Source organism: Sprattus sprattus (assembly GCF_963457725.1).
Source record: "Sprattus sprattus genome assembly, chromosome: 18".
In the NCBI taxonomy this organism is placed as follows: Eukaryota; Metazoa; Chordata; class Actinopteri; order Clupeiformes; family Clupeidae; genus Sprattus; species Sprattus sprattus.
Genome location: NC_137916.1, coordinates 21,989,538 through 22,059,584, shown reverse-complemented (window position 1 = coordinate 22,059,584; position 70,047 = coordinate 21,989,538). Strand labels below are relative to the sequence as shown.

The following is a 70,047-nucleotide window of genomic DNA, read 5'->3' as shown; positions in this document are numbered from 1 at the left end:
TTTTAGCCCCGGCTAGATTCTGCTCCTACTGCCCCAGAACTCTGTGCTGATGCCCCCTCTCCTCAAGCCCACATTATCCGCTCTTTGAGCTCCGTTTGGATCCGCCCTAACCCCACGTTCTCTCACTTGATCTCCTTGTTGATGGCCTCCAGCTGCTCCTGGAGCATGATGGCCAGGGTCTGCACGTCCGTCTGCCCGCTGGGCGAGAGCAGCTCCGACCCGAAGAGCGTCTCGCGATCCTCGTCGTCGTCCGAGCAGCCGCCCTCCACGCCAACCTCGAAACCGGTGCTCAGCAGAGTCCCGTTGTCCCACTCTCCATACTGCGGCGGGGACGAGAGGCAGGGGATCTCAGTTACTTTCAATTCCATTATATTATTGTATAGTGCCTATAAGAATTGACACTGTTGAAAGGCCTGACCTCCCTAGAGTAAGGACGTAGGTAACTGTTCACTGTTTGTCAACCTGTTTATATTCTGCCTCACGTTTTACCTTTATTATTAATCGCATTCGTATTAGTTTTGTATGTGTTTCCAATACTGCTTTGGCAATACAAGTGCCAATCAACTGTATTTATAGCGGCAAAACAGTAAAATTGTCTCAAGGCGCTTTATAAAATTGTCTCAAGGTGCTTTATAAAATTGTCTCAAGGTGCTTTAAACAAAGTTTAATAAAGCACTTTTTAATTTGAATTTGAGAGACAGAATGTTTAAGAGAGAAAGGCAAGACATGACGAACATGTTTGGCAGCTGTGTGTGTTTTTTTTTACAAAAGTACTCAAACACAGTACTTGTGGCTAGCTTTGCTGTTTGCACATGGCAGCTCTAGCTATACTACTACAGGGTAACTGGGGGTCAGTGAGGTCAAGGCTCACCTTGTTGGTCTCTTCCCGTGCAGGACCCCATCGGCCACGATGGGTCCGCCTGACCACGCTCCCTGTGCCAGTGTTGCCATAGTGATCCAAGTGGGCAGTGGAGCCAGCTGGGAGGGAACCGCCCCCTTGGGAATACCTCAGCTCCAGAGCGCTACCAGGAAGAGACCTGAGCGAGCAAAAAACAGATCAAAAACAGAAGTCACAGATAGGGAATACAAAGTAGTGTGTGTGTGTGTGTGTGTGTGTGTGTGTGTGTGTGTGTGTGTGTGTGTGTGTGTGTGTGTGTGTGTGTGTGTGTGTGTGTGAAAGGGAGAGAGAGAAAAAGAAAGAGAGTGAACCAGTCACTGTGTTGTGATATTCAAGACATTCGAGAGAATTCTATGCAAGCCTACAGTAGATGCGTGTGTGAGGGAGGGGCTTACCGGGAGTAGGAGGAGCCAGGCCTTCCTCTCAACTGGTCTAATTCCAGTTGAAGTCTCTCCAACTCCGCAATAAGCTGGTCCTGTGGAAGAAATGAACAGAGAGAGACAGAGAGGGAGAGAAAGAGGGAGAATCAGACAGATAATAAAAAAAGATAAAGGAAATCATTGGTGAGGGACTTTTTGCAGGGACACGTGGTGCATGGAGAAAAGATTTGGCACCTTGTTTGCGAGGAGATCATCTTGGATCTTCTTCATGTTGGCCAGCTCCTCAGACAGAGCATTCTAGTGGGGGGAGCAGAAAAACTAATCAGTCATTTCCCTGCGCTGGCAGCTACACAAACTAGCCTGTGTCTACTGGTGGAATGTGTGAAGTGATCTCAAAGGAGAGGCCTTCAAATGAGCTGGATTCAGTTAGCCCAGCCTGCAGTGAGCATCAAAACCAACAAAATGCTGACAGCTTTACAGAAGGAGTCATACTTGACCCGTGTTCGACCTCACATGTATGGATTTCTGGGACTGCACTTGTCCAAACAACACTTCACACTTCACGAGTGTGTAGTCGCATACATAAATAGTTTTGGTATTTTGATTGTACAGTGACTAGTGCATTCCATCAGGCCTTTATAAACTGACTTAGCCGCAGACTCAGATGTTGAACAGACATTGGCAAAAGCGGCCTCTTTAGCTTGATAACCAGTAGCCTACAACATCCTTCACGAATGGCCGCAAGGTTGGGAGGAGATTCAGAATGTCACAGTGATAAATGTGGTTGTTGACTGATTCTTTTGGTGGATGTACACCATTTTTCAATGTCTGTTCAACATCTGAGCCTGCGGCTAAATCAGTATAAACTGGATGTCTTGACTAGTGAATGGTGGGGTTCTTTGAAGACATGAAAAGCCTGTTGTTAACTGAGGCCGGTTCTACAAAGATGGAAAGCAGTTACAAGGCAGATTGCAAGAAGGGCTCAATGAGGAAGATTGTTCTTACAGAAATCTTTAAAGGCTCTTTGATGGGTACAATCCAAGCAAGTGTGTACTCATTTATGTGTATGAATGAGCTAATGAATGAAATTTAGAATGTGGGATAAGTCTATCATGTTTTTTTTAAATGTTTTAATACAGGCATAGTATGGGATATTTTGGTCAGGCAGCTAAGTGGGACACCTTTTCCTCCAGAGCGGCCATCCTCTCCTTCAGGTGAAGCTGGAGTCTCTCGTTGGACTCGGACAGCAGCTTGTCCACGGTGTCCGAGAGACGCTTGTTGTGTTCATCGTTCATCTTCTCCCTCTGTCTCGCCTGGGGGAGGCAAGCAGCGCGGGAGAGCGAGAGAGAGAGAGACAGATAGAGAGAGAGGAGGAGGAGGAGGGCGAGAGAAAAAACAGGGGAGGGGGGAGGGGTTGAATACCGAGCATTATGCTTGACTGGCAATGAAGAGAGAAGGCGAGGGAGCAAGGGAGGGGAAGAAGGGAGAGAGGGAGAAGAGAGGGAGGAGAGAGGGATACAGCAGAGGAGAAGAGCAAACAGAGAGAGAAAGAGAGAGGTGAGAGAGAGGTGAGGAGAGCAGCGCAGAGGGAAAGCACGAGAGAAAAAAGGAGAATTGAAGAAGAGGGGGGGGGGGGGGGGAGGGTAGAGACAGGGAGATTTAATCTGACATAACCAAAAGAAGAACAAATGACAAAAAAAACTCATTACAGAGCGTGTGAAAAAGCACACAAAGAGAAGACAAAGAAAATGAGAGGGAAAAAAGAAAAAGAGACAGAACAAGACAGACAGAGAGAGAGAGAGAGAGAGAGAGAGAGAGAGAGAGAGAGAGAGAGAGAGAGAGAGAGAGAGAGAGAGGCAAGAGAGGTGGGGAGAGAGAGGAGGAAAGCAAGGCTGTGACTCACTCTCTGTAACTCCTGATTCTTCTCCTCCAGTTGTGCCTCCAACTGTCGCAGGCGCTCCTCAAAGTTGCCATGGCGCTCCTCCGCCTAGGCAACAGAGGGAAGAGAGACAGAGGAAGAGAGAGAGAGAGAGAGAGAGAGAAAGAGAGCGAAAGAGAAAAAGTGTCACAATGCTGCTTTATTCAATTCTGCAATCGACAAAAGAAACACACACTGGTTTCGATCATCTCTAGCTTGCCACAAAAGCGCAACATAATTACACATGGTCGTGCGCTGTTATATAAGACGCAGGCACGCTCAGATGCACACAGTTCTCAGCACACGAGCGCAGCCATCACCAACGGGAAGAGTGTCTCTCAGTGCATATAAACCCACAAAAACACACACACACACACGTGCAGCCGCAGAAGCGTAGGCTACTTCATAAAGAATATGCCCGGAGCCCTGAATGAATACAACTACAGACCGCTTTATATACACACACAGATCTCTCTCTCTCTCTCTCTGTCTCTCTCTCTCACACACACACACACACACACACATACAAACTCAGGTTAGTATAATTAGTATGCTGACACATACACACACACAGACATGTCCACACAGGCACACACATGCGCATACCTCTTAAACACACACATATGCGCATACCTCTTAAACACCCACACACACACACGCACACACGCACACACACACACACACACACACACACACACACACACACACACACACACACACACACACACACACACACACACACACACACACACACACACACACACACACACACACACACACACACACAGACCTTGTTGAGCGCTGCCACTCTCTGAGCGAGCTGGGCCTCGATCTCCGGCAGGGTCTCGGCGCGCTGCAGGGTCTGCTGCAGCTTCTGCTTGGCATCGTCCAGCCGCTCCTGCAGCTGCCTGTTCTTCTCCTCGCTCTGTGAACGGACAGACGGACAGAACGAGTGAGGAGGAGGACGAGGAGGAGGAGGAGGAGGAGGAGAGGGACTAACCCTCCCCTCAAATCACGCACACACACACATAACATGGATTCTTCCCAGCTCAAGGGTTGTGGGAGAGGTGTCGACACACGCAATTCCACATCGCAATGTAGAAATTCCAAATTGAGAAGATGTCATCTGTTATATACACACTATTTCAGTGATAACAGATCCTTGTCGGTCCAATCATTTAGGTTATGTATTGCATCTATGTGCCTCTGGGCAGAGACAAAGACTCAACATGCCTTCGGGCAGAGACAAACACCTGTGTAATATTTAATATAAATAACAGATCTGTAGCTAGCATACAAACACACAGACATCAAAACACACAGACAATTCTCCACAGCCACCACAGAGACTCTCCCTGAATCCCCGTGCCAAGGCCCTAGGGAGAAGAAGAGCCAGGCGGGCCTCACCTGTCTGTAGAGAGACTCTTTGCTGGCCAGCTCGTTCTCCAGCTTGTCTTTGATGTCATGGAGGGACGTCGCCTCCCTCTGGGCACTGAGGTACCTGCAGGTGAGAGAGGGAGTGGACACAGACACATGAGGAGAAAAGACTTCAGCTGCTGGAGCCATTGGGCGGGTGGGAGGTGGTGGGGTTGACAGGAGTGATATATGAGGCTGATTGGTGGGAGGAGTGTGTGTGTGTGGGGGGGGGGGGGCAGAGGGGGCTTACCTGCGTTCTAAGGTAGTGATCCTTTCCTCCATGTCCTCTCTCTGGCAAAGGGCCTGGGAGAGAGAGAGAGAGAGAGTGTGAAAGAAGTAGGGGAGAGTGAAGACAAAAGAGAAAAACAAAGAGCAGAGTGACAATGGTACCTGGAACATTGGGCAAACAGCCTGTCTACCCCCATGGAATGTTAATAACTGACTGGCAGGTTATCATTTACCTCATGATTCAAGTGGAGCCAAGCCCTCCATTACAGAAGGTAAGAACATTGTGGGGTAGAATCAGACTCACTAGATCTCACTACCCTGTTTTCAGGACTGAATTGTAATGGATATTATGAAGATACAGATTCTCTTGTTATAAGATTTTTGACAGATAAAGTGCTACTCATCTTACTTTCTCCCTAATTTGCCAGAACAAACAAGCATAAGCCAGATTTGTTCTGACGTATCTTAGAACACATTTGCTGGCGGAAATTCCAGAGAAATCTGCAAAGATTGGCTGTAAATCAATGTCCCTGAGGACAAGCTAGCTACATTCTTCGATCCCAGACGCTAAATCACAGCGGGGACAGGTGCAGAAAGAAATATATCTGTCAGTCCAAGCCTCAGGTGAGAGGAGACCCACCTCTTTCACATCCCTCTGGAGCTTCTGATTGGCCTCTTCAGACTTGGTTACCTCCCGTCTGGCGGCAGCCAGCTGCTCCTCCACCTCCCCTACCTGTGAGTGAGATGCAGAGCGGGCCAATAAAGGAGGGACACTGGCATGTCCTTATATTCAAATACATAGCTATCTTATCATATAATGATTCTCCTTTAAATCACTTGTTTCACATCAACGAAAGAGACATTGCATCAGGTCAAAGGAATCTTGTGCACTCGCACGGAAACAGATGTTAACACCCACACCCACACCCACGCCCACACCCACACCCACACACCTTTACACACACCTTTACACAGTGTGACACACGGGTGCGCATGAGCCTACATTAAAATGGTAAAGAGGCCTTGTAAAATGCAAGGAATGAAGCCATCTTCCCCTAGCACTTCAAATGTAGAATTCAAAGAGTGTGTACGTTTATTAGCATGTACTTAAATGTTGTCTTGAGTGTTTAACTCCGTATTCTCCATCCCCCAGCAAAAACACTTAGACTGGTTGCAATGTTTGGGGGCAGGCCCCACAAAGATTACCACAATCCCCTCCCCCCCCCCCCCCCCCCCCCCCCTCTCATCTACTCTGTTTAATTCTCAGCCACCTTATTTCTCTCTCGCTCGCTCACTTTCTGGATCGGTTCCTTCTTCTTCTATGTTTGCCCTCGTTTCATTTAACACTTTCTTTCACCTGATCCGCCAGTGACTTCCTCCCTCTCTCTCTCTCTCTCTCTCTCTCTCTCTCCATCTTTCCTTTTTCTCTGCTCTCTTCCCATCTCTTTACCTGTCTGCACATGAGTGCCAGTCTCTCTTTCAGCTGGGCCAGCTCTGCCCTCTGCCGCTCTATCTCTCCCTCCCTCTGTCTGTCGATATCTACGTCGTCCAAAATAGAGGGTCCATTTGGCAGCCGCTGAGTTGGGGAGGGAAAGAAAAGAGGAGGATGACGTGATGAGTCAGCAAGAGCTCTTCATTTAAAAAACAACAAAACACACACACACACACACACACACACACACACACACACACACACACACACACACACACACACACACTCACACACAGAAGATTATACATTATGTTGAATGCACTAGTACACTTCACATTCAATTCAGTAGGTATAAAAATGCAATAATCAGCACAGAGCAGCCATAACACAGCACTATGAGGAGTATGCACTGTGTTACACACATGAGCGTTATGACACAGCTCTTTGAGGAGTATGCACTGTGTAACACACATGTGTTTGGAGTATGCACTGTGTTCCACCCAAGTGTTCTGAGGAGTATGCACTGTGTTCCACACAAGTGTTCTATGAGGAGTATGCACTGTGTTACACGCATGTGTTCTATGAGGAGTATGCACTGTGTTCCACCCAAGTGTTCTATGAGGAGTATGCACTGTGTTCCACACAAGTGTTCTATGAGGAGTATGCACTGTGTTACACGCATGTGTTCTATGAGGAGTATGTACTGTGTTACACGCATGTGTTCTATGAGGAGTATGCACTGTGTTCCACACATATGTACTATGAGCAGTATGCACTGTGTTCCACACATGTGATATGATGTATTACTGGGCCGGTGAGTCATGAAGCCCATCTGCACAGAGTGTGTATGATATCTTCACACATAAACCTAATGTTACTGAGAAGACTCCTCATGAAGGGAACTGACATCTGAGCACAACTTGTTTTACACGACTGACTGACCCCTTTGAATAATAGCCCACAGCGACCAAGCATTTCTCATGTAGTAAACAATACCCTGTCTTTTAAATATGTAGATGCTGTGACCTCCATGTCTGCCTTAGGATAATGTTATGATGCTAGATTTAAATGAACAACACTGGACATTTCTTCACATCTTCACTACTTTCACTTTCAAATTCTTCTTGTGCTGATCATTATGTAATCTTGAGGTGTAGGAAACATCATTTCCCAGCGTGCATTGTACTGCACTGACCGAGTGGCCTGCTGAACTGCACAGCACCGCCAGAAAATAGTTAACCTGCGCCTCACGACTAAGATGGCAGAGAAGCCATACTGCTAAGGTGAACTATGGCTGATTAGAGGTGCATTATGTTGTTTTTGCTAGCTTGCTAACAGCTACATTTCAGTGATATATTTGCTGGCATCTCTCCTTCTTGCAAAGGCTTTTTAGAATATGAAAATGAATTTGAGGGTGTTGTTGAAATTAGCTACCTACAAAAACGTACCTTAGAAACCGGTATAACGTTAGTTTAAAATAAATGTCACCAATTGTTCTCTCTCTGTTGTCCTTTCCTCACACATCTCTGAAAGGACAACAGGCAGAGGTCTCTGTGGTCTGAGCAAAGAAAAATAAAAACTTTCCCTCCTCACCTCCTTCCCATTATCCATGCCGTGCTGTCGTCTTTTAATCTGTTCTCTTAGAGAATGCACCTGAGGTGGGAAGACATCAAGAAAACCAGACCAGGCATGTCAGAGAAAAGCAGGGGGGGCACATTTTGGCTGTAGAGCCGTGGTTTTCCTACGCGACACAAACAAACAGGACCGCTCGGCGTTCATTCTTGGTGTTCTATGGTGTGGGTGGGTGAGAGGGACGCTCGCGCTCACCTCTTGTGTGGAAGACTCGAGTTCCTCCTCCAGCGCAGACACTCGTTCCAGAGCCACACGTAGCCTCTCTCGTACCTGCACAAGACGATGGAGGAAGGGGGAGGCCACAGCATACAGTCCATGACCGACAGAAAGAGAGAAAGAGAGAGAGAGAGAGAGGGAGAGAGAGAGAGAGAGAGAGAGAGAGAGAGAGGGGGAGAGAGAGGGGGGGAGAGAGAAGGGAAAGAGCAGGACAAAAATAACATCACAAAATAGTGATTGTAGGAGGCAGAAAATAACACCCAAACATTATAGTCAGTGAAAACGAGGAAAAGACGACAAAAAATACTACTTTAACATTAGGGTCATGTCATGACATGTGAAAGAAGGGGTATACTGTGTGATACAAACAATTGGACTCCATGACAAAGAGATTTGGATCACACCATACATACACACCATACACCATACGAGTTCAAAACAGACACACACATGTGGCAGCTGCTGTGGTTGATGGCAGACAGACCCACTGAACATACAATAGCATGTGTTTGGAGGGGCTGACAGAGACCTCAGGTGTCTCCATGAAAGTCGGGGTTGTGGGTAGAGAGCGACAGATTGTCGCTTGCGTGTGTGGACAGGGGGGACAGGGGACTGAAGACAAACCTTCTCGTCCAGGGCTTTGTGGTGCTCGAACAGAGACTTGAGGGCCTTGAGCACCTCCACCTCGCTGGACACCCCAGCCGGAGACTGGGCCTGCCTCTTCACCACGGTCATCCTCAGAGAGCGCTCGTGGCGGGACACCAAACACTCCAGATGCTCCAGCAGAAGCTGAGAGAGAGAGAGAGAGAGAAAGAGAGAGGGGGGGATAGACAAAAGAGAAAGGGAGAAATATAGAGGTAGGGCAAGAGAGGATGAGAGAGAAGAGAAAACAAAAGATTTTCGGAAGAGAAAGGAATTAAAAATGAGAAAACATGGAGGAAACGTTTCCTGGATTGATTACTGAACCAGACCTTGGATAACAAATTTGTGTCTCACAAACAGGATGCTGGAAAGGCATCAAATGTATATGTGAGCAGCTTGCCCGTGGCAGATGGAAATACAAAACACATCAGGTCTGAATGCTTAGTGTGGTGCAGCTTATGGGACAGCACCAGTAGTCTCTACATTCATAGATCCAGATGTGAGTCTCATCAGTCTTTAGCTGTTATTCCTCCAATTAAAATGCATGATTTATTTGAGCCAGACATGATGTGTTTCTGGAGCCAGAGGTCTGAATTGGAATACTATTAAATATTAGAAGCATTTCAAACACAGACTTTAGACTATAAACTTGTAGGCTAGCTATACATAGACTAATTGATGTACAATGGCATCTAACCTTGTATTTTGAGTTGAGCTTCCCTTCAAGGAAACCTACCCTACAGGTCAGTACATAGGTAATGTTCAAGGTTATAATTACAGCTAGAAAGATAGACTGTAGTGTTGCATTTTGTCAAAACTAACCAGCTTGTGCATCAAAATGACCTAATTTAAATCTGCCTACCATACATTCAAAAAAATCATTAGCTTCCTTACCAAGCTTGTTATCAGCACACAAACAAAAACACACACACACACACACAAACACACACACACACACACACACACACACACACACACACACACCACACACACACACACAAACACACACACACACACACACACACACACACACACACACACACACACACACACTCACACACACACACACACACACACACACACACACACACACTCACACACACACACACACACACATACAACACCAACCCGTGTGTTGTTCCTCTCTGCCTTGAGCTCTGCTATCTCCTCTTCTCTCTCCAGAAGTTGCTCACGACAACCGTTCAGCTCTTTGGTCAGCACCGCAAACTCCTGTGGACATAAACAGAGAGCATGTGTTACTCACAAACAGCAAGACAACACACCTCGCACAAACAGGAAGACATAGACATCCCTACACTTGTTACGAGACTAACGAGGTACCGAAATCAAGAAAGATTCGATGGGGTCACATTAACACAGTTAAATGCTAAATGAAAAATGTAAAAACTTTAATTTAAAAAAAAGATTTAAAATTGATTATTTGGGTTTCACTGTAATATTGGTGACTCGTCAGTTTCATGAACACTGATAGCAAATTCAGCTGTTTACCAAGAGCCTTTCCAACATCCCACACAGACAAGACTATTACACTTGCTCTCATCCTCAACTGAATATGCATAAAATAGACACAGAAACATAGGAAATACACATACACACACGCGCGAGCGCGCGGGCATACACACATACGCACGCACACACACACACACACACACACACACACACACACACACACACACACACACACACACACACACACACACACACACACACACACACACACACACACACACACACACACACACACACACACACACACAAAATATGCACAGACAGAGCGGAACCAACTCTGACCTTTTGTTCAACATCCCACGCATTGTATTTGAACACCCCAAACTGTTAGTGTGCATTGTCTACTGAAGGAAATCATACTCAATATGTGCTGTTCTTTAGCTGTTAAACAACAACTGGCGTGAGATGGATTTAAGTACATCTGTTGTCAACACCAGTACACATTAAGCAGTCAGGAATATTTCCGTAGGCACAGACAGCATTTGACAGCAAGATGCCAGCATGTTATAAGAAATCACACAAAAAAACATCAATGTATTCTCTCTGGTACAAACACCAATATCAACATATCAACACAGCATATCACCTACAGCATGTTAATTCTGACAAGAATGCTGCCTTGACTACAAAGAGGAAACATGGTCTTTTTCGGCAGACAGCCAGCTTAGAGAGTCTGAAAGAAGTTTAAACTGCAATAGAGAAGTGAGTCATTCCATGTCAAGTGTGACAATGGCTCCCACTCGACAGTCTCAGATTTGGCTGAAAAAATTCAAGGTTGTTCATACACTTCTTAATAGGTATAGTCCCAAATATTAGCAACTATTTCATGTGCATTTTCAGACGCTTTTTTATCAGCGTTTTCTGAAGAGCCACTTTCAAATTGCTATAACTATACGATATAACGATATAATATCAATTCTCTAGCTTTAACATTGAGCTTTCCACAGGCCTTCAAAGATGCTGCAACAGTCACACCCTCGGAAGTCCATATTCTTCAAGTAATGGTATCAGATTTTAAGCCTAGAAAGTTTGAAGGAGCTAGCCTAAATACTTTTCTAGTTATACCTATTCAGAAGTGAATGAACAACCTTGAATTTTCTCAGCCAAATCTGAGACGATCGAGTGGGGAGATTTCCTAATTGGTAAGTTAGGCGTGGAATGACTCAAGTGTCACCCGTGGCAAGCATTGACCAAACAGACACATCCCAATCAATCCTATGTCATCTCAATGTGGCCTGAATCAGCAGGCATTTCCACAACATCCCATCCTATGGGCCAAGACGTTTAATTTCATCCTGAACTTTGTGATCTGTCCAAGTTCAGTTAATGATTAGGAACAGTACACCTGCAGGTGTCAAGGTCTTTGACAAGTGTCAGCTCTGTTACATGACCTACATCGCTCAAGTACTTCCTCTTAGCCTTTAAAAGTTGATTTACTTCCAAAGGGTCAACCAGAGATTCATGAAGGCTTATCATTTCTGTGAGCTCTGAACCCCACCCCCCATGACACCCAGGTCATTTGTGTCTCTGGGTGTCAAGAAGTGAAAAAGAGTCACCTGATATTAACTTGAACTCTAAGTTTGGCGTGAAAATGTGGCACAGTTGAGACATGAGGACAGTGACGATGAACACCACCAAGTTACATTACAACACAACAATAAGGGTGCTGATATGGTATTTGGTGGTTTTCTACTTCTTACTGGATATGATGGCATCTAGTAACGCTGATGATGACAGGGATTACGAAGAGAGGAAGGTACAACTAATGATGATCACAGTCTAAAAGATTGATGACAATTAAGAACAAAATTATATTTTGAAATCACAATTACTTTGATGGGATTGATGAATGTATAAAATCTGTGATGTATAGAATATGGTTAAGTATATGATAAATTGATGCCTATTGATGATGTCAGGGGTACAAAACCAAAAATAATTCTTCATGTTCAAGTAATATAGTTAAGTTCCCCCTCTAGCTGCTAGAGCGACGTGCAAACGACCACAAAGTCAGTCATCAGAGTTCTATACCCATACGGATGAAAAATGTATTTCTGTACTGTACAGTCAGTCACTTTGGACAAAAGTGTCTGCCAAGTGACTGAATGTAAAAGTGGAGACATACTAACAACAAACAGGACTGTTATATCCCAGAAATATCCCTGCGTTTGTTTAAATCCACTTAGGTCTTAACCAGATGAGGAAGGTCTAGTCCCCTGATGTGCCTCGTTTACTCCCCAGAGCAAGGTCCTGCTGTGGGGGACTGTACTCCACTGAGACTGAGTTGTGTTGTGTTGTATAAGTTGACATATGGCCTCCATGTGACTGCCACAGAGTGCCACTCACCAACACCATTTTGGCCCCACCGCTGTTGGGCATTTGGAGTCCACCCATGCGTAAATTTGCGTGACATGGTTATACACATTTACACACACACAGAGGCCATCTCAGCCATGCACACATCTCAAGTTGTGTGGCACGTGGTGTGTGTCACATGGTCCCACTTATGCCCCCAATGAGGGAAATGTCCTGCTCGACTGCAAAAATGGCAGCTATCGGTGTCAGTCTTCTTCATCACGGGTTTGTCTTTCTCTCTACGTGTTCGCTAACCAGGCAGGCCTGACTCAGAAAACACGTCTAAATCATTCAAGGTGCAGCACTTCCATACGAGACAGCCCATTATCTATGGCTTTTAAAAGCTTTTCGATGGTAAAAATAGACAGTATTCTCACAGACACTCGATAAGTCCTCGCACCATTCAGACACCTTGCAGCAGCAGAGGCTTGGATGTGAAGAATCAGAGAAGCATTCAGCGGCAACGGCAACAGTGGCTGACAGGCATTTCAAACATGACAACGGTAGCCATGGCAACACAAACACTTCACCAATTGCGAAAATCACAGCTAGGCAAATCCAGCCTCCCAGCCAATACATTGACTCCTACCTTTGGCAGTCCTCTTTGTCTACCAATCACATTTCCTTTCATTTGCCAACCCTAATACTAACCAATTGCAGTACTCCTGGGAAAATGTACAATTGGCAGAGAAATCTACCTCTTGTTAAAACTAGTCAAATGAGAAGAAAGTGGTGAGAGATCGGATTTGTGGAGGAGATACCAGACGAGAGAGAGAGAGAGAAAGAGGGGGATGGGAGGAATTCAGAGCAGGGAAGAGAGGAACAGCAGAAGAAAAAGGGAAAGATGGACAGATGGTGACTCAGTGAGCCCATAGGACTTTGGCATTCTGGGATTGTATCTTGCTGAGAATGGGCTAGAATTCCTTTTTTTTGGCACCACTGTCCCACAATTCAGTGTGCTTGTCCTGTTGTATAGTCCCACCCCCTTCCATCTCCCCTGCCTGGCTTAACACCCTATTCTTTTCTAAGAGCACGCTTATAGATACCATACGCTCAAGGTCCCTTAGTTGGAGAGCATCTCTCTCTCTCTCTCTTTCTCTCTCCCTACCTCCATCTATGGATGCGATAATCCACAACACCTAAGAATAGATTCTAGAAGCCAACTAATTAACATGCAGAAATATGCAAATAGACTCAATTCGTTAGTGTCTGTTTTTACAGCAGTGATTTCACTTCTTCTCCCCCTTTTTTCTGTCTCTTCTGTACTCCCTCTCTCACACTCATCAGCTCAAGATGCACTGGATGAACTCTCTCCCTGTCTTTCTGTAGCCTGACTGTGTGTGTGTGTGTGTGTGTGTGTGTGTGTGTGTGTGTGTGTGTGTGTGTGTGTGTGTGTGTGTGTGTGTGTATGAGTGCATTCATGGGTCATCTCATTTAGTTTCTTTTAAATAACCAGTCATGGTTTGTCTCAAATTATGGTTGTATTACAATCATTTACAACAGTGCGATGGTGATGGATAGGTGGATAAGCCTTCACAGAAAGCAGAACCTTTGTTCTAAATAGCCACTCCAGATACCGCCTTCTTAGCATCTTAACCAACTACTACCGTGCAAACGTCCCAACAACCTGAGATAGACGCTGCCAAAGATGGACTGGGCAATGCCATCTTTAAAACAAGGGATATAGAATGTTTATACATGATCACGGCCAAGGCATGGCCAAGTGCATATTTAGCGGCAGTTATCCCAACCCATCAATATGGTTTCTACTTTGCAAGAAATGCATAGTGAAGAACATGCCAGTAAGGAATTATAAGGGTTCACAATGACCCTTGTTTCTTGATATGCCTGGGATTTAACTTTTGTCATCAACTCAACATTTGGTTCACATTCCTCTGTACCAACCATCAGACAGTACCCTTGAACTTTCCTAGATAACTCACTGACTACTGCTTCACAAACTATACAATCAGCAAACCACTGTGAGTTATGCAAACTACACTTTGAAATGTGCTGTGTGTCCCTGTTTTCTCAGTTGAACATCTAACCTTTTTATCTCTCCGTCATTTGAAGTTCTTGAAATTAAACTCAGATGGTGGTCAATAAAGGCCTTGATAAGTAGCTAATTACACTTGACACTAGAAATGAACTCAAATAACTACACATATCCTGTCTCTGAGAAGTGCAGTTAGAACACACTGGAACCAGCTTCACAAGACAAAACTATGTGAAAATCAAACGTTACCTCTCGCTATAAATTATCCACATGGAAAGCATCCAATCATAAGCTGCAATCTGCAATAGATAGTACAGATGGAACAATAGAAATAAGCATGCAAGACGATATGACAAGGAACACACTCCAGGTATATAGTCTTTAAGAGCACTCAACTACACACATTGACAAAGACGTTACAAGGGTTTGGAGCTTGACAGAGAAAGTCTGTTCAATACATAGAGGTTTGGTTAATTAGGTGCCTCTCTGGCACCTTCAGGATAATCTGTGGACACAAGACATACTCTGAACGCACGCGTGGCGACCCAGACATACAGCATACCTTCAATTCTGCAAACACGTTCATCTACAAAGAGACACATACACACACAAACAAGTTCACAATGGTAGAAAACCCCTTACCTGCGGCAAAGCAATGGAGAGCTGGCGCTGCAGCGAGTCCTTCTCGTGGCCCAGCTCGCGTAGCCTCAGTTGGGCCGTACCAAGGCTGTCCTGGGTCTCCCTCAGGTTCTCCAGGAGCCTCTCGCGCTCTGCCAGCATGTTCACCATCAGGGACTCCAGGTTGCCCGTACTGCCCCCCTCGTCGCTTCGTCCGTCCCGGCCTCCGTAGCCGCCCCCCATGCCACCCATGCCGCCACCCATCCCACCGCCTCCTCCGGCGGGCGAGGACGGGCCGCCCCCTCCTGCCCGCCCATCCTCAGAGATGGTGGGCATCACCTCGCACATCATTTTGAGGCTGTGGAGAGTGTGCTACCGCGGGTGAGAAAGACTGAGAGCAGGCGTAGGTATGTGTGTGGGAGCTCTCGGGTGTGTGTGTGTGTGTGTGTGTGTGTGTGTGTGTGTGTGTGTGTGTGTGTGTGTGTGTGTGAATGGTGTTTGTGTGTGTGGGGTGAGGGAGGGAAGCGTGACTTCACTGGTTAGAAGGCTTACCAGACTCTTTATGTGCGTGTGTTTGCTTGTGTGTGTGTGTGTACGGTGCGTCTGTGCTTGCAAAAGTGTGTATTTTTATGTGTGTGGGTTGGGCCGGTTTGCGTGGGTGAGCCTTCTCTGAAGAACACGCCGCCTGATGACTCTTTGTGTCTTTATTGTCCAAGTCGGCCTTCCCTCTCGGAGTCCTGGGAGAAAGCAGATCTTGAGTTACTGTGCCGTTCCTTTATAGAGATCCTGCAAAACAAAGACTGCAGGGTTCTCTGGCTCTGCGGCTTATTATATTTTCTTTCTTCTGTTTGAGCACAAAGCACATCAACCTGCATACGTTAGTGCTTTTCTTTATTTGTACCTGGAGCCTGGAGGGTACCTTTTTCTAAGTGCCAAAAAATGACTTGCAATGACCTGGTTGGAATTTGGCGTGCACTGCTTCAACTTGATTGGCTCTCCTGGGGACAATCACCGTTTGGGGGGAGAAAAAAAGGCAAAAAGAAAAACAAGAGGTTTTGAGGGGTAGTCCTCAGGGCTGTGGATGGTGTGTGGTAGGACCAGCTGGGTGGGGCAAAAGGGAGAAGGGTGTGTCAAAGGGTTTGAAAGGGGGAGGGTGGGCACAAGGGAGGGTGGGCATTAACAGGGCCCTTGGACCATCTCAGATTGAGCCTCTGAAGGTTTTGTGACAGAGCTGTTGAGCAAGAAGACAGAAAAGGGAGGAGAAGAGAGAAAAGGGAAAGAGGAGTTACTACACCAAAGCATAGCATAGCATTACCCATTATTAGAGCATCTGTTCTGTTTGATTACAGACCACTCTGCTATTTCAAATGCTGTTTCCCTAATGCTTATGATCTCACCTAATGACAGAGCTTTGTTTTTGTACCTATTAAGCAAACATACACCACTTATCCCAATCAATAAGTATCACATGTTCATACATTCAACAGATTTACAAAGTTCATCTCAGGAAAATCTCACAAACTCAGCAGGGTTTAAATATGTGTTCACATTTAACTTGCAATGATAGCTCTAACTTAAGAAGGCATTGACAATTCAAAGGTAGGTAAGGTAACTATAGCACGAGAACAAGCTATTTGATGGCCAAATATTGGAGAGATGGGGACATTTTATACAGCAAATAATATTGCATTAAGCCAGTTATGCCACATTATCCCAAGGAAAAACAATCATAAACAGCACATATAGGCTACAGACAACACAGAGCTGATGAGTCATCTGCAGTGTACACAATATGATTTCATTAAGTTTCTGTCTTGATCTGATTGGCAACTTATTCTCATTAGTTCTTTGAAATCCAGGGAAATGCAACCTCACAGACACCTGATACGGCACAAAGGCATACCACGCCACAGCAGAAAGGATCAGGAACCCAAACAATAGTTCCATCCCAGTGCTTCACCATGGCCTGCTTTCCCTGCCATCCTCTCTCTTTCCCTCTGGTGCCACTGGGTTGAGAATGAGCAGTGGTGCCCGGCTAACACACTTCTACTACTGGCTTGAGATCTGCACTTAGCTGCCACTGCTGCCTGCCCCTTGCTTTCAGGTCAGTGGTGACAGACCTGAGGGGGTAAAGAGTCGAATGCCAGCTACATCAAATGTGCAATAATCACCAAAAATCGTTCATATGTAGTGGTCCATTTTATAGACTGATATTACAATGGCTTCTGGCTACGAGGCACAGACCTCTAGTCCATCAGTATGGTATTACAACAAAGGTAGACCATCACACCTGGAAATTATATCAGAGACATGCCATGGCAACTTAAAACAAGGACAATTAATACAGAACAGTAGATATCTTTAATATCTTAATAAAGAATAGCTTAATGTCGTGATAACAATGTCCAGGAACACTAAATGCATTTTGACTTTAGACAGATGCCAAAGTTGCTGACAGACCAGGTGTGGCGTTACGTCAAGCTGGTATTAATCAAGCAGACACGAATTGTTCAGTAAATTATAGGTATTAAAATAGCATGAACGCTGCATTAGAATATAAGCCACTGTTAGGTGCGCCGTTGATCAATTACCAAAGGGACTGTGTAGAGAGGGAGAGAAGGAGAGAGTCCACCCTTACGATGGATTTGGACAGTAAACGCTTCGTTAGAATCGATAAACACGGAGACAGAGGTAGGCAGCTGTTTTCTGAGCAGGCCACAAATCGTCTTATATACCCACTGTCTTGAATATTAAGGAAAGTGTGGAAAGCGCGCCCATTGTATTGCCGAATAAATATCCCCACCAACCCCATTGCATAAAGACATGCCATTCGTATCGAGTCAACACCCCACTCCAATCTTTTTTTTCAGTGACACACATACGCACACACCTATCTGGGAATTCGGTTCCGACACAATAACCATCTAAGGCTGGGGGGGAATCTGCCGCCACCAATGGCACCACATTGTAATATTTCCCTAAATGCTTCGGAATAATGCCATATAATTGTCGGTAGTTGGACTTATGATATTATGCGTGTACATCGAGACTATTAGTCATAATGCTAATAATGGATGCGCATGATACACGGAAATGGGAGCTAAGGAGGGTTACGCTCATCCAGCCATCACATTCTGTACGCCGAGACCTCATAGAGAAGCAGACAGACAGGAGGCAGACCAACGACGACTAGAACCGAACCATGCATGCAGGAAAAACGATCGTTTCAGCAGCTATAACCGGCAGCCTAGACATTTAAAAAGGAAGAGCATCGGATGCAGCTGTCGATGTGTTTTATCATCTAAGGGGGGTGGGAATCTAGAATAAACTACCATTGAGAAAGATGTGTCTGCATTTTGAATTCAAAGGATTGAACGAAACAGAAAATCTTCAAAGGCAGCGATAGATTGGCCTAAGTAAAAAAGCTCCTTTTGATAATCGCACAAATATGAAATTAAATGCCTGTATGTTGACGTAGGCTATCCCTTTCCGTTTGCTATCACCCCCACCCCTTCACCCCCATCCCCCATGATATACGTCCGAGTGTCTCTGCAAATATACAAGCACAGACATAGGCTACAGTCGACAATTACCATTCATTATCAAAGTCAATGCACCTGCTAATGCACGACGCAACGGAACAGGTTTATTCTAAATTTCCTTGCATCCATCCACCTCGCCCCCTCCCTCTATCCCATCCATCCATCCATCCATCCCCCTCTCCACATACACAGCTGGGCTATAATATACACGCTTACACACCCAGTGATTTCACAATAATATGTGCAATTGATAAACGTCTATAACGGGATATTGTCTTCTCACCCTTGTCATCGTCGAATGAAAGAACACGACATCATATCCCCGCTGACCCCATCGGCGGAGTGCCTGGCTTTTCCGTGCTGGTACAGCCGCTGAATCCCGGTTGTCAGCCTCCCCCTTCCCCTCTCCCTCACACATGTAAACGACGGCACTGAGCGAGAGCAACGTTACACATCACCATAGACAACCGTCGTCTCTCTCTCTTTCGCTCTCTCTCTCTCCCTCTGCCTCCCTCTTTCGGATGAAAAGGTGTTGGGTCTTAAAGAAACATTCTTACATCTCGCTGGCCAACGCGCCCGGGCATGCATCCTTACACACTCGCTAAATTGACTGGGCTAATTTATATATGCATATACACACATACCCATAGGCAACAGTAGATATAGGCCTACATAGTGACAGTCGCGTGTGGTTGTCATACACATATGCACAGGTAGCCAAAACACACCAGTGTCAAAATTAACACGACTTGTCCATATATATGCCGAATTCCTATATTCACCCCCTCTGTCGATAGAAAAAAGATAATTGCATTACCCCATCTCCGTGATAATAGCGCCTAAGGTTATTTAAATATTGTGTGTCTCATCATTTCACGAACAGACCTAGTCTATTTGCACTGCACACGAACAGATGCTGCTGTATTCTTTTACTGCACAGGTATAGCCTACCTAATTTCAGGTGGATACGAATTTCCATCTGATGGGTTCACAAACCCGAAAGTTACCAGGTCAAATTTCATAAACTGCAGTTTATTAATGAATGGTAATGCCAATCCATGTCAAGGATGTGCAGGTGTAATAGATAGGCTATATGATACTTTGCATGTTGGAGTCTCTAAGCAGCAGCACAAATCATGCCAAACTGTGGTTTTAAAAATATCTTAATTTCGCATTTCAGAGAGAGAGTTTCAATGACGTATTCGTTGTGCCTGGAGAAACCAAATTACCCGCTACCCCTTTTCACTTGGACATCTTCGCTCTAAGGTGGGACACATACAAACATATAACTATTAAACCAATAATAAAACAGACATTGGTGATGTCCCCACCAATCGAAAGCCAAAGAGGGCGGGTCACCACACCAACGAACGCCAATGAAAACCATCTGGTGATATAGAGAAAAATCGGGTGGGGCTGTGCGAAATGTCCCGAAAGGGATGACGTAATGTGTTTTTAGAAGGTGATGTCATCTATATGTACAAGAAGAGTGGTTTAAAGAAACAGCGATAGGCTGCTCATGTAAATCTCATTTTAAATGGCACACTGTACACTGTGCAAGGTCAGAGAGAAACCCGAATCAGGTGCATCAATCTCAAGAAATAAGGATAGTTTTCCCATTACAGCAAGCTTTTCTCAGCCCTTGATATAGGCTATGTATGGAGACATGTGATTGCTATGGAGAATTCGTCTGACTGCAGACCTTTTAAAAAATGAGGATAGTCATCATCCACATTTATGAGGGAGTCCTGTTCGGTTTCCGAACAATGCCTTATAGTTTATGACGGCCTTAGCATACCATGCTTGTGTTTATTAATCATATTTTACGTACCAAATCAGCAGTGTTGGTGGCTGAATGAGTTAACTGGAAATCCACATGCAAATACTGACCAAGACGAAAAACACCTGTGTGCCGGTTACATCTATTTTTAGAATGGTGCACCCCCTCCTCTCAGTCAAGGCATTTCACAGATTATTATGTTGAACAAAATTCCCCTTATGGTTTCAAAATCGGTTAATCCTAAATTACACAGGACATGGGTAGTTTGGGATAGTAGGGTACTTTGAGAATATTTCATATAAAAAAGAATCTAACAGAACCACAGCACTATGTCTTGATTTGGACACCTGGGCCAATGGAGCAACCTATTATATTGTTCAACAGGAACATGGTATTTTGAGAAGTTTGAGTCCTTCAGGTAAAGTTCCCACGTCAGGTAACCCAAGCAGTTAGCTCATCTCACCTAGCTCATGCCAGGAGGCATTCCTGACCAGCCGCATGCGGCATCTCGGCACCCTAGCGACAGAGGCAACAGTCACACCAGAATCACCCAGTAGCTCCAGCTGAAGAGTGGGAGAGGAATGAGTTTAGGTTGTTCTCCTTTAACCCTTCACTCTTAGAGCACTTTAACCACACTCCCTTCTCTATTGAGCCATCAGTAGCAACAACAGTGAGAAGCTGAGAAGCTGTATGGTCAAAAACTCACATATGCATATTTCACCCCCTCAAAATTACACGATTTAGGATGCAGCCTGTTCTAATGCACACTGGGGTCAGGGACAGGTCATTATCAAAGGTTACAGAGGAAGCCAAACCTCATTGCGAAAAAAAAAACTAAATGTTCAGCATTTACCAACAAATAGGAGGCTACCATGTCTGATGTTAGAAGTGCAGAAGCAGAGCAAGCGTATTTGGTAATATAGTCCAGTGGCCATGCAAGCAGAAATGTAAGTTAACAGAAAGGAGGGGGGGGGGGGGGGGGGGGGAGATGAACAGGTCAGGAAGGGACTACTACACCGATATTGTGTAATACTAAACACTATGTAATGCCTACCAGAAATAGGATGTGGCTTGTTTTTTACAAAAGATGTTTGGGACCTGCCAGAGGGATTTTATCATTCAAAGACCTCATGCAGGGGCTATTGGACTGAATGCAGAGCAACATTTCTCTGGTAATAATTGTCCAAAACTGTCAATTTTTGCAAAGTGACAGAAAAAATGGAAAGTCTTCTGGGCTTGTTGGAATCGCACTGTAGGCCTATGTGAATATTTGTGAAAAGATGTCAAAGACAGAGGTGGGAAAAAACTAATAAAAGTCACTTTCATATGGAAGTTGCCCTTATTTATTTTTTAGGAACCCCCATTCTTCCACAGACTATTAACAGTTAGGTATGATTGCCTTCACAAACATAAATTCTCTATTCTGTCAGATGGATATCTGTTTTTTTTTGTGAACAGCATGCTTGAATTGACCAGTCATGTGTTTGCTAATATCTGAAATGTTTTAACGGGGAATGAAGACATGCCAGATAATAAATAAAAGGATATTCGTATTCTTCTGGTATACCACTTTAAGTCATTGCATCGGGCGTTAATGAAATTATGTTTGTATGAGAATAACATTATTGACTAATTAGGTTATCACGTAAGGCTGAGGGATGCCGCTTAAAATTAAGAACAGTTTTTGCTACAGTGCCAGACAGCCACACGAGTTTAGTAGCAGTCATTAGCTGCAGTGGAGCTGTATCGTCCTCTTAAATCGTTGTGAGGTGACCTAAAAATGAGAGCCCCAAACAGCACTCTCAAACTGGCGTGTTTTATTTATACCTTCATTTGCATGGGAAGTATAAGGCGTATTTAAACTTTGTCTCTGTGATGAATAAGTATGTTTTGTGGTGTAACATCCTAGTAGCCGAGAGGGGCGGGTGAATTCGTTGTGTAAGTAGCGTGAGACAGAGCGACTTCACACGTCGGCATCTCTGCACGCAGCTGTAGGATTGTGATGGCACGCCAAAATTATGCTGACAACGGATTTCGCTGCCGATGGCGCTCTCTGGTGTCTCAATCGCGTATTGCAGCATGCCCTAATTTCAGCTGTTAATTGCGAGAGTGATGATGTTGCACGATGGGCACTGACTGAGCATGCGTTTTGGAAACCAAACGAAAACGAAGAACATTTTCTTGCTAACGAAAACAGAGAAGGAATAGTACACGTTCTTATTTTAGATCTAGAAATGAATCCTAAACTGAAGTGCTACGGTGACCATGGTACTCCCATGAAGCCAAGTCCTGCAGCAGAGGTATAATACATGGGGTGATATTCTCACATAATTCAATGGAGCTGTTAGTGGCCATTAATACCACACACACATGAGCACACTGATGCCACATGGACACACATTATTTTTTCTGACCTCTGGACACCATATTAACTCTGAACATGTGCTGCACACATTGAAAGAAGGGCACACAGAAGAAAAGAAAGACAACAGGAACCAAACAAACAGCCAGACAGAGTCATCGAACAGAAAGATGCAGGCCTATAGGATAAGTGGAGATGCAAGGGTCAGCCACAATCCAAAAGCAGACTCTCTCTCTCTCTCTCACACACACACACACACACAACAAAGAGCGGATGATTCATCACCCAGCCCACACAGCCACGTGAAGGATTTAGACATTCATCCTTTTCACACACTCCACTGCATCCTCTTGGCCAAACCAAGGCCTTTCTATAGTGAATCATCTCTGCTTTTATATATTTTTTGCTCTTACATCCTTCCGCAGCAAAGCGTATACTGTTTAATCCTGTATGTGTGCCTCTCTTTCCAATGTTTCTTGCTATTTATGGGGATCACATAGTGCCATATTTCCTCCCAAACAGAGCCTGGGCTGGTCCTTCTTCATCATGGAGGTGGTTTCAAATAGGTAGCATCTTCACTATTAAATGAACTATGTGATACAGGTGAAATGCAGGCCATTCATACTAAAATATTGGTCGTATTAATTTGAATGAGCCACTTGAAAATGCAGCTGCAAACTTACCATAAGAACATGGTACACATGTACACCCATGCAGACACACACACACACACACACACACACACACACACACACACACACACACACACACACACAGTGTCAGCATCACAAGACAGTGATTGGCAGGTGACAGCTGGGCTGCCACCCTGAGAGGTGGAGCCACAGGGGTTTCTGAGGGTCAGAGAGAATGTGTCAATCAAGTGCAATGGAATGTGCAGTAGGAATGCGCATCGTATAAGCAAAGGGCTCACAATATGCCACAGATGGCCCAATGTTACCAAAAAGAGAACAGAAAACTCGCTTGATCGAAATGATCGCTTTGACAGAAAAGTCAATACTTTTAAATGCCCCACATGTGAGGAATGAAGAAAGTGATGTGTGCATATGTGCTCACACGACACAAGGGAGTTAAGACCAGAACATTCTAAATGTCCACCCTTTGAGCAGGGGGTGAAGGGTCATTATGCAATGGTGGAGAGGTATGTGCATATGTGAACATGTGTGTACACACACACACACACACACACACACACACGCAAGTCAAAGCAGGCAGTATGGTATTCCTGAACACAAGCAGACTGCTTACACCTTGAAGTACCACACCAGACCACATTGTATCCTGTTCGAAGTCTTTATTATACTTTACAAATAAACCACAGACATGAACTCTCCACTTAAGAAAAACACTGCTACCACTTGGCGGATATCTGGATGTTTGTTCAGTGAAACACAAGCTTTAAGAAAATGGCATTTGTCTTGTGCCAACCTTAATGCCATTCATTGGCATTTAACTGTTTACTGTATGCTTGGATGCATGAATTAAAAAATAAATTAAAAAAACACTCAGGCAAAGAAACAGTTCAGGGGGAAAAAAAAAACAACTAATGAAACCATGTGGACAAACGAGTGATAGGCTGAATAATGTCAGGTTTAAATCTAGTTGGGTGGGCTTCAGATGGATAGTGTTTCTCACTGGCAACCAAAACGTGAAAATTACTTATAAGGACCCACTAAGCTTGGAACCAGCGCTTCAGGTTCACACACGTTCACAGAATTTCAAATCCCACAAGAAGAATTCCGTCAGGTGGCCAATAAGAAGAGTAACGAGCCAACGCCTTCCATGCACTGGTAAAACTTAGTCAGAGTCAGATGATGTCTGACCCTCACCTGCACAATAATGGCTAACAAAAGTCAACTGTTTCCATTTTAACAGACCATATGATTTTCTTAGACAAATCAACTCTAGACCGATAATTGATTTGATTTGTTCTATCAATAAATGCAATTTCTGAAGGAATCTGGATGTCTGTCTTGGCTGTGGTCCTCCACCCACTTCCAATTTGTTCCAGAAGTTAAAATTACTTTGATGACTCGCATGACAGGCACGATTCACTACAAAAACGAAACAGGCACACAACTAAAAAGAGGTATGTTTAAAAAAAAAAAAAAAAAAAAAAAAAAAAACTCACTTCACTAAAAGTATCAATTCAACCTCCACACACTCACACAGCTTATGCCTTATAAAAAAAATTATTCACAAAAGCTAACCACAGTTTGAAAATGGCAAAAAGAAACCTCAAGGCGTATTTAAAAACAAAGCAGCATTCTGCTCACTTAATCCAGATAGCCGAACAGCAGTCCGTAAAGAGATGCTATTGGCCAACAAATGCCTTTTTCGGGAATGTTCAGGCAGTGCATGCATGCAGAACACAGGGCTTATGCAGCCTATGCTAACAGGGGGTGGGGCACACAAGCCACACGCACACTACTGTGGGATTATGACTTAATGCCTACTGCCGGAAGGTTGTTTAATTTGTGTGTGGAATCTCTTAAGACACTGTGTTGAGGCATGACGAAGGAGAGGCTATTTGAACATCTTACCAAAACCAGTGCATGTAAGATCTCACTTAAATAGGGTGCTTAAGGAAGCGTCAAGCATGAACAGCTGAAACCTGTTGGGACATTGTGTGAGTTTTGCAAGAAAGCAGCAGCCAAAATATGAGGAAGTGTCGGGGAGAGGAAGTCTGAAGAAATGGGGCGTCAGGACAGTGTGCGGGGGCCCTCTCGTTGAGATATGTGGAGTATGGAGCAGGTTCTGACGGGGCCGGCGTTAAGACGTGTGATGCGGGAGGTTCTGTGGTGGCTCGGCTGGGAGACTGCTCTGGACCTCGGCATCATTCTCAACAGGGACTTTCCCAACTGGAAAACAGCGAACATATATAAACTCATGCCGTCCGTGTGGAAAGCAACACTAGGTCATACACAGTCTGCACGATTCTGAAGTGAAGTAAGCAGAAGTCTCACACCAAATGAAAGAGACAGAAACGATTGGCTATTAACAACTGATCCTGTCTATTTATTCATCCGGAGACCCCCTTTGCCCAAAACGACTCAGAACGGGCAAGACACACATTTTTATAAGCAGGTCAGCTTCCAGGGAATCAAGCCTGTGACCTTGCTGTTTGCTAGGGCCCATGACCACGACAGCAAGGTCAAAGGCTCAAGTGGTAGACCGTGGGCCTTTAGAGCCCTGCTCCACCAGCTGAGCACCAGGCACAAGCTCTCCCCTCACGCCATACTGGTTGCATGTCAGTGGTCACCTGGCTCATCCTGCGCGAGCTTGTTTATCCCCTGCTGAAACAGCAGCTCTCCATTAGGACCCGACGGGGGCTGCTCCTTCACTTCCTGCTGCTGTTTCTGTCTCTGTGCCATTTCCTTAACGGCCTGTAAACAAAAAAAAAAAAAAAAAAACATAGATGAATCCTGTACCAGACAACAATAATGTTTCAAGACTGCAGGACATGTCCTAGTTGAAGTGTCAGACTCTGCTTGATGTCTGCTCACTCTGTAACATTCTGAGTTACACACAGTGTGGCAGTCACACACAACTGCCATTTTTCAGATGTCCAATCTCTATAACGAGGATGCTAGAAGCAAAGTGTATCCTTACAAGTCTCCATGGCAACAGCATATCTCCTTTACTGTGCTGGTCGGTTACTGCTGGTAGGGCTTAAAGGGACAGTGTGTAGTTTTCAGTGGCATCTAGTGGCACGGTTGCTGAATTGCTGAACAGCCGAATACCCTTCACTATAAGCATGTGTGAGTACCTACGGTGGCTGTGCAATGCTATAACAACGCGGAAAGCCCTATCTCGAGCCAGTGTTTAGGTTTGTCTGTTCTGGGCTACAGTAGAAACAGGGCGTTGCAACATGGCAGACTTCATGGAAGACGACCCACTCCCTATATAGATACAAATTGCTCATTCTATGCTAACGAAAAATACAATGATTTATAAATTATAGGTTATAATACAGTAAGGAAAACAATCATAGATACTATATTCCATTTCTACTAAAAACAACATACTATACCTTTAAACTATGTTATAGAAGAAAACTAGCTAAAAACAGAGTAAAACATACATTTAACCGACTTCTTGGACAAAAGTTAAGATAACAAAGCACATGTGGAAAAACACAACCTCTGTATACGGCCATGTAAACTGTGAACTGTAAACTTCGAAGACCAAAGTCTGAAGTCAGAAGACTGTTTATCCTCATTCCTAAAAATGCCTCGATCAAAGGAGACTGTCCACAGTAGTAGGGTGAAATCATTTTGATTGGGGAATTGGACATGGCTGATTATGTGGACAGGAGAGAGGCTGTGACGCAGCTCCATGCCTACCTGCTGGTACTCCCTCTTCTGGGCCTCCAGAGCTTTGCCCCTCTCCTGCAATAGATCCTGTTCCTGCCTCAGACTCTCTGCCTTCCTGCCGAGCTCCGCTTCCTTATCACGGAGCTCCACCTCAAAGCGCTGAAGCTCCTCCTCGGAGTACACAGGCCTCGTGTCGTCCAGGGTCTGATTGGCACAAATGCAGGAAGGGGGCAGGAAAGAAGGGGAGATGAGAGAAGATTTAAAACAAAAAAGTATTCAACAGCCACCGCAGCAACCATGGCGGAGGCCATCCTGAACGCTTCCTCACCTGCCATTCTTTGGCGTTGTTAAATTCTTTCTTCTCGGTCGACTTCAGAAACTCCTCCAGACTGACAACACGGTTGTGATCGATGTCCACCTGAAAGGAAAAAAGCATGAGATGATTGAGAACACAGATTCAAGACTGGCAAAAGGTGTAAGTGTGTGTGTGTGTGGTTATGAGTGGGAGAAAGAGAATGAGAGGGTGAGAGGAGAGGAGATAGACTGCGCTTTACATTTTTCATGACATGCTCCCTCATCCTCAGCCTCTCCTCCTCCATCTCCATCATGTCATCTTCTTCATTCTTTGGGTCATAGACCTTCTCCAGCTGAAAGACAGACAGACCATGGGTAAGCGGCATAATTAAAATAATAAAAGCAAGTACATCTTCTCCAGCTGAAAGACAGACAGACCATGGGTAAGCGGCATAATTAAAATAATAAAAGCAAGTACATCTTCTCCAGCTGAAAGACAGACAGACCATACATACAAGTATAATTATAAAATATATAGAAATACATAATACTCATTTCATACTATATGTAATAATGATACAGACACTTAGGGAGAATATGAAAAACAATGGGTCTGGAGATGACTGGATCCTCTCTTACCTCTTTGGTGAAGAGAGCCTCAAGCTCCTGCTCATCCAACAGGCCATCTCCATTGGTATCTGCTCAGGGAGGAATAGAAAGAAATACTCATCAACCTCAAGGAGAAAATGTGCCATGGAAGGCCACTGAGATGTTGGAGGGCTGCAAAGGGAAAAGGAAGGAGGAGAGAAAGAAAGAGAGAGAGAAAGAGAGAGGGAAGGCAGAGAGAGAGGGTGTGTGTGTGTGTGTGTGTGTGTGGGTGTGAGAGAGAGAGAAAAGGATAAGGAAGGAACGTACCGTGCAGTTTGAAGAAGGTTTTGGGGTTAAACTCCTGTGGATCTAAACCGTCGGTTTCCTCCCACACCTCACGTAACTGAGCAACACTGCCCTGAAAGAGGGGGATTAAAAACAAAAATGAGGAGGTGTACAAATGAACAGAAGAAAATAGAAACCACACTAAAATAGAAGGCCACTTGAGGAACTAAACTAGTTTTTTTTTCTCATACCGGGGCGTTCACTTTGGGATGCTGCCGGTGTTTTTCCTTCAGCTCCTCCAACCTCTTCTCCTCCTGGTCCCTCTTCTCCTGGTCCAGGCCCTTCAGGTATTCCCTCCGCTCATGCTCCTTCAGCATCTCGTAGCGTTTGAACTCCTCGTGCCGCTCCGCATCATAGTTCTCCAGGTCCTTGGTGGCCTGCCGTGGACACAGACAACCATTCAACACATATCCTTGCTAAGGGCCTGGAACTTCATATTTCATTTTTAAATAAGTTATATTTAAGTGATTGTTAAAAAAAAAATAAAAAAAAATAATAATAATTATATATATATATATATATATATATATATATATATATACATATACACACACACACACATATATACACACACACACACCCACACGTTACATCGGATCTGACAAAACAAGACAGATTGACCTGTTTAACTGTGGACATGAGTCCATTAATATAAAATAAAGAAGGACAGTGATAACGGGTTAGGGGATGGAGGAAGGGGGTTGCCACAAGCTGTAGGAAGGTTTTTCCAATGGCAAAGGATGCTTTTATTCAGAAAGTAAACAACAGAGAGGAAGACAATTGATGTGGAGCATCATCTGTCTGTGGTTCCCCTGATTATGTGAAAGTCCATTGCGCACAACTGTTCATCCACAATGATTTACAACACAATCTACATTTATGATTAGTAGTGCATATGAATAACATTGCAAGCACTACATCAGCTAACTCCGCAACAAACGTTTCTCTCCTATGAAATGAGTAGCTGTTAAATGTGAGGCTTCTTTAAATACCGTAGAGATGAGAAGCTCCAGGTCTTTGGCCTCAAACGTATTCTGGTTGTGAGGGTCCAAGTGTTCAAACTGTTTAAGAAGTGAGATGTGATCCATTTGCACACCTGACAGAAACAAGGAGAGAGAATTAATTAATATCTAAATCATCTACCAGACTTCTACACACACACACACAAACACACCAGTGTAATGGTCTTATCTGTTGTCATGTTTTATTTGGACCCCAGGAAGAGTAGCTGATGTTCTGCTGCATCAGATAATGGGGATCCTAATAAAATCATAATCCGAGAGAGAGAGAGAGAGAGGGAGAGGGGGAGAGAGAGCGAGAGGAGACACATACTCTGAGTGTTGGTGCTGTCCATTTTGGCTTTAAGCAGCATTCTTAGGCGGGACACTTCCTGTCTCTTCAGTTCATCCAGCCGTGTTCTGACATGGTGGCCAACCAGGTCCAGTTCTTTACTCAGACGTCCACTCTGGCATAATCAAAAAGAAACAAAAGGTCCAGGAGTCAGGAAGAGATAACAAACAAGTCACAAGACAAAGCGTTTATCAAATGAGACAAAGGAATGATCAAATGCGGCCGAAACCAGATAGAGGAGATAGAGACTGAAGGTCACATACTTTAATGTCTTCAGTGTTGGCTGTCTGCAGCTTCTCTCTGAAGTGAGGATCTGTCTCCAGCACCTCAATGACCTCCCTCAGATACCGGTCATAATACAGCCCTGTGTCCTGTTTAAAGGAAGGAAGTGGTAGGTCACCCATCAAATGCCAAACTCTAAAGACATCCATGTATTTAAGCACACAGCATGGTACAAAGTAGAGAGCCTCTTACTGCATTCTCATCTTGTATCTCCTCCTTAGGGGGAGGGACCTCCTGCTGATTAGGGTTGGGTTTAATGGGTACCGCCATCACCTCCAACGAGAGTGATAGCAGCAGCAGCCAATGAGGTTTCATCATCCTCCTTAAGTACACACGAGCAGTGATACAAAGACATGAAAAGCATTATGATATTAAAACAACAAACATTTTAAAAATATTAATGATAGGCATATACTGCTTATTGTCCTTTGAAGACCAAAAGCCTACAGGACCACCATTGGTACCATTGCCTACCCTACATAAACACGAGAGCGGGGGATAGAGAAAGAGAGAGAGAGAGAGAGAGAGAGAGAGAGAGAGAGAGAAAAAAAAGCGAGAGAGAGAATGGAATACTCTTTCGTGAGTACTGTCATCTTCAAGGGCCTTGCTCTGTTGTTAGGTTTTAAATAGCTATTCACTTGGCAGCCGTGGCAGCATCCTCTCTTCTTCTGTCTTGTAATGTTAGCAACTATGTCAAGTAAAGCAAACATGAAGACGGCTGGGCAAACAACGTAGGCAACAACGAACAATGAACGAGTTACCATACGCCTTCGGGACCTATTTAATATCAGAATTGTGCCACGTATTTGATTTGCCTCTGAACGCCATTGGGAAATAGTGGACTGCACAGCTTACAGGAAACCGATGATGGATCAAGTATTCGCCGAGGAAAGCGAGGATATAATAATCTAAATAAATAAGAAATAGAGCCATAACAGAGAAAGAGTCCCTCGTTTCCTTTATGCACATATATGCCGTCATTGTTACAGGTATTGAGCAATTCATCCGTGACTCTCAAAATAATATTTAGAGAGTCGCAATTTGAACCTCTGCGGTCATGTTGAAAATGCGTCATAAAAAAAATCACGCTTACTTACTTTGTAATTATGCTGTTATGTGGTCCGAAGGATTTATACGAATGCTGATTTCAAATATACAATAAGTCAAGTTAGTATAATAAAGACTGTATGTAGCCTCTGCCTCACCGGATACCTTCCAACATCTGATGTTCCTTCCAACACAACTCTTACTTGCGATTACTTATGACGTTATCAGACAGCGACGGTACTTACATTTGTTTTCATAATAAAAGCTTGGGTGAAGGGGGGTTCATCTAATGAGAAATATTGAAATAGTTTCTCCTTACTTCACGGTGACAGATAAACTATTTCATGTATTGCATCAATATCCAGGACTAAATGCACACCCTTATGCTTGCCTATGCTAGCCGAGTAGCCTACTTCCTTTCTTGATCCCAGATTTGTGTGGTAGCTAACAGCTGGATGATATTAAAATCTTTTACAGGTGTCTCTGATGAGATTTGGCCTGTAGCTTGTGATCTGGTCGGTATAGCTCCACGTCTTCTTCGTCACGTAGAGAAAGAATGAATACTTTACTTATAAAACATTTTATTCTGAAAAATAGATACTTTAACATCAAATACCGTTTTGTTATCCTGGAAGAATAAAATAAATATATTTGCTCAAATATAGACGACAACGAATAAATAAATGTTTAAATAATAAATTAAGAATGATAAACAATTAAATATCACAACGTAAACACAAGTATATCGACATCATAGGTAGGCAGTGCAACAGAAACAATAAATATGGCACCAGAAAAACACTCGAATAAAATAAAATGTAATAAATTATAAGCACATAAATAACAAAGTCATATCAGGACAGGTCAACATTCAGGGTAAGCTGTCCAAATGTAACGTTCTTTAAATTTTACATCAGTTTCACTGATCAACAGGGGTGTGGACATGGAGATTGATTCGCATATTTCTTTGCTTCTTGAGTTCTCCCGGATTAAAAATCGATCTCCCGCAGGTCTGTCGGGGTGCCCGCTCTTTCGTCCTCGACCTCGACCTCCTCATCTTTTCCCACTGGCTCTCCCCGACGGCCTCTATTTTGAAGGCGCTCTTGGAGAGCACCTTCAATAACATCACTGTAGTATTGCAACACAGCCTGTATTGTAGAAGAGAGGTAAGTTGTTAATGCTTGTTCTCCACTCTCATCTTTGCTTTTTGTTGTCTTTATGCTCAGTTAATCTGTAACCCCCAGCCCATGCAGTACACTTATATATATTTAAGTATTAAAAATGAAATGTTACAGCTGTGATTAATTAGGCTACCGTTAAAATGCTTTGTAAGAATTACTAGAAGCTACTCACCAAGTCAGTCTGACAAAGTGCAGCTAGTGTTGTGGCCATGTAGGCCAATTGATCCGGACTCTCAGTGGTCAGACCTCTGAGGGCAGAGTTCACTGCAGCCGCAGCCACCAGTGAGGGAGGGCTTCCCAGGAAACGCGAATCACATACACACATGGCAGCCAGAGTGTCGCTATGGCGCCGCAGTGTGGTCAGAAAATCCCCTGAGTCTGGGGCTCCATCCCTCTGCTCACCAAGTGAGGAGAGAAAGTGTGGCATGAAGTCCTGAGGGGTTACCGCAGCAACGTCCCACCGAAGTGTTGACAGGACAATCCGTTCCATCTCCTGTGGTAAACAGAGGTTTACATGACCACCAGTATTCCCAACAAATACTCCTGTATATTTAAAGTGTATGTGTCTGTGTGAGAGAGAGAGGTAGTGACGTGTGTGTGTGTGTGTGTGTGTGTGTGTGTGTGTGTGTGTGTGTGTGTGTTTCTGTGTGTTTAAAAGCAAGAGAGAGAGAGAGAGAGAGAGAGAGAGAGAGAGAGAGAGAGAGAGAGAGAGAGAGAGAGGGAGAGAGAGAGAAATGGCTTTGACAGTGTGGGTCATCTCTGCAGCCACTCACCCGCAAGTGGGAAGGCATGAAGTCATATTCCACAGAAGCACAGAGCGCGTCGGCCGTGACCGTGTCACTTTCGGTCAGTTTGGAGGAAAGCAGCACGCAGGCCGCTGTCAGGCAGTAGGGCGAGACAGACAGGGTCAGAGAGGCTGACAGGAAGCGATCCAGCAGAGAGACAGTGAGGGGGAACACTGCCTCGTCACAGCCACACTCACAACAAACCTGCCAGAGGGAGAGGAGGAAGGACTCAGGTCAGTGATGAAGAGTAGGGGGCAGAGGATCCAAGTTAGAAATCTCTATGCTATACTCCTAAACTTGCCCAACACAGCTGAAGTTAAGATGCAGACAAACGGGTGGACAAATCCAAAACATTAGCAGTTGGAATATGTTTCCATTCAAATGAGCGGAAAATCAGTTCATATCACTCAAATATATTCCTATGTGTCCTTTGAGTTACTTGAATAATAATTACAAAAAAAATCAAAGTCAGAGAAAGAAATGAACAACACAGAACTTCTCTTCACATCCTGATAAAAAGAGAACATGAAAAATTATTAAAAATAATGATTATTATTATTATTATTATTATTATTATTAATAATAATACTAACAATAATAATGTATAACAATAATGTTTCAAAATAACTTTCTTGAACACAGCTTTCCATGCTGAAAAAAAACCACAGACATCAGTCAGGAAATAAGCAGGGCTGCTCTTACCTCCAGGGCCCATTTGGTGAGCTCCTCTCTGCGCTGGGGATCTCTCTGGATAAGTGCGGTGTAGAGGGGCGAGGGCAGGTACCTGGTCTCTGCCTGCAGCAGCCTCTGGATCACCCTCTGGCCTGATGCGTGAGGGTCCCACTGGGCCCTCAGGAAGCCTTGATTCTGGCCTTCCTCCTGCTCCTCCTCCTGCTCCTGCTCCTGCTCCTGCTCCTGCTCCTCCTCCATGCACCATAGTGAGACTGACATGCTGCTGTGGCTGTGTGTTTGTGTGTATAAGAAAAATTAGGTCCAAGTTCGAAAAATTAAGATGAATGTTTGTAAGGCCCTTGCTGGTGTTGGTCAGGTAAAAATATAACTGAGAGGACACTTGCTGTGTGTGAATGAATTAGTATGTGTGTGGATGTTGTTTTCCTAAAGTGGTAAGTCTTTAAGTGAGTGAATGCATATGTATCTGTGAGTATGTTTGTGTGTGTGTGTGTCTGCCTCTCTCTCCTCTTCTCTTGTGAATCCTGCTCTCTCTCTCTACTCTCCAACTATTTATACTAGCACCCAAAAGAGGGACAAAAGTGAAGAAGTGACGAAAGAGAGAGAGGGAGAGGGCGAGAGAGGGATGGATAGATGATGGAGAGGGGTGTGTAAAGTGAGTGGAGTAAAATAATAAAAGCTCAACAATGCTGCCTGCTAAACAATGGGCTCAACAGGTGGAGAGAACCGAGAGAGAGAGGCAGAGAGTGAAGGAGGGGAGGAGAGAGAGGGGCACAGACAAGAGAGGGAGTAGCCCGCAGGGACGGGGGAACAGCTTGTCTCCAGCAGTGAAAGAGAAAAGAAAGAGAGGAGAATGACAGAGAAAGGGGCGAAGAGAGAAAAAGGTCATCTTCAAACTCTGACAATGAGAATGAATAGCAATTGGGCTGCTGTTGACAATGGGAATCCTTTTGAAATTAATAAATATGCCATCAATTTGTCACATTTTTGCCTTTTTTTGTTAGTTACCTAAACCTACTACTTTTAGGGTCCGCTTCAACCGATCTCCTACCAGCCAGATATAATTGTTGGTGGAAAACATCTCATAATTTGACATTGTTTTAGAGATAAGTTTCGTATCAAATCTGTGCTTTTGAATTTTCGATAACATCTCTTCAGTATAAAAAAAATCATACGTTCTATTTTTCTACAGCCTTCTTGGTAAAATAGTAGAAATTCACATGAAAGTGAACTAAAAAGCAAACTGTTGCCCACTTTCAAACACAGACAGGGATTCCCCGCTATGAAACCCCTTGGGGCAAATCACGAAAAAAAAATCTTCTGACTCTCTGACTCACCCCCTTCCCCCTTCCCCCACTCCTCTGAGCAGGAGTGTGTAACTTTTGTTTTGGCCCCTAAAAAAGTCACATTTGCTCACGTGGCTCCCTCTCAGCGGCCCCTCCCTCCCCCCGTGCAGATTCTCATTGTCAATGCAACCTGAGTGCCCGGTCATCTGGGAGTCCCTCGGGGGCTCCTGGGCGAGCCCGTGGCAATCTGCTGCTCCTGTTTAAAGGGCCGTGCCACCAGAGGGGAGGGCCGGGCCGAGGTATGTGCAGCAGACAGTGGAGCAGGCCAGGTCAATGAGCCGTATTGTCTCCCTTTTACAAATCAGTGTCAGACACCAGAGGCGCTGCCTTCTGCTCAGCATGGGGGGAGGCACATGGCCAGGGCACAAACACAACAAACACATGAAAAAAAGGCATAAATAAACTGACACACACACACATACAGATACACACACACACACATACAGATACACACACACACACACACACAGACACACAGACACAGACACAGACACAGACACAGACACAGACACAGACACAGACACACACACAGACACACACACACACACACAGTAGGACTCTCCTTGATAGTCACACTAAAATTGATTTTGGATTGGTTATATTTAACCCTATCCAGCAGTGGATTTCTGAAGGACAAAATCAGGTTATGTTTCTATTTTTTCTGTTTTTATTTATTCTTTGAGTTGATAGCTGGACTGTCCTGTGACAGATTCTTTGCATTTAGGTTTAACCATTAGCTTCTCTTCTTTCATCGTCTCTTTTTTAACCTCTTTGATAATTTTTAAGCTTGGGGCTACAATGGATGAGAAGACATGAGTGATGCTAGCACCTGCAGTTACATGCAGTAATCCTAGTTGTCATGTCATGGTCTGGATCACAACACTAACATCAACTTTATTTGACAACCTCTATCAACAGCCATTGACTTTTAAGTAACTGTTGACCTTTATAAGTACTTATGTGTATATATATACTGTATATAGTGGATTTAGGACGCTTGACAAAAGTTGTTTTTGCCTGCAGAGAGCAGCAAAGATTTAACTCAATCGTTGGTGTATTTGTCCTTTACTGAATGATGGCTTTAATTCTCATGTACCATAACAACCAGGTAAAAAAATTGTTTTATTGTTCTTACTGACTAAACATGAAATTTTTTTTCAGTGAAGACCACATGTTGAACAAAGTTGCCAAATCTTTGGTGTTGCTGACTGGAATGTGACCCGCATAGTCTTGACGCTGAGAGACATGAAGCTAACTGCACTTTGGCAACCAACAGCTGATCGGGCTGCGTTTGGTCATGAAAACCTCATTTGAGGCACGCTGAAAACAGATTCAGCTCAAATGAAAAATTCATTACGTTTTTTTTCCCCCTCTCACTCGCTTTCTTAGAGACGACTAAGGTCAGGTCAGCTGAACGTTTGTGGGGAGGGATGCGGGACACAAACACACATAGGAGGACAAGTGACAGACTGTCAGGCAGGTTGTTTAAGTGCCATGCTAAATTCATATGTCCCAGCTGTATTCAAACAAACACGGCCTGAAAGGCGAGGGAGGGGTAGGGAGAGGGTGAGAGTGAAAGACAGGACAGAGAAAGAGAGGGAGAGAAAGTGATGGCGAGAGGGGGACAACAGAAAGAGCAGCACCAGTGTCATGGGAGAGGGGCGTGGATGCCCGCCCCTCATTTTCCACCTCATTTGACAGGACAGTGAAGAACAGTGACCCCATTCACCCTGCCTTTCACCCCGCTCAGACACCTGCTGATAGTGAGAGAGAGAGGGAGAGACAGAGAGAGAGAGAGAGAGAGAGGAGAGCAGGAGAGGGAGAGACAGAGAGAGAGAGAGAGGGGAGAGAAGAGCAGGAGAGGAGAGGGAGGGGGGTGTTTACAGCGAGTGACGGACAGGGGACCGGGGTACGTAAGTTCACTCACTTAACACCCAGCCTAAGTGGCTGCGCTCTCTTGAGCTTAGAGAGGTAGCAGTGGCTGACAGAAGCCAACCACCCTTCATGCTGTAAAGCAGAAATTACCTCTTCAGTCTCTCAGCTCTTTATGTGTGAAGCGTGTCGAGTATGTGGAATGCTAACACAGACCCTGATTTGCTCTGAACAAACAAAACATCTTAAACATGTCTAGTGAATATATGCAAGTCTGGACTCTCAGGGTAGAAATTACGAGACAGCTAGCCAGTCATTCCAAAAATATGCGTCATGCAGCTGACTTTTTTCCTCATTCTGATGAGCCAGTCAAAAGCTATATTAAAATTCAGTGTTTTTGATATTAACCATCTAGTGGAACTTAAAACATCAATATTTTGGAAGGAAAACCTCCAACCTTTCACCAATTTTCTATTGATGTAATTAATAAATCATTCATGACGCAGTACACGTACAGCAAGCAGACGCATATGGAAGAGATACAAAAGGGAGATAGAGATGCAAAAAGGAAAGCAGATTTACTTAACAATTTATAAAATGACATGAATCACTCAAAAGGTCCCCATTCTTCATGAGACTTTTTGTTGGTGGTGTTGTTCTTATTTTCGTCCCTTGAGAATTTCTAATTTCATGAGTAGAATAAAAAACAAAAGTGGAGCCTGATTGGAGTTATTTGTCAGTAATTTATTTGTATGATAAATGGAGACTACTGTCATGGTATCAAGGCTTTTTAAAAAAGGGAGGAGGAATGAAAGCATGCAGCATTGTACTGGGCAGCATTACGCAGGAGACAACATCAGGCGTTCACTGAGTGAAAAGCTTCATTCAGTTTTCTTCCAAATGTGGGTGACACAGGGACACAAATATCCTATACACTAGATAAAAACAGAGGACACGCAGAATCTTATGCAAACAATATATAACAGAGACATGAAAGAGCACATTTTAGCAATACCTTTTAACAGATGATGTGCAGCTCGCTAAGACAACGAAACAAACTCAGATCTTCCTTCTTTTTTTTTTCAGGGGCAACTGCTCTCTCCCAATTTATCCAATGTTTACATACATATGTCACTACAAGGCCCCTCAGAAGAGGACACAGACAACACGGACCACTATACTAATGTCCACAAGTTAACCATTTTGCCACTCACAGACCAAGTTTAGAAAGGGCGAAAACAGAGGCAGGACGGGTGATAAACTTCACAGCAATTTGTGCTGGTCCATAACCTAAGGTTACTATGGTTGTGTAGCACAGCATAGCATTACAGACACCTTCCACAAAGACAACATAAACACACAGAGAAGATACACATCCTTCTGTGCTGCACCCACACCAAAAGGAGTCCTTCCCTCTTCCTTTTATTTGCACAAGATCGTCAAGAACAATCCGTCCGCTACACTTCATGACAAGGTGTATTAATAACCAGGAAGTATATCAAAACCTTTTATATTTAAATGGTGGCAATACCTTGATGGTAAAGTAACACGTTCAGTAATAAATCCCTTCTGGTGCCTGTGCATTGGTTTAAGCAGAGGCTTGTTTATTGCACACATCCACACACATTGCACACAGTTCCTTGGAATATGACAACAGTTAAATGCCTTCATATAGAGCAATATAGAGTATCAAAGAACAACCATTTAAATATAAACATACGAAAATCTACCACAATCTATCTATCCAGTCATTAATACACCTAAGCATAAAGTGTAGCCAAGTATGTAGTCATTCATGCGTCATCCACATCCACAACACTTCAATTCTTTAAAAAAAAATGCTCTCTACGTCCATCCTTAGAGTTAGGGGTAAGTGGGGGGAGGGCCCTGTGCTGCATTGCAGCTGCTCGGTTGGCTGGGTGTAGCAGCCCCAGCCTCTGATTGGTTCAGCAAGAAATCTGTCTCACGACTTTGTGACATGGAGCTGTCCTGATCTAATCTGGGGGGGATGTACAGATCCAACACCTCCAGCACCTTAAGAGGGAGCTCCTGAAAGAGAGAGAGAGAGAGATGAGAGCAAAGCAGGACATAAAAAGACAAAAGGGTTCAAACACCCTTGATTTACTTCAGAGGTGACCTTCATGTCAGGTGTGTCCCCTGTGATGGCTCACCTTACAGCCGGCCAGCTGCAGGTAAATGGCCTCTGTACCACAAAGCACCGAGTGGAGATCCAGTTTCATGGACAGCTCATTGATGTGCTGTAATTACACACGTGTGCACACACACGCGCACGCACACGCACACGCACACACACACACACACACACACACACACACACACACACACACACACACACACACACAGAAACACAAAACGAAACACACGTAAGCACATATAAGCCAAACTAAACATCTGTTTATTGCTGATAAATAGCACCCTCACCCTCCAGCAGGTCCACATATACCTTGAGGATGGTGTTGAAGTCGTGATTGGAGCCAATCAGCTCCCCCTTCTGGGACTGCAGAATCTCACAGGCCATCAGCAGGTGGAAGTTGGAGCACGGCAGACGGGTCCACATGACCTGTGGGGACAAAAGGTCACATGATTAAAACGATCCAGGTGAGCTCACGAGTCACTACACTGTCAATATAGGACATGGGCTCCATGTGAGATGGCCAGACAATGCCTCACCTCCCACAGAGACAGGATATCCTCGAAGGAGAACTCTCTCTTGAACCAGATGAGCAACCATCGGAAACAGAAACAGAGGCTGCCGCTGTCTTGAGAGTCTGTGTGTTTGTGTGTGAGGGTGAGATGGAGAAACAGCAGAGTGTCAGAGGCAAACAGAGAGCATGGAATACCTCTCAGGGCTCCAAAGATACATGGTTTCAGTATCTACTGGTGTAAAAGGAGTCGGCCGTTGGTCGTTGGGGATTAATTAGCCGACTAGCTGATTGATGAGTGGATTGATTACCCAGATAGTCACAGAGCTCAGGGTCCAGCGCTTTGAGGAGTGTACTAAGCTGCAGAAGCTGATGTTTCATCGCCTCCTGAGATTCCTCAAAGTTGTGATGCTGAGAGAGAGATAAACAAAAAAAAGAAGAGAGAAAGAACAGAAAGTGTTTTTACTTATTTCTATGTGATTTGGAATTCATAGAAAAAATAAATATAACATTACTTTTTGTCTATGACAACAGATCACGTAGGTGAACAGTGATAATGTGTGCAGGAGTACTGACCACCATCTCCATGAAGCCGGTCAGACACCAGAACGACTCAACCTCATTCTGAGTCACAAAGAGGAGAGGAGACAGAAGATCACTCATGCCCTGAACATAACCTGCAAGCACAACAGGCCACAAACCAAGGAGAAGAGAGTAAACATATGAGGTGAGGAAGCTCTACAAAAACCTGAGTTTATTTACAAACGAACAAGGACCCAAAAAGAGTTTTTGTTTTTGGTGTTTCATTTTGCCACTTTAACATTACACGACAGCTATGAATCCAACATGACAAATGTATTTTAACTACCAAATTGCATATACAAACAGCTTGTGATGTACAGAATATGTAGCATAATCTATGACTGAACTCAATCTTATGTGTATCTATTTAGTTTAATGGACAAATTCATTCTATCCATCATTCTATTCTATGCTATTTGAATAGCCCAATATGGTCGTAGATTTTGTCAAATCTGAAACACTGTCATCTAGTGGTGACCAAGGAGTACTGCAGCAGACATACCCAGATCGAAGTTGTACATGCAGTATGTCATGAGTACATCATGAAGCAACACCAGGCCTGGGTTATCATTCCCTGAGAAGAATGTGTTGTTCCTATCTGTCCGATTTACATCCCGCTCTGCCCAATTAAAAACACAAAAAAATCAGACAATCAGCTTGAGAACCAGCATTAACAATCCAATCAAAAGTAAAGGGATGCAGAACAGACCTATGAGGCTGCGGTAACCCCTGAGCAGGGAGTTTCTCATTTCCTGTTCCTCACTGACTGACTTCCACTGAACTTTCATCCTGAAATATTCATCTCTGAAACAGTGAGAGTGACAGTTAGAGAGAGAGCGAGAGAAACCAAGCAAATAGGAGACAAATAACCATGAGAACGGAGGAGATACAACCTAATCAACTCACGTTTTCATTCTGACAATATCTTCCCTTTCTTTGGCAGTGCTATTCCAAGGATAGAATCCCAGCAGAAACTTCCATACTTCCTTACGAAGGGATGGAGTGATACCCTGCGCAAGAGAAACATTCAACAATTTGCGTTATGACAGTGTCACAGAGTCACAGAGCACCTGGGATATGACTACAATGTTCTAGAAGACATTCCAACATACAGCCATTAACCAACACTAATCCCTTATGCTTCCAACCACATCTGTTCATTATAAAACCCTTAACTAGGGTGATGTCTTTGTGAAGGACATATGCTGAATTAAGCCTACTACCATCATTTTATCTTCAATTTCAAAGGTTTACAGGTACATACCCCTCTGAAAATCAACTGTTTAACTCTGTCAGGATCTGTGACACGCCCCTCTGTGTCGAGAAACTCTTCCCAGTTGTCCAGAGGCGGCCCCCTGGTGACGTCTGGTCTGGGCCCAAGCTCAGCACCCTTTCAAAGAGAGCAAGAGAAAGAGAGGGAGAGCTATTTTAAGCGCCTGGAGTCGTCACAGTTATGTCCCTAGTCATGGGAAACAGGTATGACCAGATCATGAGACTGACACTTGAGCAACCTCTTTCCCGGAAAACTCAAAAGGAAGTCCCCCCCCCCCCCCCCCTTCCAAAACTGCTCACAGGAAGTCCCTCCCTTTCGTTTCCTTCCCTTCCCCAGTAACACCTACCGGGGTGATGAGTTCGAATCCCGGCTCGTCATCGGCAGCATGAGGGGAGTTGGCATCATGAGAGGACCTCATGGCCGAATCCGGGGGTCGCAGGGCCCCCCTGAAGAAGTTGGTCACCTTGGAGAAACCCCCCAGTGTGGTTGCATAGGGGTCATGCATGAACCTCTGCAGGGGAGAGCAGACACATAAATAAATACATACATAAATAAACAAATACAAATACAGCGATGCTTGGCTTTTAGAAACAGGATATAAAACACACACGTACACACGTACACACACACACACACACACACACACACACACACACACACACACACACACGGTCATACAGTAACAGAGATCAAATGTAAAGCTCGGGGGCTGACAAACACAAACATACCACCGTCAAAGGAGCATAAATAACGGTGGCAGACACAAAGTGTATTCTTAGAACACATCAAAAACAAACACACATACCAATCATTTGTTCACACACCCATCCCACCAAAGTCTCTGGTAACTTACAGACACAATATCGGGACTGTTGTCATCAAACATCTGTTCATCACCTGCCTGTGAGGCAGCACTTGAGTCTCTGGGGTAGGCCAGATAGAGCCTCCCATCCACAGGAGACCTGCATACCCCGGAGATATAAATACACAGTCTGGATTAAACTCAGGGCACGAAGGGAGGAACAAATACAGTAATATCAGCAAGAAACAACACAGAGGCTGTGATAGAGTAAACAGGAAGTGGTCCAAATGGGCAGGAACAGAAACTGGAGTGTGGCTGAGTGCAAAAGGCTGAGGGCAGGGCAGGGGACTCACGGGACCATGCTGATGTGGTGGCGCAGGGCTCGCAACAGCTCCTGGGTGCCCCCTCTGTGGAAGTGCAGCGCAGGCAGCGGGTGGCCCCCTCTGCTGGTCACCACCAGGAAGTTACGGCCCAGAGCAAAGCGTGCCCGACGCAGGGAATACAGCTCGGACAGGGGGAGCGAGAAAGCGCCCCAGTGACCTTTCAATACAGAGGAGTCTGTTTCAACTATTGGGACTTCACTGGTCATAAAACAGGGCATTTACTACTGGGCAACTACCTAATAACTCATAACTAATTTCAGTTCAGTTTATTTGTTCCTGAGAATGACCTCCACACCTGTTGGCAAAGTATCAAGGACCACTTGTTCTGAGCACTCACAACTCTCTGGCGCTTTCTATGGATAATAAAACAGTGCCTGTTCTGAGCATATTACCTGTCTCTCGCACTGGGACACGTTCACAGTCATGATCTCGCTTCACTGTACTAATAACAGCCCAGTCAGGTTCATATCCAGGGTCAAAATTTGTGTCCTCCTCTCCTCCATTTTCCTCCTGACAATAAAAGCAGACAGAAAAAAGAAGAACATTTAAAAAAAAAAAACACAAAGTATGAAAACTAAGAACAAATGTAAATAGAATATGTGTGCCAAGTCATGCTCTCTGACCTTTTTGGAATACATAACTGCAGGGGTGCTTCTGCCCTGGTCTTCCAGTGGGCTCCATTCCAGAGCAGTCTCTCCATCCTGCCACAACCCAGTTATAGAGATGACAGCCTTAACCAGGTCTTAATGGCAATGCAAACAAATGTCTTGGTAGTTCTTAATGACCAGATGTAATGTGTAATGTTAAGTCAGGTGGTAAGATTGTAGGTATTCTAACCTAAAAGGAAGAGATGTAGGATTTGTTTTAAATACAGAGTGACTCCTACCCGTTCGACAATACGGATGAATCCAGGAATTGTTGTGTCCTGGTTGTTCCTTTTGGTGTTGGTGTGAAGATACACCCCCTCTTTTTCAAATATTAGCTGGAAAGCCATAATTGATATCGAAGATGAACATCATATTAATAAAAAGTCACCAAACACACGCAACAACAAACACAAGCAACACAAGTATTTAGCGTATCAGCATGATGACTCAATCATCTAGCTAACAGCACCCGTCATTACTAAATGACAATACCCAATCGATGATTTTATCGATGACAGTAGGCATGAACCACTGCAACTACTAACTACAATAACCAGCTGCATTTAAGACTGATGAAACAAACGTCTTCCTTGAGGGATCACTTTGGTCTCCGTTTTAAGAATTAGATTAATCTTTGTTTGAACCCACTCTCTCCAAAAAGGGACCACCCCTCTCTTAGAAACAGGTCGAACCAGTCGCGTTTGCCATCTTGCTAGCTATCGTTACTCCAGTCGCTTCAGCCAACATGCATTGAAACATGTTTGTACCGACGTGTCAACACCAAAGAGATCACACATTTCTTGCATTGGAACTCGTGACATTACGTCGACCGAAATGATAGGGTTGAGATTAAAGACAGATCGAGCTACTGCTTCTTCTTAGCTAAGGTAAGATAACAACTTGCTAGCTTCCCAGCTAACGTTAACTAGCCAGCTGTGACGCTACCTAACTATAAAGAAATTGGCTATATATACATGGATGTAACTGGTGTTCATGTCTTCATAAAATGTCACGGGCGATGAAATGATGACTTTAGGACTTGTCAGTTAGCTTACCCTGTGACTTGCTGGTTTGGACTCCATTCTTCCATCGATGGAATACTTTTCCAAAACAACGCAACGTCAAACAACACTTCCTACTTCAAAGATGGCCCCGCCTTGCCTGACGCATTTATTCCATAAACCAATCATACATGGCACTCTACGTATTCCTTGCCATGCCCATGGCTGTACCCCCCAAATCACGTGAGAAAAAGACTGTACCCTGCTCCATGAAGAATGTAACACATAAATAAATGGGAATATTTTAAAAACGTTTTTTTTGTATTGTTCTCCAGCGATTGAGAAAAGGTGAAAACAGATCTGTGGGATACTCCCAACATGTCGATTACATAAATGCCTGTTTACAGTCCCTATGGAACTGTTACTCTTTGCAACTGGAGCGCAGTTTTCTTATAAGAATGGAGATGACTGGTGTTCGAAAGCCTACTGTTCATGTTCAAGTTCCAAACTTAAATCATCATCAGCAGAACACTAGTTTTGTATTTTTCAGGTTCTGTCAGGTATCAAATACGTACTATGTCGACGCACAGTACCTGTCATTCCAATACATTAGAAAACCTCGTAAAAGTAGGCCAGCACAGTGAAAAATATAGTTTTCAGAGAACGTGGACGAGCCCGTTCAGTCACGCGGTCTGCGTGCGTGGGGGCAGACTGTAAACAGCACCATGCACGTAGCGACGTCGGAGTCTAGGGGAGAGCTGCATGAAGAGAGGGAGAGACAGACAAAGAGGGATAAAGAAATTAAGTTGTAGACCATAGGAACTGTGTGGCAGTAATACGAGGAAGCTGAATGTGTAAGTACGGAGTTACTCTGTGCATTTATTGTATATTTTTGTCCATGTTGTTGCGGCATTAAATAACTGGTGTAATATGAGTTGGTAGGTAGGGTGGGGGCATCAACAGCTAGGCTATGGTTAGCTTTGCTAACAAGCTTGTGCTCTCACAGCACACTCACATTTAAACGCCAGAAACATGCATGCAATGTTAGCAAACAACGATGTACCCTTATGAACAGGACCCAACTGGCAGTCACAGTAGCAGTGCTGACATTGTGGAAAAAACACAAACAGACTAAACGTCAGTTGTTTCGTGTCACCTACTCTACGTTGGCAGCGCAAGTTGTTGTGCACAGAAAACGCTAGGTAGGCCTGTTGGTAATAAAGTAACATCGTTTACAGGAGATGGTGACGTGAATAATATGCCGTTCCATTACCTATAAATACGCCTTTTATAGCATGCGAATTTAACAGCGCCAAATTGCTTACGCAGGAAGGCAAATCACGGCATTACCGATTGTTTATATCACGGCGTGGTAGTTTATCTGCTTCCTTGTAAAGAAAAACAGACGACCGGTGACATGTCAACATCAGACGCAGTTCTGATGTAGATGATCATCTTCCAGAGCCGTTGCTACTGACAAGGGATACCTCTGTATGTGTAGCTATTTTCCTATTTGTCCAGTCAGTGGCATGTAGACGGGCTTGCTTTCTCTTCTTTTGCTCTCTATAAATGTTGTGTTTCTTCTTTTGTCCCCAGGTAACATCCGCAAGTGACACGCTCTCGTCTCTCCCCTAGTACTCTCGTGCACGCTTAACTCAACATATCCACCAGCCACTCTGTGCCTACTGTAGTTGTAGTGTCCTTAAAGGTTATCACTCCCATTACCAAAGAAAAGCCTACCTTAAAGTAAAACGAGCACTTATCAATTAAGACACAGCAGTATTATCTTAGCTCTAAACACAGCTTTCAACCATACACAAGCAAACATTCACCTGCAAAAGGCAATTTAAACAGTCTCGTACCCAGCAGTCCATTTCTTACCAACATAGCAAGACATTGCCAGTGGCCCCTTGAATAGACACATAAAGTACAAATATTTTGCATAGGACACCACACACTGTGAGTCACCAGCCAATCAATTACACATAGCCACACATCCCTTTAAAGCCCTAACTGACAGAACAAACAAACACGACAGAGCCACTGGCTGTCCCTCACACTCATCATGGCCTCTATTACCCAATCGTCTGAACCCGAGATCCCCGACAATCACAAGGAGAGCTGGCTGGCACTTCTGGCTGCGGCAGAAGCTTACGGCCAGAAGTCGGGCTGCGATCTGACCATCCTGACCGCCTGCAAGAAGTTCCAGCTGAGTCTGGTGGAGGGAGACGGCACCAGGAAGCAGGGAAGCGGTGGCCTGATCCCAGCCAGCAGGAAGTGGAATTACTCCTATCACGTTTGGGGTCAGGGGGCACTGGCAGAGGCCTCGCGGCGATACATTGATGACATCGCTGTGCTGCACTCCACCTCACTGCTGACGGCACAGCGGCACACACGCCTGGTTACTGGAGACGGCGGCACCAAGCTCGGAGTGGACATATCCTCTGACACAGGATCACGAATGGTGAGACAGTCATGCATGATGGCAGAGTTGTAAGAACTATAATCCTAGTTCCAGGATTAAAATGTCATGCATCAAGTGATCATTTTGATACACAGAGTGTTCATGTTCATCTAAATCGCAGCTTAACATTTTCCAACTCATATCTCATAATTAGAGTGTGGCTTGTCAGCTGAAAGACAAATATTAAGAGAGTGCAGAAGTGGAGGAACTCTAGTATATACTAAAAGCCGATCTGCTTTCCAGGGCTTGACTGGGGACAGTGGTGTGGGGACCGTCAGCCCCAACGCACGGCTCTATTCGCAGAGCTACCCGTCAATCTACAGCTCGGGGGCCGTCCTTGGTCAAGGCGGGCCTCAGCATGGAGATGGAGAAAGGGAGAGAGAGATGGTGGTACTAGAGGAGGCAGAAGAAGAAAGAGAGAGGGCTGGAATGGTGGACCTGGAAGAAGAGGGGGAGGAAGAAGAAGAGGAAGATGACGACCTGGAAGGAAGAAGACGAAATTTGAACGAATCTGCAGGTTAGTCCCTGTTAGTCTGCTTAGCATTCCACCAAAAACAAATTAAGGCTAAATTAAGGCTATTTCCTGTCCTCTCTCGCGCGCTCTCTCCCTCCCTCCTTTTCTCATTCTGCCTTTTTTCTTCACTTGTTGTCTTGTTTGTGCTCACTGTCTTTCTCCAGGAGTGTTCTCCATGGATGAGGACTCTCTGTCTAGGGACTGTGAACCCTTCTTTGAGTCAGATGGTGAGGAGGAGAGCACTGATGGTGAGTGTCTCCCTCTGTGTTTCACAAGCCTGAGACTGTGTACTCCTATTCAGAAGCTTGTTTTACAGTAATCTAAATCTAGTTCTAGTTCTCTTCCCTGAGCATTGTACCCTAATGGATGTTAAAGTGTGTGTGTGTGTGTGTGTGTTTGAATGTCTGAATGTCCATGTACGTGGGCATCAGTTCCTATTCCGTTGGTTATTCTCATACCGTGAGTCCGTTGTTGTGTTGTGGTTCAGGGTCTCTGAGTGAAGACGCTCCCCCCCCTTCCCGGTGCATGGCGGTGGGTCATGGCATGCTGATGTCTCGGCCCCCTCCCCACCCCAATGCCCTGGCCATGGCTCGCTCGCTCCCGGTCTCTGTGCCTGTGTGGAGCTGCAGGGGCAACAGAGCGCACCCCGGGGAGAACAACAGCGGAGAACGAGTGAGTCCCCTCACCAGATGAAGTGAAATACAAAAATGCGTAATTTGAGCGCTTTGGGTGGAATACAGATATGTGACACATGTTATAATTGCCTTTGATGTACTAATAGCAACGTCTGCAAATTAATTAAAGTATTAAGTACGTGAACAAATGTCTATATCAGTGAACTACGTACAGAGAAAAGAAGGTGCTCAGATTGTCAGAGAGAAGAGGTGCTAAGACTCTCACACGCTCTCTCTCTCTCTCTCTCCAGGCTGGTTGTGCTGACCTGGACCACATTGCTGCCAGTATGAAGGCACTGCTGGCTCCAGGGGCAACTGACGGCACAGAGATGTTTGGAGCACTGCCCCGTCCTCGCCTCAACACTGGAGACTTCTCTCTGAAACACTGAGAGACCTAGTGTTTGTGCAAGAGTGTCTGTGTGTGTGTGTGTGTGTGTGTGTTTGAGAGCGTGCGTGCATGTGCGTGTGTGTGTGTGTGTTTGTCCGCGATGAGGACAGATGGATGAAGAGAGAGAGAGAGCAAGTGTGATTGGGCAATAGCTATGCATGGAGGTTTGTGTTGGTGGGGGGTGAAAGATAAAAAGAGTGTTTAAAAGAGCGCTGTCAGGAGTTTAAAGATGATGCAGAAGGAGGAGAACGAAAAGCTGAAAGGAATGGTGAAAATATGTAGTTAGTGCTTACTGGTGAAAGATGCCTCCTGGGTGAAGGGGTGGTAAGCTGTGACACACTTTAACCACATAAACACTAACAAAGAGAGAACATACACCAGTATACCACTAACTAAACACTGCAGGCCCTCGCACGCAGGCTGTGACACTAACGTGACCGCTCACACACTACACACTGTGACAAAACACGAACCGAAGCTGCATTTATGCCAACACTAAACACAACGATACAGGGCCTGCGCCTAGAGACGACACACAACGCAAGCGCAGGAACTTGCCGTTTACGTAAAGTGCTGCGTGGAACACATTCAAATTCTCACACCAGCACACACGAGAACATGTGCACACACAGACACGGACACACACGTTTAAAATTTGTGTTTTGACTTGAAGCAGACAATACAGATTGTGGATCAGTGCTTTTACAGTGGCTAGGTTCCGTTTCGAAAAGCGAGGAAGAAGGGCTTCTCATGCTGACCCACATAGTTCAAGGGGTAAATCAAAATGTGATTGTAGGCCGCTAGCCCTAAAAGGAGCTTTTTGATATTTAAAAGCTGGGGCATTGCCCAGGGGATACAAAGCAGCTTTGTTAACATAATTTTTAACTGAGTGATTGACCAGCACAGTACGTTACAGACAGAGCTGTATGATTCTATGATGTAATAAAGCAATGGTGATTTGTGATAATAAAACCAAGACGATAAAAGAGGTGGACATCGGTGATTATAACACTACAAAAAATGTGCATTTCTAATGGATGTGCAGTCCATCTGCAGCGATTCAAATTGATGTGTGTTATACCAATGTGTTTTAAATAAACCAGTCATTCTTGAATCTTGATGTGTTGCGTGGAAGAACTTATTTTGTCTTGTCCTTCTGAGACAGTTCTGTGTCCCAAAAATGCAAAAAAATGCAACATTGTTGCTATTATTTGAAAAAAAATCAAGTAGTGAGAGCTTCTTTGGTTATGCTGGTCCTGAACTGTCACTGCATTATTTACATGATAAAAACAGACCCAATATTCTGCAAATTATGGGGACTCATAACACAAAAGGGCAACAATGTGTAGAGGTTCAATACTTTAATTCATTTACCTAAGAGATTACTTGAGCTCTGATTTTTGCCGACTTTGTAAGCAGAATTTGAACCTAGACCGTTGGCTCAGTACTTGATTGTTTAGAACAGATATTTTATTGTTTTTTACTCTCAGCTAAATCTCAGCGTCATCACCGCCCCTTGTTATCCCTGTGTTGACTGACATGGCTACTCACCCTTGGCAGTAGATGGAGCAAACACACCTCAGCTCCTGAAATTGTGTGGACACAAGAGTCGAAGGCATCTGCCATCACCCAGCCTCTGATACGTTCCCTTAAAGGGTTGTTGTATGATTACCTTTAAACGATTCATCAAATTAATTATTCATTCTGAACACATTCTTTCTTTGTTGACCTTGAAAGCATTGGACTACAACCTAAGCGGGAGAATGGAAGTATGCTTCCAGCCTTTAAACATGGTCTTTTAGCAATTAAGCCTATAGTGTTGTGTCAATCTGGTGAACTGAATCAGGGCAAAGTGTTTTACATGTGTGTTGTGGTGGTGGGGGAGGGGGTTATTGTTTCTAGATTTATGTGTTACTTGTCTCTTCAGTCAATTCTTCAATCATTCAAATTAACTGCTTTGACACAATTTGTTTATTCAGTGAGATTTGGTTGTCACTGTTACAACACAATCAGACACATGGGATATAAAATAAATATAGGCCCCAGAAACAACATTTAAAAACCACTCATAACTCAAGATTAAAGCTCTTACTATACAATAGATCTAAAGAAAGAATTCCTCTACCAACTATTTATCAAGTAAAATATGGTCAATATCTTCACTAATAATTCAACGCATAGCATTCTAGTATAAATGCGATTTTAAGTTATTTTACTGACAATCAATCCCTAGATTTAAAAAATAGACATGGACAGAAGACTGAGAGCAAAGATTTTGTGGACTACATGAATTACTCTGAGAGAAAAATGTACCCACTCTTACCACACCATTACAATATAGCCTCCCTTTTAATTCACCCTGTTCACCTTTTTGTTCCTACCATGTAAGCCCCTACCACACTAATGCTTAAAGGTGCAATAGGCAGCATTCTGTAAGACGAAGAAAAAATGTTGAGGGCATCGAGTGGACTTAGAATTTCCTTCAGGCACCAGATCCAGGATCAGGTATTTACGGACACAAGTTGTCAGTTAATCTAAACAGGCAATTTATGGAAGGCATTTCCTGGGGAATTGTTTTTTTTTTACCTGGGCTGTTGTGGTTTTTAGCTTCACTGCCAGTAGAAGGAAAAGCTGCCTATTGTACCTTTAAACAAAAATAACCTCTCCTCAAATTGTGGTCACAAGCTTTGCCACATTCCTCTATCTCTAACTGTATCTTTCTCTTTTCTTCTCCCTCCCCCTCTCCTCTTCTTCACTAGTCTTTCTTACAGATAAGGCAGAAGGACTGCCTTCCCACCCAGAAGCCTGGGAACACCTTCTGGCTGAATTTTGTCTTGAACTGGTGTAGCAGCTTGACCTCTTTCGTGCCCTCTTCATTGGCCTCCACCACGAAGAACTTGATGATGCCCGCCGGCTGGTCCACGTAGACGCCCATGGTGTTGCTGAAGTTCTCTTGGATCACCACGTTCTCACCGTTGTGCCACACGTGGTAGTTGGAGCCGGCCCACCCTGCGCCCCATGACGTCTCGTTCTCGCCGAGGCCACAGGGGCCGTCCTTGAGTTTGCGGCCGGTGCTTTCCAGGGCCAGGCCCAACACCACCCACCCGTCGTACTCAACTTCCCAGTAGCCCCGCCAGCCCTCGATGCCCTCCTTACATAGCACCTTAAGGGAGAGGAGGAGGAGGAGGAAGATAACAGGAGTGAGGGAGAGGAACGCTGCACAGCAAACGATTGACAAAGAAATTATTTCAGTTTCAATTTACTTGAACCCTCTACCAAGAGCAACATTACCTTGTCATAAGCATTTCAAATTTATTAAAAAACTGTCATGACAGATCTCGGAATTTTAGATTCTGATACAGCCTATGTTCTTAGCTTATCAGCTGTCAGCAAATATGAAATATGAAAGTTGTTTACAACATTTACATGAAGTTTGGACATTTACATGACACCGCTATATGACTGGACACTGGTAATTATGATCATTTATACTGTATGTGCCAGCTGTATTGATATATTAATAACATGGTTACCGGTATGTCAGCCTCATGTCAGATGGGGGATAAACTAGAAGTGTAATCGACACCCACCTGGGGTGAGTCTTCATATCTCTCTGGTCTGTCCAGATAGGGGCACATATTGTCTGTCATGCGAGCCACCTTCAGACCTCCCTCAGAAATCCACAGGACCTTCTGTGCCGTTCTCTCATCCATGGAGAATGGTGCCCAGTCTATGTGAGACAGGGGTACAAACAGGAGAAGGAAGTTAACAAAAGAGTGTCAAAGAGAGACAGCGCCAAAGAGGGATTGACCACACAGGAAGAGGAGGCTAGGTCAGGGCTTTTTGATTGACAACCTCTCCCTGGTCAAGAATGTCAAAAGCAAAGGCATTCACATGTGGGGAGTCAGCGAAAGAGATTAAGCATCAAACACAAGGCTGCATGGGCCCCTCAAGTGTTAAAGAGCAACATTATAGTTCCGTACATTTTAGCAGGTCAGCTCTCGTCTGGGGTTCAGGGATGTTGGGCTCATATTCTGGCGGCTTTTCTGTGATGGAGAGAAAGAGAGCAAGAGAGAGAGAAAGGTTGAGAGGGGAAACAGAAATAGGGTGAAAAAGAGAGGTCATCGAAGTCTACATAGTGATCAGTTGATCCAGCTCAAATGACAACACCTTTCCAGGGGGTAGAAGTGCTTTATATACGATGTTCTTAATCCTCCCCATTCACACTAGCAGGAATTGGGTAAGAGTGGGAATGGGGTGGGGGCATCTTTTAGGTGATAAGCGAGTATACAGAGAAGAGATGTGGAAGGTGCTTATGTACTGTTTCAGAGCTAACCTTCAGAAGCCAATCATGGGAATGATCATCATGTCTTTATCGCGACTCTAGGCCTATTATCAGAACGAGCCACACATTTGCGGTCTCACGCTGGCACTTTCCTCCCCCTAAAGTGGCCAGCCAGTTGTTTCTCCTGGACTTTTTTACAACCCATAAATGGTACTTAAATATAGTCATGTTATTAGCATGTGCTTAAGTTTCAGAGTGCCGACACGGAACTGGAGAGAAAATAGTCAAGGTCACTTGCAGGGTAATGGTTATAGGTGAAGGACTGGCATTACCAATAAAGTGGTAACTTCTTCTGCTGCTTTACAGCTAGTAATATTTTTTTCCAGGGAAGTCAGGTAAGCAAAGACACCTGATACCATTCCATTATATAAATCTTTGCGTAAAGTGGCTGGTCAGGATTTGTCATATTAACATTGCACATTGACTTAATCTTAAAATATTAAATCCTACTTTAATCCTACCCTATTATTCATTCATTTATTTATTTACTTACTTGTGTGTTTGCTTATTTATTGTTTGGTTTGATTTAATTAAAAGTCCCCGTAATCTTTTTTAGAACGATACTTAATAAGCTCCAGGAATACTGTACATTAGAATATAAACATATTTCCAAATGTTTTCAATATATACAATAAACTGGGAATGAAGTTGGAAAGTGATTTTCAAGACAGAAAAAAGGTACAAAGAGACATTAAGGGATATTAATCAAATTCATTACACTCAGTCCCCTTTGCATGTGTTGAGAATAATGGTTCTGTGTTGGTCACTTGTTGGATTCCGTTTTGGAATCTGTCCTACATTATTTACCCTATATCTCTCCCTTGACTCTCTGGGGCTTGGTGATGTTTTTCTTTCATAACATTCCATTCGTATGATTCTTCTGTTATATCCAAGCCCATGGCGTCTTTTTCAGTAGTTTCAATTATATGTATAAAAAAAAAACGACATTACCTACTGTTGCAGCTTTCTTTGACGATCCCCTTCTCCCCCCTGCAGAAGAGAAATGGTGAGAAATGTGTTAATGGAATAGGGATTCAACTCTGGCCGTGCACATTTACACCTAAAAGGATGTACTTTGATAGCTTAACAGCTCTGCTCACAACTCTTGGATAATTGTGTACTGTTCCTATTCCCCCCCAATTTACTAGTCTTCACCTCCTTTTTTGAAAATGTTTCCATACATTTGGCATCCATCTCTCCTGCTCCTTTTTCAGTGCCTTTCTATCTCTGTCAGGGTCTCAGTCCCTCAGCTGCCATCTCTCTCAGAGTGTCACTGTTCAGAATGGCTGCTATGTTGCAGACTTGTTGTTAGCTCTGATTCATGTAGTTTAGTCATGCCACAGGCAGTTAAGGTTACCGGGGAAAGGCATACCAGTCCTAAACTTACATGCACCGATCACACACATCACAGGCACTGACACTGGATTCTAAGAATACACTTTGTGTCTGCCACCGTTATTTATGCTCCTTTGACGGTGGTATGTTTGTGTTTGTCAGCCCCCGAGCTTTACATTTGATCTCTGTTACTGTATGACCGTGTGTGTGTGTGTGTGTGTTTGTGTGTGTGTGTGTGTGTGTGTGTGTGTGTGTGTGTGTGTGTGTGTGTGTGTGTGTGTGTGTAATAGTTGCATCTTGGGCTTTCTTGGTAAACTCAGGGAACTTTAGTCATCTGTCACCACCTGCTGCTGCAGTCTTCCACGTGTGACGTTCTTCACTCAAACTTGAACAAACTTGCCAGCTCCTACGTCGTTGTGTGTCCCCACTGTACCCTTTGTTCTCCCATGTTGTCCTTGTGTCACCTGTTCTGCGTTCGCTCTTCTTGTGTGGCTTCCAAGCACCTGCACCCAAACCTAAGCTGTGAAGCCCTTCGCCATATGGGTTGAGTTTATTTTTTGTAACCGTAAACCCGTAAACATCTTTGTGAACCCCACAAATATTTACCGTTTTCACTTTGTGATGAGACATTTTATAAGTTGAGATCCACCTGCTTTCATCCAGACAGACATAACTGAGTGCTCTGCCTTAAATAGGCCTATAGGGTCTGAACTGCCAGCCAGCAAACATACATCAGGGAATCGTTTCTGCCTACCTAAGATGTCTCATAGTCAGACAGTCACAGACTCAGACTTTCTCCATTTTGGGAAATAGAGGGGGGGCCCCCTGGCCCTTTTAAGAACACTGACCTGAGACCCCACTTTCACTATGTATCTGTTCAAAGTCAGCATGTGAGTGATGTGCAGCTTGGCAGAAAACGAGGGAGGGAGAGGGGGAGATAGGTCCCCAACATTTCATCTTTCTTTAGGGTACACCACATCGGATCGGATGGCCCGGATGCGTGCCCCTACAACCAGTCACCTGATCAGGCCTCGCTGGTTACTGCATAGTGGCGACTAGAGGGGGTCATGAAACACGACTTTTTCTTCCTCCTCCTCCGATTCATGACAGACCACCGCCTCACTGGGAGCAGGTGGATGAAGAGAGGGAGGTGGGAAAACAGGGGGGTGGGGGTGGGGGGGTATGTGGAGTATCTGTCCATCATTGATCACTGCCTTGCCGCCAATGTCACCACAGAGACGTGGCGGTCAGCTCTTTCAGCGCTGTGGCCGTGGCGAGGGAACACAGAGTCCCCGCAGCTGTCCCGGAGGGGGCTGGCATGGGGCCGCAGAGGACTGAGGGGTGGGAGGGGGGAAGGAGGGGGTAACCAGACCTCTGTTCCACCTTACAGGTCATCCCAGTGATGAGAGAAAGGCGCTGCCATTACTTGGTACCGCATCACCTGATCAGCAGGGATCAGAAGTTTGGACCTAGAACTAGAACATGACTCACTGTGCCTCCGCCAAAGTCAGACAATACAGACAGAGGGTGGACTTGCAGCCACTGCACAGCATTTAGCGCACAATCACTATTTCCTCACAACATGTTATCAGGATAATGATCATAGCTCAGTCACACACATTACACCCCCTCTAAATTACAGCGCTAGAGTTCATTATGCCCCCTGAGCCGTCACAAAGCATTCACTAATACATGTAAATTAGATAATGCGCAGGGAATGTGGCACAATTACCAGACGTGGCTTAGACGTGGAGTCAGGTTACGCAAGAGATTTAAACTCTTGAGTCTGGACTCTTACCATCTGCACAGACAACTGGAGGAATAATGACATAAGGTCATGGAGAACAAGAGAGAAAAAGAGGGAGAGAGAGAGGGCATGAGTAGGGGGGAGTGAGACTTGTCAGTCTAAGCACAGTAAATGGAAGGGTTGGCAAGGATGGTTGCTGACAGGCCAGTTCATCCGTCATGTCTTCTTTTAATCTACCCTTCACTGTTCTTCCATATATGGACTTAAAAAGGGAATGATTGTGGCAGAGGGAGAGACAGAGTAGAGGAGAAGAAGACAGGAATACAATCACAAATTGAAAAATAAAATGAATGCATGAAAATGAGCATCATATCCAAATTGGTCTCGGGTCTTGTATTTTGGTATATGTAAATAAGCTTGTTTGAATTTTATATATTAGGAACAAAATGTGCTCTGTTGAAGATCCACTAGATGCAAATTGGTTAGATTGGTTTGGTATTTGTCCTCTCTCTCTCTCTCTCTCTCTCTCTCTCTCTCTTACTCGCTCGCTCTCTCTCTCTCTCTCTCTCTCTCTCTCTCTTTCTGTGTGTGTGTGTTTGTGTGTAGTTGTCTTGAGGATTGCCTAATGGATTGTTTCAACTTGTCAACTCCTCCTTAAAAAAGTAGTCAACTTGTGGACATGTCATTCAGTATCCTGCACAATTAGGCAAACAATGTGATAAGGATATGGAGAGAGGAGCTCCTTCTTATGATTCAAACCTGCATGGCATTGTGATGTTGCCTGCTGTACTAATGGTACTTGATTTGTGAGTATACCTTTATCTTGGCGCGTTGGTGAAAATGAGTGACACTGGCAGTACACCTATGGTATTTTCTAGACATATAGGATGTACTGTGTAACCCTTTACCACAGAGGATGTTTTGTTAAATTGAAACCAACAGAATCAATCTGATATAATAATCTATCAGTCCGCCCACTGTCTCCTCGGGTCACTGTGGGATCAATGCGAGACCAGGTTTGTATGTGCTGTGAGAATGAAGGATGATCTTGGATGGAGTATGAGAAGAAGTGAGGAGGGGGTGAGTATGTGAGTATGTGTGTCTGTGTGTGTGTGTGTGAGTGTGTGTGTGTGTGTGTGTGTGTGTGTGTGTGTGAGAGTGTGTGTGTGTGTGTGTGTTTGCACACACATTATCCTGGGATAAGCTCCCTCTCCCTCTAAAATCCTCTCTGCTTACAGTTGGATCAGAAACAAAGCCTCGCACATATATCCACCTCACACAGATATACAGATACTCGTGGAGATTAATGGGGTATCGGAAAGATGGAGGCATAAGGAACAACAAAGACGGGGGTGGGGGGGAGATGTGCTTTGGAGAATGCAGGGCATGGAGAGAAATTTAAGGGGGAAATATGGTACAAGGACAAATCGATACAATCAGTGAGAGGAAATCATTTATCACAAGATGAGATTTGAAGTGAATATTAGAGTAGGGTTCAGATATGCGGGGAGAGTTGGTTCTGTAAGGCTGTTCTCAGTTGGACTGTTGCCAAGCACAGAATGTGTCATTGTCTCATAATGTCTTATAATGTCTCATAAACCATTCAGGGGTCCTCTCCGTGTACGTGAATTACAGGACAGAATGTCTTAATGTGGCACAGCCTGAACATCAGTCTCCCTCTGATATCCCCTGTCTCCATCACAGCTGTGTTGTTGACATCAGGGGCTCTTTGGCACTTGCCCTGGGTCGCACAACCCCACCTGACTCAGTGGAAAAAGAAACTGTTTGTTTTGGGTAAAGATGAGAAGCACCTCTATGTTCTCCAAATACCAGACAGCCCCCCCCCCCCCCCCCCCAACCCCCATGAACACCCCACTTCCCATCCTATTCTATCCTGACATCCTGTAGAGTTATGGGTCAGGCTGGATCAGGTTTGGGTACTTAGTGCCAAACTGATACCAGTGACACATAGATATATGGGGCTGGAGGGAGATCAAGCATCCTCCTTTTTGTCTGCGGTATGAAGTGTCAGAAAACCTCATGCTGTGTCACTGGCCCATGAGATGGCTGGAAAAATATCACATCACATAACGACAGATGAATAAACAGAGAGCCCCCCTCCCCATGTTGGCAAAGTGAGGTTTGGGTGGGGAAGGTGGTGAGGTCAGCCCACTCTGAGAGAAACCACAGGAAAATATGACGATTAATTGAATTACAACATGATAATTTAACTACAACAGTGAGCATACAAAATGGCTGCCCATGACAACTTAATGGCTGATGAACTTGTGAAAAAAATTCTGATCAATTGTGCTGGTATGTGTTTCTCTATGGTATGCCAACTGCATAATTTTTCGCCATCACTATATAAGCAATCAAGATAAGGTCATTGGGTGATCCATGTACTGTCCCTTAAGGAATCAAAAGGCCATAAATAATATGAGACAGACAATTTACTGCCAGGGAGTTAAATTACTCTAGACCTTTTCGCACCTCATTATGGCCACTGCCAAAAGAACAGCAACGATACAACAGGCAATCCTAGCACACAGACACACTTCCATCCACACTGCCTCAGGACACACTTACACCAAATAACATGACGAGACCCAATACAGGATGAAGCAGTAAGGCAGAATGGAGGAGTTGATAGCGATGAAGAAAAAAGGGATAGAAAAAGAGTGAGGGGGAGAGAGAGAGAGAGAGAGAGAGAGAGAGAGAGCAAGGGGCTCAACCATGGGGAGATGAATGCCTGGGAGGTGGGGGGGGGGGGTGCTGGGGGGATGGTTGGGTATTGAGTGGATCGTTGAGATGATTAATGAGCAGCAGAGCGCTGGAACAGGGTGACATGTAGAAAGATGTTTGGCACGGTGTGCGACAGCCACAGAAACATGAATAGCACGATGCAACTTTATACCAACCATCACTGATGCGCCCATTAAACACATCATAAATATTCCTCCTTTAATAACAGAATGCATTTCTATCAAACTATGTCTATCTGTCTACCTCTCTATCTATCTATCATTGTCCTCTTATTCTAGCCACCTATTTTTCTCTATGACTCTTTCTGCTGCTCAGTCTATCTGCCATGTATCTGGTCTTTATATCTAATCTCTCTCTATAACATTACATTCTCATAATATAGATGTTGTGTAGTAGAGCTGGCCAGTAAGCTCCTACAGACATATGCACTTTCAGTCAGATAGAGGATCTCTCTGAATGTATGGCGAAGCATGTGACCAGGCATGCTGAATGCAATTTCCTGCTAGTTCACGGACTGTCACGCAAGTTCTCTTCACTCTCGGAAATGTTAATCCATTGAGAACCTCCGTTTATGTGTATGGAGTTGGTACGTAGGTGCATGTGTATGGTAGTAGACATATTGACTCTGATAAGAATTCCTCCCAATTTTATGGAATACAGAGGGAATATAGAGGAGTATGGATTGGTAAAATACTAGCATGTGGCACCAGAGATTAACTTTCTTGGCATGGTGAAGTATTTTTTCACAGCCTATTTTTCATTTGTCTTAACCCCTCCAAATAAGGAGGGAGTCTGACTATATTGTCTAAATTTGTGCCGTGTGATGTATGTAAATGTTGATTAATAGGACATAACCAGAATAAAAATGATTTTGATTCTGTGTCAAAAAGTCTCCATGCTGGCTTACATAATAAACATTTCAACGAGCAATACAAATAACACATGGAGATAAATAGACAATGACAGAAGGAGTGGGAGGGAGTGATCACAGAATGATTACCTGTAATGTATGATTTGGAACAGAGCATGCTCACCATATGAAGAGACCTATATGACTATTATCGGATTCCTACCACCTTTAGCTCCCCCCGCTCTCTCAGAAGAAGAAAAGATAGATCGCAATGACAGGCAGGGTAGAGACAGTCATGCAGACTATGAGCAGGGTGCCCTTAGTTCAGGCAGTCAGTCAGAGGTCTGTTCAGATGCGACCCTGAAACGGTTTGTCATGGCTAGAGTTTGACAAACATGGCAGTGGGTATCAGCGCTATGTGTAGAATTTGCACAACCACTATCTTAGGCGGTGCTAGGGTGGCGTCATAGTCTAACTTTCATCTCAAAGAGTTCTTTGTGGTGATTTAGAGTAACTGACTTTGCACACACACACACACACACACACACACACACACACACACACACACACACACACACACACACACACACACACACACACACACACACACACACACACACACACACACACACTCTCCTCACCCTCCATCAAGATCTTATTTCAGCTATCAGGACGAAGAAATAGATATCTAGTATGACAGTTGAACAAACAAATAATTGCCTTTTATGGTAACACAAAACTATCACATGATACTTCACATACTCATAAATCAATGTGTGAAGAGATTAAAATCCCACTGCATTATGATTTATGTATATTTTCTAGTAATATGAGATTGAGATGGAATATCACATAAGAACACCAAATAACTTCTGTAATTTTAATAGATTTGTAAAATAGTTTATTTAATGCCAGAAGCAACTACATATTTAAATAATATATAAATATTATGGTTAGACGAGACCATGTGCATTTTTCTAGTGATATGGGATAAAAATGGAATTTTGCATAAGAGCACCACAGACAGTCTCTAAATTAAATACATCTATAAAATTGATGAACTGCAGCTACAGGTGACAATTACCTATGCCTTTTAACTAATTTACTAACAATATGATGTTACCCACAGATGCAAATAATGAATATTATAACCAACTGAGAAGTACTTATTATTTCTCATAACAAAGCAACATTAAATTAGTCTCTCAACAATCATTTAAAAGGCAAATTAGCTGTGGTCCATCCATGCCTTTAATGGACTGATCTGTGATGATAGCATTAAATTCCACACAAATGAAATGTAACATGCAATGAACATGGCTGAGAGCCCACGGGCAGCAGAGCTGTGCTTGTGCCCAGGTGAGCACTTACCTGTTTTCTTGGGCTCGGACATGATTCCGTTCGCGGTGCCGTTACTGCTGGGCATGGTGATGAGAGATGGGTCTCAAAAGACGAATTCTCTGCTGCTACTCTCTTATGCTGCCCTGGGACTAAAGCGGCGGGAGGAGGATGAGTTGAAGGCTTTGGAGGCAAGTGGGTATATGTGTGTCTGGAGTGGGGGGTGGGGGGTTTGAACTTGAGGGTTAGGGGTGACGTTATGGTGACCATGGCCTTGATCCTGTCACCTGAGACTCTGGTAACTCAAGAGTTCCTTCAAAAGGAAGTGGATGGATGGAGGCAAGTGCTGAAGTTATGTTACAACACACATACATGCATGAGAAGACTAATAGCTCAACATTTGAGGCACCAGGGAAACAAATGTTTCAGTGGTAGTAGAGCTTATGAAATGGTGAGTTTATTTTGCCTGTGATTATTCAATGTTGAAAGATGTATAGTTAATATAAAGATGTTATATACTGTATATACAGTATATACATTTAGATAGATAGAGAGGTAATTGGTAAATAGGTAATTGTTTATTAGCTTAGATTATCATAATTATTTATTACATTATTGTGTACATTTATCATTGTTTAATAACTTTTCTAGTATGTAGAGCCTTTTGGCACAACCTTGGTTGATTTAATTGCGCTCAGTGTAGGGACTTAATAAGAGTGTAGCTGATGCAAGACATAAAAAGGTGAAGTTAAATCACGCGACTCATGGATCCTTTCATCATTTAATCTAGGTCACTATTTATGACCGTGGTCCAAATAACCATCGTGCCAACGTTATATTGCATGAAAAGCAGGGCAGGTTATACAGGGGAAAAAACACGCAGTGCATCTGGTGGCGGGGGTTCAGCACATTTCAGTGATGCCATCACAGCACTCTTACACCCTGACACTGTCAAAGGGGACAGCCCTGGAGGATGCCAGCCCTCTCTGTCCCCTTACTTAGCCCTCTGTCCTTCAGCATTTATTTGATGTGCTGTACGTTTTGTCCCATACAGTATGTGTTTTTGCCCTACTTTTCATGTATTTGACATTTCGTTGTTAGAATGAATAGGAAGGATAATGTGGAGAACAGCAAGAGGTGCAGGTAAAGGTGTTTAACTGCTCCTGAGGTGTACTCAAAAGAGAGACATTATTCTGTAAATCCACAGACGACACTATAAAGAGTCGTGGAATGGACCGGCATGGCTGCTTTTGGCTGCTTTTGTGTTTACCACTTGTAACGACAATTATCATCCTGACCTGCTTCCTCATTGACCTACTGTACGCCCCTGCCCGGTCTACATTCTTTGGAGACGTGCTACCTTAAATTATTACCGAGTGGGAATTTTAATGGGGCACATCTGTGTATTTAACGCAGGCCTTCAGAAGCCCAGATATGTTTAGCACTGTCAACCACTAATAAATTCACTGTGAGCGGATAGCGCCTCAACCAAGAACCTGTGAGCCTTTTGCACCCGGCTACAAAATGTATCCATGTTTGTATCCATGATTGTATGGAACATATATATCACATATGCATGACATGTTGCATTACCCTATAGCTCTACTGCTTCCATTATGGGATATTTACAAAGCCTTGTAAGCTTTGTAGAAATGCCCCAGTGTAGAAGTCATTCATGTTGTAAGGACTATTATGTCTGTATGTATTTTATGTTTCAGTGTGTGTGAATGTAGGTGTAGGTGTGTGCGTATTTCTGCCTGAATAAACAATAACATACATCTTTGAGAGTGCCCACAGAGTGCAAGACCTGAAAATAACACCCTTTACACACATCCAACCAATCGCTATGCTTATTTAAGAGCTGCAAGCTAATGAGAATGAATGCCGGAGAGGTCATGGTCAATATCAGGAGTTCAACTTAGCAGGAATTAAACCCTGTTTTGTTCAGAATGCAGACACACTACAAATCACTAAGCATCTGAGGCACTGAAGCCCTGGTAGGCGCTTGCTGTCATGGCAACACAGTTGGTCTTCAAGTGACAGGAACAGAGAGGTAGAGATTTATGGGAGCACGTTGCATTCAGCTCTCATCTGCGACGCCATTTTCCGTACTCCTCTGAACGGCTGTCCTTTCCTGTATGACTCAGTCTCTTTCTTCTCAGCCATTTTCCTGGTCTTCAACACTCTTCTGTTCACTAACTGAATTTGTCATTCTGTCCTCTCCTTCTTCTGTCCTTTGCCACCATCTGTGTAGCCTTTTATCTCTCTTGTGTAGTGGATGTCCTGTAGGTCTTTCGTTTCTGGCACAGGGAATAAAGTTTCCCCTCAGCCTTATCAGGGCTTTCATCATACAGACCTGCAACTTGAGTGATGGCTGATATGAAAGTAGATCTATTGTCTGCTGATGATTTTATAAAGAGATGGTAGCTAAGTACAATGTACACAAACAGCTATAAACCTTTCTGATATCTAACAAATCAAGCACGTTTGGAGAGGTCGTTGTGGGAAAATTAATACAAACATCAATCTACATCACAATTGATGTCATGATAGGCACTGGACAGTGGGGAGAGGAACCTTAACTTGGGTTCGAGTCACCAGTAGTATAGGCTTTTTCTGTTCTGGTGAATCACGCTAGCAGGTTGGTATCTAGTGTTTCGATGTCAGTTGAAATACTGCTTGTAAAGCACAGTCATATCACTTTCTTTGTTTTATTCACTTGTAATAAAATGAATACACTTCAGAAAACAGCATCCTCTTCTGTTCTTCTTCATGCAAACAACTGAAATAGTATTTTTGACATCAGCAACATGGGGAGGAATTAAATTCTTCAGTAAAATCAGTATATCAAAACTTATGAAAAATGAAGAGGGTCTGAAAGATCTGCGGATATACCCACGTGATAGAATGCACAAGATGTTATACTTTCTCACCTAGTTCATCGGTTTTAAAGATTGCATGTTACTGACTCAAATGGTCTTCCCATGGTTCTCTCTCTCATATACAGCCAGAAAAGGCTAATCCAGCCACGTGTCCTTGTGTGTGACAGCAGCATTAGGCGGAATTCTTGACGGCCCCAGCCTTCCTCTGTCTCGGTATCAGCTTTTCCTGGCTTCTCGGTATCGGGGCATTAGTCAGGCTCAGTGTTGATAGGCCTGCTCTGACAGGGCCTGTTTGCAGAGAAAGGGGGAGAAGTTGCCCAATCCTGCCCTCCTGGAGAGTGGTAAACAGCCTCCCGACAGGAAAGCTTTGGGCTGTATTTACTCTCGCTAAGCTGAACTATTCAGATATGTCTGCAGCACATGACAGGCGTGTGCCTACGCAGTAGCTGATCCTGGCATGGCAATCCTTTTTGAGATCAGGCCCAGATGCTGTTCTGGTTGTTGTAACCGTTAGCATTCAACAGTCAACTCCCTAAAGTTGTTTACACTAATTACACGCTTTGTAGCTATGTATGCTGGTCGTCCCCTTCAGCCGCACCTCCCCCTAGCCAGACATGCCGCTGTATCTCTCCATGTATCTCTTTACAAACTGATGAACCTGTCACTCATTCTCTCCTCTCCATTCAGCTCTCTTCTTACCCTCAGCTGTTGCCTCACTTCGCTTTCTTATTTTCAGAAAAGGAAGAGAAATGACAGGGATAGTGGAGGAAAGACTGACATGTTCCTTTCTGTTCAGGGACCATTACAAGTCTCTTGCCAAAGCTGGGGCCCCAAGGCTGAGCTTTAGCGCGAGACAGACCACTGGTGGCTGGAGCTTCCCTGATGATCAGGGGTTACATTACAAGGGCCTACTGGGATTGCAAAGACAAACAGACAAGATGAGCTGAGAGATTGACTGGCAGGTGACGTACAAAGATAGAACATTTCGGAGCACCATGCTGAACACGTTGCCCAGAACATTCTGTGAGCGATGCAATTAAGCAATGACAGGAATATGTCATCTCTTTCCCTACCATCATCACCACGCTAGTTTCCAAAGCTAAAGGCACACAGGGAAACAGTTGTGCCAGCTGAGACTTTCTGCATGCATTAGTTCATATATATTATTATTCCTTTTCTCATGCTTAACTAAGATAATTCTTCTGATCAAACTCATGAAGCAGGGAATCCTCTGCCGTTTGCCATTTTCCATAAGACATACAGTAGTTATGTGCACATGAGGAACTCATCTGTGTTTACAGTCAAATGATAGGATCAGATTACTGAGGAATTCTAATTTAGACTGTCGTGTTATTCCTGTTATCGCTTCCTCTCTGTGCGGTAGGCATTGTTAGGTTGACTCCCTGCCATCACAAACTCAGCTTTATTCCCACAAGTCCGTCCTGGTACGTGTTGAAACAAAATGTCAGTTTTTGTCAGTGCAGTAGAGGGAAGAAGGGTAAAGGTGGCACAGGAGCTGTAGAGGAGTGGGAGAATTAACCAGATAGATGACCTAAATGAAGAAAATACATCCGCTTCGTTTCTTTACACTAATGGCATACCGCAACTTCCTCTTAAGCTCATTTCAGTAACTCCCTTTCTCGCTTTAAGTGAGTTATGTGGCAATAAAAAACTTTTTTATAAATGACATGACCTCACACATACTTTAAGAGGAGTTTAATTCCTTTCATTAGTAACCTCCGTAATAAAAATGCAGTACAATTCAAATCTTAGCAGGAGACCATGGTCTTGTGTGAGTGCACATTTAATTTAAGTTAATTTAGCTATCAGTTATCATTCATTCAGCATTATATACACACAACAGGAAGGCGTCCACTCATGCATGTCACATTGACATGCCGATCATCGGCCACCTCCATTGGCTGTTCCGCCGCCAGCCCCGCCCCCAGACTGGTCTTGTGCACCGGACATCATGAGGAAGAGGACGAGGGGAACAATGTACATCCACTGCAGAGAAAGAAAAACAGAGAGGGACAGGGGGGAGAGAGAGAGAGAAGAGAGAGAGAGTGTGATGGATAGGTGGACAGACAGAAAAAGGAGTCAGAGGGAAAGAGACAAAGATTAAGTTTGGATGAATGAAAGGGAGAAGGAGAGATGGAAAAAAAATAGATATTGAGAAAAAGGAGAGGAAGAGGGGAAGAAAAAGTAAGTATGAGATTAGCCAGGTGTGTCATCAGGTGTGCTTCAGTGCAATGCCTCAGTGTTACCCTGGTTAGATCAGGTTGTTGCAAGAAAGAAAAAGACAGAGAGAAAAGAGATGACTCTAGAGGCTGTTGCTGCTGTAGCTGGTCATTACTGGAGAAGTCATCCAATCATAGGTGATCCCAGCATCGTCCGGGCTCTCCAAGTTGGTGACGTACCCAATCAAATTTCAAAAGCGCCCTTTAGAACGGCCAATCCACCAGCCTGATCTACTAGCCTGTGCATCAAACCTGAGGTGCACTAAGAGACTCACATCACCGTGGAGAACACAAACACAAACACAAACTGCTGGAGGTTGGCAGTGCTGTGGTTCTCTTGTACACACAACCAGCTGAGGAAGCAAGTGAAGTTGTCCCCAATAAGCCCACTCTGAAGGGAGGAAACACAAAATGCTCCCCAGCAGTGGTGACACCAAAACACCACTCCACACCAAAATATGTTTTTCCCCCCCCCCCTTCAAATTTCCTTATGCAGTTTTTCTAAGACAACTATTTTCTGTCTTGTATAAGGCTGAAAGACTACATAAAGCTGTACCATAAATAATGGTGCATCTCATTTTCCATCAGCACAAAGTGATGTAGTAGAAACAACATTCCTTCTTTGATATAGATAAACATGAAATGTCAGAAGAAGCTTGGACACTATTGTCTTGAAATATTCCCTAATTATGATCGTAAATAGCAGGCTTAGTTGGCATGCTTCCTTTCAGTGGTTCAGGCTGGCACCTGGGATGACACAAGGGCACCCATAACTCCCCCCCCCCCCCCCCCTCCAAGCGGTGCCATCCGGCCCATCTGAAAGGGGGCTTAGTGGGTGAAGGATATGCCGGGTGTCACTGATTGGGGATTAGATGCAGCATGGTCTCTAATGGCTTCATTAACTGATTGGTGATTCCCACATACATAACAGAATGACTCCCCCGGTCCCTCTCAAAGCCACTTCAGACAGACAGGAAGAAGAGGGACAGGGAGAAAGAGGTGGGGAAAAGAGTGAAAGGCTGAGACACTGACCGAGCGCTGGGTCACACTGCAATGCCATACATACAAGATTATAAATGACAAATTTGCATTCATATAGTATTTTGATAAGCTTAGGCTTGTATGTATGGCTTGATCCAAAACCTTCTGCATGGCAGTATGACCACAGACCACAAATAGACAAGCAAAGCAAGGGCAAGCAACTTAATAGACTCTTATTCACTCACTCACTCAAACGGACACACACACACACACACATATATACACACAAACACGCAGTGACTGGGTGAGGATGGTGACAGTGGCACGTGGACAGTGTCAGCATGAATGTGAACACAGAGTGCGAGGAACTGAAGTGAGCCAAGGTGAGACCAGTACTTGAAATGAATGGGAATCAGCTCTGCTCTCTGTCGCCCCCTGCTGGGGGCTGTGCCGAACTGGTGGCCATGAGGAACACTGCACCGCCCAGAATCAAATACCACTGGAACACAGCACAGACCAGCACAGAGTCAACACAAAGCACAGCACGGCACAGTCGGAGCTCTCAGTCAGCAAACACAGTCTAGCACGAAGACAACAGACTACGCAACAGGGGCAAGGAAAACACACAGTCACGGCACAGGGAAGCTTACATTCCATAGAGTTTACACAGGATACTATCCACATATAGGGTGATACACAATCTATAGAATGTTAAGGTGCACAGATAGGATAAAAATTGCACTCAAACAGGACATCAGTGTCAAAATCGTAGGACTGAAATCTGTGTCAAAATCGTAGTACAGTCGAAGGACGGAAAAAATGCGGCGCAAAACATTGTGAAAAAAAATGGTTGCATAGGCTAGATCAAAGACGTAACACAGTGGCAGAGGAAACAGACATGTACAGAATGAACCAAACAGGGAGAAGAATGAAAGACAGTGCATTCAACAAGAACACTCAACACAAGCCAAAACACTCCTCGTGGATGAGGGAAATGATGAAGACAACCTAGATCAGTCTATTTTTCAAGTCACATTTGTTCCTCAATGGATGTATTAAGCGCATTAAGACCAATATTTCATCTAAATTCAGGGGAAGAAAATTATTGTTTTGGAAGAACGAATCGTTTTTTTTTAATTTTCCATTCAGTCAATAAGCTAAATTATATGGGGCTTTTGCTAAATCTTGCCTAGCTGCAGCATCTGAAACTGTAAATAATGTAAACATGTGTGTCATTCTAGATATAACTGGAGGGCATGCACACTTACATATTTGGCAAAAAAGGACTTTTGCTCCTGTGGATTCTTCACTTTCTTCTCCATTTCCATCTCCATCCTCTCAATAAACAACGCAGTCTCTGGCCTAAAACAGCGATATAGAGGTCAAAGCCAGCCAGCCAATCACAGACCAAGAAATATGCAACAATGATTGCAGGTCACCAATCAAAGAGCTGTGCATTCATGTTTTTCTTATAGATCTGGACATACATTTCTATCTCTTATGTGTTTGCTATCCACAATATTTACAGACTTGTTCTGCACTCTGGAACATGTGATGTTGTAGTTTTAAATTTAAGTTTACCAAATTATAACATGTACATCGATGATGTTACAGATGTATATTACATGTAACATACATATAATAGATGTAACATACTAGGATTTTGTCTGTGTTAATTTGTCCTTGCAACCTTAAAGAAAAGCTAGAAGTGTCAGAGAATGTGCTGACTTACGTGGGAGCGTTGACTGGACCCATGACACTCAGTGTGGTGTTAAAAGACTCCAGGTCGACCTCGTCCTCCACCTCAACTCCTTGACAAGACCCAGGTAAGGTCACTATGGAGACACCAATGAGGTAGCCAGTGACATCAGTGTGGAGGGTGATGACATCACTCAGGTGAGACTCCACCAAAGCACACTGTGGAAAAAAAGGGAAAATATGTCCACATACTATCATGAAGAGGATATTGTAACACAAAAGAAGGCATTACCTACAGTTTGTTTTTGTTGTTATTGTTACCATTGGAAAAGAAAACATACCGCTCTCACAAAAGCTGTGAGGTAGCCATCTGTCTGCTTCTCTGTCTGTCTGTCTACTTGTAAAGCCACTCGGGGAACTCGGATTCTGTAGAGACCATCCACAGCAGCAACTTCCTACATCACAGAGAGAAATCAAAAGTCAAAAGTGTTTTTTTCCCTAGTACTTCTGTGCATTCTCTGTTTCAACCTTTTAAACCATGTATAGATTTCAGGGTTACACATTTTCACAAATGTGTAAAAAAAAAAAAACACAGTAGTGACCTGTAACCACCAATCCAAATACCTACACCTATCCGTCTCTCACCTTCAGCATGTTCCTGTCCTCCTCTGAAAGATGACTCTGGGAAATGGTGACGCCAGTCTCTCTCCCAGGTCGCAACTCTAGTGAGCCACGCCGCCGAAACCTTGGCATATCATCTGAGTAGGAGAAAGAGATTTGATGCTAATGTACCAATACACTGGCCATTGTAGCTTCGTTTATGTCGACACTCGCTTTTACTGTTTACAATGACTTCGACAGACTCACCTATTTCAAAAGAATGCTCGAGGGGCACAGAGAAGTCCGTATCCAAAGCATCACTTGTCTATGGGCAAAACACATTTGGGTTTACAATTAGGGATCATTCAAGAGTATGCTCAACGAGACGTACCAAACTACGCTATCACCAGCGACCGACAAAACGTACACCACACCTGACAGTTACATGACTTCAACAAAACTAAACTTAAGGACGTTTTTCTTTTTAAAAAACGTCTTATGTTTAAAAGTTCGGTTTAAAATGGCCCTATTGCGTCCAACTGGCATAATTCGCGTTAGATATTACAGATTATGCTGTTAGCTGAATAGCTAGCTTGGAGGTAAATTACAGGAACATCAAATGCAGCTATTTAGCAAAACGAACGTCTGCATGATCAAGGATACCTGCATTCATTATTTAACTTACTCTTCTACCGAGATTGCAGTTTGCATATTCTGTCCAAAATAGCAATATAATTGTTGACAGAACAGACAGAGAAATGTGTGGTGGTATCCACGAGGCCATTTTGTTTGGCGTAGTGGTGCAGGAAGGAGAT

At 44.1% G+C, this 70,047-nt stretch overlaps 6 protein-coding genes across 7 annotated transcripts in view; 1 reads left to right on the top strand and 5 right to left on the bottom strand.

The window, feature by feature from the left end:
- Positions 1-15,612, bottom strand: part of ppfia3 (PTPRF interacting protein alpha 3) — a gene marked incomplete at both ends in the record, with an annotated part of 27,636 nt that extends 12,024 nt beyond the window's left edge. Inside the window, 16 exons of the mRNA XM_080856899.1 lie at positions 127-320; positions 872-1,037; positions 1,294-1,373; positions 1,513-1,575; positions 2,460-2,591; positions 3,182-3,265; positions 3,987-4,121; positions 4,604-4,697; positions 4,863-4,915; positions 5,481-5,573; positions 6,291-6,416; positions 7,866-7,925; positions 8,100-8,174; positions 8,745-8,909; positions 9,891-9,992; positions 15,286-15,612. Coding sequence (XP_080713025.1) covers positions 127-320; positions 872-1,037; positions 1,294-1,373; positions 1,513-1,575; positions 2,460-2,591; positions 3,182-3,265; positions 3,987-4,121; positions 4,604-4,697; positions 4,863-4,915; positions 5,481-5,573; positions 6,291-6,416; positions 7,866-7,925; positions 8,100-8,174; positions 8,745-8,909; positions 9,891-9,992; positions 15,286-15,612 — 1,949 coding nt within the window. The remainder of the gene's footprint in view (positions 1-126; positions 321-871; positions 1,038-1,293; positions 1,374-1,512; positions 1,576-2,459; positions 2,592-3,181; positions 3,266-3,986; positions 4,122-4,603; positions 4,698-4,862; positions 4,916-5,480; positions 5,574-6,290; positions 6,417-7,865; positions 7,926-8,099; positions 8,175-8,744; positions 8,910-9,890; positions 9,993-15,285) is intronic.
- Positions 15,613-24,237: 8,625 nt separating this feature from the next.
- On the bottom strand, positions 24,238-31,375 carry nucb1 (nucleobindin 1). The gene is made up of 13 exons (XM_080855833.1): positions 31,236-31,375; positions 30,331-30,460; positions 30,120-30,227; positions 29,839-29,971; positions 29,499-29,602; positions 28,698-28,883; positions 28,489-28,579; positions 28,213-28,271; positions 27,834-27,926; positions 27,608-27,697; positions 27,310-27,483; positions 26,226-26,349; positions 24,238-25,824 (listed from the first exon to the last, which is right to left on the bottom strand). The coding sequence occupies exons 2-13, from the start codon at positions 30,454-30,456 to the stop codon at positions 25,736-25,738; spliced, it is 1,377 nt and encodes a 458-aa protein (XP_080711959.1). The 5' UTR covers positions 30,457-30,460; positions 31,236-31,375; the 3' UTR covers positions 24,238-25,735.
- A 799-nt stretch (positions 31,376-32,174) lies between these two features.
- On the bottom strand, positions 32,175-34,081 carry ccndx (cyclin Dx; the record flags this gene model as incomplete). Its single annotated transcript, XM_080856232.1, has 4 exons — positions 32,175-32,333; positions 32,539-32,859; positions 33,140-33,355; positions 33,854-34,081. 4 exons carry the CDS (start codon positions 34,079-34,081, stop codon positions 32,175-32,177), a joined length of 924 nt encoding a protein of 307 aa, XP_080712358.1.
- Positions 34,082-37,790: 3,709 nt separating this feature from the next.
- Positions 37,791-44,598, bottom strand: tbc1d17 (TBC1 domain family, member 17). Its single transcript, XM_080856957.1, has 17 exons — positions 44,465-44,598; positions 43,649-43,744; positions 43,386-43,463; positions 43,155-43,272; positions 42,733-42,919; positions 42,431-42,539; positions 41,924-42,088; positions 41,569-41,694; positions 41,211-41,314; positions 41,014-41,108; positions 40,807-40,923; positions 40,299-40,399; positions 40,034-40,133; positions 39,751-39,848; positions 39,524-39,640; positions 39,231-39,317; positions 37,791-39,108 (listed from the first exon to the last, which is right to left on the bottom strand). Exons 1-17 carry the CDS (start codon positions 44,489-44,491, stop codon positions 38,923-38,925), a joined length of 1,911 nt encoding a protein of 636 aa, XP_080713083.1. The 5' UTR covers positions 44,492-44,598; the 3' UTR covers positions 37,791-38,922.
- A 530-nt stretch (positions 44,599-45,128) lies between these two features.
- Positions 45,129-49,564, top strand: akt1s1 (AKT1 substrate 1 (proline-rich)). The gene is made up of 6 exons (XM_080855796.1): positions 45,129-45,264; positions 46,007-46,874; positions 47,118-47,391; positions 47,553-47,636; positions 47,876-48,060; positions 48,314-49,564. Exons 2-6 carry the CDS (start codon positions 46,476-46,478, stop codon positions 48,449-48,451), a joined length of 1,080 nt encoding a protein of 359 aa, XP_080711922.1. The 5' UTR covers positions 45,129-45,264; positions 46,007-46,475; the 3' UTR covers positions 48,452-49,564.
- Positions 49,565-65,440: 15,876 nt separating this feature from the next.
- emc10 (ER membrane protein complex subunit 10) lies at positions 65,441-70,026 on the bottom strand. Of its 2 annotated transcripts, XM_080856021.1 has the most exons (8): positions 69,918-70,026; positions 69,500-69,557; positions 69,278-69,390; positions 68,974-69,087; positions 68,667-68,851; positions 68,203-68,296; positions 67,331-67,433; positions 65,620-65,720 (listed from the first exon to the last, which is right to left on the bottom strand). In XM_080856021.1, the coding sequence occupies exons 1-7, from the start codon at positions 70,014-70,016 to the stop codon at positions 67,347-67,349; spliced, it is 750 nt and encodes a 249-aa protein (XP_080712147.1). In that variant the 5' UTR covers positions 70,017-70,026; the 3' UTR covers positions 65,620-65,720; positions 67,331-67,346. The 2 variants fall into 2 exon arrangements, with proteins under 2 accessions (XP_080712146.1, XP_080712147.1); XM_080856020.1 differs by lacking the exon at positions 67,331-67,433 and having other exon boundaries at positions 65,441-65,720.
- Positions 70,027-70,047: the final 21 nt, after the last annotated feature.

Excerpts from the sequence above, each read along its gene's own strand:
- nucb1 (XM_080855833.1), bottom strand. The coding sequence starts at position 30,456 with ATGATGAAACCTCATTGGCTGCTGCTGCTATCACTCTCGTTGGAGGTG. Across the intron at positions 26,350-27,309 it reads AGAAGAGGGAGTACCAGCAG|GCCGTTAAGGAAATGGCACA; the intron begins GTAGGCATGGAG and ends TTTTGTTTACAG. Across the intron at positions 25,825-26,225 it reads GCTCGCGCAGGATGAGCCAG|TTGGGAAAGTCCCTGTTGAG; the intron begins GTGACCACTGAC and ends GCTGTTTTCCAG.
- tbc1d17 (XM_080856957.1), bottom strand. The coding sequence starts at position 44,491 with ATGGAGTCCAAACCAGCAAGTCACAGG. Across the intron at positions 41,315-41,568 it reads AACAGTTGATTTTCAGAGGG|GGTATCACTCCATCCCTTCG; the intron begins GTATGTACCTGT and ends TCTCTTGCGCAG. Across the intron at positions 40,924-41,013 it reads GGGTTACCGCAGCCTCATAG|AGCGGGATGTAAATCGGACA; the intron begins GTCTGTTCTGCA and ends TTAATTGGGCAG.
- akt1s1 (XM_080855796.1), top strand. The coding sequence starts at position 46,476 with ATGGCCTCTATTACCCAATCGTCTGAACCCGAGATCCCCGACAATCAC. Across the intron at positions 47,392-47,552 it reads AAATTTGAACGAATCTGCAG|GAGTGTTCTCCATGGATGAG; the intron begins GTTAGTCCCTGT and ends GTCTTTCTCCAG. Across the intron at positions 47,637-47,875 it reads TGAGGAGGAGAGCACTGATG|GGTCTCTGAGTGAAGACGCT; the intron begins GTGAGTGTCTCC and ends GTTGTGGTTCAG.
- emc10 (XM_080856020.1), bottom strand. The coding sequence starts at position 70,016 with ATGGCCTCGTGGATACCACCACACATTTCTCTGTCTGTTCTGTCAACA. Across the intron at positions 69,088-69,277 it reads AGGACAGGAACATGCTGAAG|GAAGTTGCTGCTGTGGATGG; the intron begins GTGAGAGACGGA and ends TCTGTGATGTAG. Across the intron at positions 68,852-68,973 it reads TCACAGCTTTTGTGAGAGCG|TGTGCTTTGGTGGAGTCTCA; the intron begins GTATGTTTTCTT and ends TTTTTTCCACAG.